The sequence below is a fragment of the Haemaphysalis longicornis genome, unplaced genomic scaffold, assembly GCF_048455015.1.
Source record: "Haemaphysalis longicornis isolate Haplotype H1 unplaced genomic scaffold, Haemaphysalis longicornis Haplotype H1 scaffold_7, whole genome shotgun sequence".
NCBI lineage: Eukaryota > Metazoa > Arthropoda > Arachnida > Ixodida > Ixodidae > Haemaphysalis > Haemaphysalis longicornis.
In genome coordinates, this window is record NW_027526422.1 from 189,959,073 (window position 1) to 190,031,161 (window position 72,089).

Below are 72,089 nucleotides of genomic sequence, written 5' to 3' on the forward strand. Positions count from 1 at the left end.
TCCTTGAAACGGTCGTCCGCATTTCGGTGATGTGGATGCTATCACTGGTTCGTTCCCGGGATTCGGCACCACGCTTCACAAGAAGACGGCGCCCTTCAAGGACAACAGGCGGCTTTAATGAGCGTCTCGCAGACCACCCTCAGTCCGCCTCCATGACCGAACATGAAGACGAACGAAGACGAAGACGAAGTGCACGAGCCGGGCCCATACCCCAAGCATGCAGTGCAGGCCCAGCGCCAGTATTCAATGTCACTTCTTTTTCCTCTAACAACAGAGTTCCAACAAAAACCCCGCGCTACTACAGCCGCCTGAGAGCGATAGCCACGAGAGTTCACGGCCGGGCTGACGTGAGCGCGATAGGTCGGGAGCGCGATAGGTCGGTATCAGTTTATTAGATGCAACGCATCTCATGCTCGCCCCTCTGTCCTTCCTGCGTCTGTCCGGCGTTGTCCGCACAGCGCACCTCTCCTCCTCTCCTCTCTCCGATAGCGAACACTCTCTCCCAAACAGCTTCAGGTTGGCGCAGCGCGCTCTCACTCCGTTGCTAGGCGCCGGTGGGCGGTGCTGCACTCGGCGATGCGCGCGCTGCGCATGTGCAGTACTCTCTCTCTCCGCGCTCTCCTCTCCTTCGCGGCGCTGTAAATATAAAGCGGCATGCCGCGCTCCGACGTTCTCAGTCGACGGTCATCCGCGTTACGCTTACACCCTCTCGCAGTACTCGACGATTGCTTGATGCAATCTTCCAACCCCTAACTGTGCACTTCACGGGCCACAAGGCACTCATTCTCATCTGCAATAAATACCGTGCCTTAACATACGTGTACTGCATGTACATTGCATGGTAAAAATGGCAAATTACGCCCACCTCCCCTTCGCGTGAGAATCCCTGCTATAAGCGTAATCAATAAGATGGAAAACGCCAATGGAACCCCCCATGAGATGCGTTGCATCACACCAGGATCCCCGCGAGGGGAGGTGGGCGTAATTTTTCCTGATACGGTATTCTGCTTTTAGAACTTGTACAGGACTGCAAGCGGTGATTCAAAGGGAACGGTACTGGAGTGGCAGATAAAGTTGAGGCCCGCGAAAAGTGTTTCCACCTGTCACTCGTCAATATTTTTATAACTCTGGTACCTCATGTTTTCTTGACAGGCGGAATTTCTCTTGTTGAAATTTACTGAGCGGCGCGTTCTGCTCGGAAAGCGTTCGCCCTGCAGACGCATGTTATGCAGTGGGAGTCTATTTTCGGAAGAAAGCTGTAAATAATAGACGCAGCTTGCTTGAACTTGAAAGAAGATGCGGTTGCCATTCGGAACACAAAAAAGGGGTCCTGATATATCTCTATTTGTTGCGAGGTGATCAATTTCCTAAAAGCACCGGTGGCTTTTACAGGACGCTGTTTTTTTCTAAAACGATCTTAATACAGATAAACCATAATACTAGAGCTTTCAACATTTTAAAATACGCGGTTGCCGGATATGAGCACACTTTATAGCGGCTTTGCTACCCGTCACGATGAAAACATGCCATGACTGGTTGCATGAAACTGGCTTTATTATTTCGTAATTTTTGACTACGTGTGGTCTAGCAACGTTGAGCCGTCAAAGGAAGAACAAAAGGTGCAGTGACATGTACGTCTAGATCTTAAGATGTATGATGCAATAGCGTTACTTAGACGCCGAACGAGTGGTTTGGAACGGAGTTGCCGCGTTTACGATTTCTGCTTTCCAAGCACACAAATTAACGGAGGAGGGCAGGGCTAGCTTCAGTGGTTTTAAATCACCGTGGCACAGGAAAGCCAGACAGCATCTACGTCCGCGTGGCTTAATGAGCGAGCGTGAAAGTTTGCAGCTGATTCAGTTGGTCAGCTTCAGAGAGAAGGCAGCACAGTCACCGGTTCAAAGTGCTTATTCCCTCACACTGTGGTTGGTCTGAATGGTTTGTCTTTTGCATAGAGAGATAGATAGAAAGCGGATACCTTTGGGTAATAAGAAGTACTGGGAGTTAGTGCAGAGGTGGGTCCGAAGTCCAGAGCCCCGGATGCAGCAGCTCGTTCCCTGCCGTCTTAATCATCTTCGTTGGTACTGAGGTCACCAGCTATGAAAGCTGCCTCTCCTTTTCAACAAAACGAAAAATGTAATGTTTGAGTTGTTTTCCTCTGAGCGTATAGCCTCGCACATCATTAATTTGCGTGGAAGGTGGCGCACGTTTTCGTAATTTACACAGTTTTGAGATAACGTCGGATGTTTCCTTCAAACATCTTCGCCCATCTAGATTTATATTTGCGCAGATTGGTTTGTTTCCTCCGCAGCGTTTGCGATTATTCAGCATTGAGAGTCCCTTGTGCCATGCGAAGAACCGTGTTCCTAGGTGTAGATGGAGGAGAGGTTCTCCATACATTTCGGGGAGCAAAGTGCGGCCGTCGTGGCTGCAAGCAGCAGGCGATGTGAGTTGGCATGCTGGATTGCGGGGAGGATGGCTCCAGCTTCCGCGTATTTCGTTCCTGCATCACGAAAATAGCGAGGGTAGTCATTTGTGACAATCGCTGCCTCAGAGTTCTCGCACATTGTGGCATGAGTAGGTACCCTGCTTTTATGCTTTTGGTACTCCTTGTTTCCCGCGATTCCTCTCTAAGAATGGGTCCAATGATTCTTGTAGCGAACGGGTTCTATGAGAAAACGTTGAATTGGTGACATGTCCATCATGTTTTCAAGTTATTTATTGAGGGACAAGGCAGTGCACGTCTTGCGTACCATAGCCTGCCCGGATTTTTTGTAAGCCGCTCCGTATGCTGTCGGGGAGCGTCTTCCTAGAAGTCTGCGAAGGTGGTATAAAGACACAATTAGAGGACCATTTAACTGACCGTTCAAATTGGAAGGTTGAGGGCTGCTTTGTAGGCTGTCCTGATAAAGGTGGTTATTTGGTTTTCTGCGGTAACTGTAGGTTTCTATTACGGCCGGCTGTACAATATCTGGCTCAAAATGAGTGCCTGCATCGGTCTTATCATTTCTCCTTTCAATTTTGCTGTTCTCCTAATAAGGCATTTTACAATTGGTTTCAGCTTTGACCAGACTTTATCCCACTGGATTTAAAGCATATTGGCCATCATGAAAAATTTGGCCAGCAGTGCTTTTTAAGGGCAAAAATAAACCCCATACTTTCCATGCATTCTTGACCATTTTGAGGCACATTTTTGTCGGAATCTAGTAAAGGTATCTGCATAATGTATATATCATTTTCTTTCATATTGCGCGCTCTTAACTGTGATAGAATAATACAATCCATCAGAAATTCAATTTTTATAATTTTGTGTCTGTTAATACCCAAATATTGGCAATATTTTAGTATAAAACCTGTGTAACAAAAAACGGTTGCGTGAATATTTTCAATTCTAGTACAGTAGGTACGACAAGGTATATAGATGACAGGGAAAAATCAGCTCGTTCTCCTGAAGATATAGGAAATCATGGTACCTGTGAAGAAAAAACAGTTTTTTGAGATAATTGAGTTTATAGAAAAAAGAGAGGTCAAAAACAATACTTCTTTCCAAAAACACCACTGGAGTCATTTATTTAAAACGCACCAGCGTTGTAATCAATGTGGAATACTTTTTTTCGATTTTCAGCCTGTCGTCTGTGCTTCCTTGCCTATTTTGCGCACCATTGTACAGCTCTTTTCAAATATTTTCGCCTGTTGTTAACCTCTTTCAGCCACTTGATGGTGGTGTAGCGCCCTGGTTTTGATCCGAATGATTTCAAAACGCTTGCTCGTGTGTTACTATCATCATTGAATTAAAGAAAAGTATCCAATGCTGCAATTGTGAGAGTGTGAAGCCAAAAAGGACGTTTCTTCGTGCGCGGCTGCGAAGGACAAATGTGGAAAAAACGTGAAACAGTGTCTCTGGACTGCTCTCGCTGAAAAATCAGCTATGCAATGGTTGCAAAGCAATTTCTTAACACAGCTTGTTCCAGAAAAGACTTTTGATCTGGAACTGGAAGTTTCTGGATGAAAAAAAAATGACAATAAACAAGGAGCACCTTTCTAAAGAGGATGTGGAGACTTACTTCTTGTTTACGGAAAAACTGTTTTTGAGCGAGAAATACGACTTTTTAAGAAAAGTGTGACAAGTAGAAAATGTTCACAACGAACTGAACTTTCTTAAATGCTAAGAAAAAAAGTATTTTTTTTATATTTCGCCTTACGCTCTGCCCTCAAGTAAGTCGCGGCTTCCGGGCGCGATGCTTTCAACTTCATGTTAGGCATTATTGCGTTACCCAAAAAGCAACCAAAGCACGCTTTCTTGGCAGTATCTTTCAATAGCCGGCTTATAAAGCGTTTTCGGTTACAACAAGAACACTGCATTCTAGGATAGAAAAATGAAGGCGCGATGCCATAATAAGGGCCGGGGCAGGAGAATCGGTGAAAAATTAAGTCACTAGTTGTAAGATGCGACCGGCAGCACGTTATTCAATTACCCTGCACGTGCAAGTACCCTGCTCTGTATTGCTTAATTAGCGTGGTAGAAGCGCTTCTTTTGCTCGAAAATTTGTTCGCATTGCCCGGGTTATTCCAGCGCTGTTCTTCCGTGCACGTGACACCGATGTGTTTGGCCAGCTGCGGCCACAATTTTTGGCAGCATATGTTTTAAGTAAGATCTTCAAGTGCCCTTCATCTTTATAAAGATCTTTAGGTAAGCGTTGTGCGATGAAACGCGTTGTTATATTTGTACGGTACAGAACATTGGTCACTGAAAATGGTAAATAAAAAAATATCAGTCTATACCGAAATCGAGCACAAGAATCCCGAGTGGTACCAGAGTGGTAAGCGCAGACGTCGTAATTAGTGAAAACTGAACGTGACGGTGCGTGAAATCATCTGGTACACCCCTGACCCAGAGAAATAATCTTATTCGGGTAAGCGGTGTATGAAGTTTTTCCGGGACTGCTGTTGCACTACACTGCCCCCAACGACCAAAAAAAAAAAAAACTGAAAACACAGACGCAGACCCGATGCAGAAAAAATGAAGCCCGTAAAGTATTTAGCGGCAATGATTTAACAAACGAAAGCGAAGAAAAAGATGACCACACAGGCAGCTGTAAGAGAATGTCTGACAAGAAATTCTATGCTGTCGTCTTCGAAATCACAACTCTTAAGCGCTCCGATGTCTTACTTACCTGAAGGGACCCTGAAGGGATTTGTAAATATTGTGGTATTACGTGGTTTAGTTGTAGTCTGGAGCCCCTGGGCCGTGTATAGGCCACTCTCTGTGCTTTTACGAAACGTCATTTCGCCGAAAATACAATTCGAAAGCGCTGTCCTCCTGCCTGCCTCTTCCTTTCCGATTTCCTATGAAGTTTTGTGTCACGCTCCTTCGAGATGGCTTGGCTTGGCTGAGCTACTGCACTGCTCACCGACTCTCAGAAAAGTTATTCGGCCGGTTGCCGACGGGTCGTCGCAATTGGTTCGCTCGGGGCGATTTGTACATGGAACATTGCGCCTGTGGTTTGTTAGGTTGTAGACGGTATCAAAGTTAGCATAATTTTTGAATTCCAAGCAGCTCTGTATAAGCACACATGCGACGCTTTCTTGAGTGGTCCGCTAGCAGAAACATCTAAAGCCAATAAAGGCGAAGGAAGAGACAACGAGGTACAACATAAATAAAATCACCCAAAAATTTCATTACACCGGGCGATCAAAATGAAGTCAACAGGTTATTTTTTATTAATTAGGCGCTTAAATTTACTTGGCCAATGTTTTGCCTATTCCTATGGCGTCATAATTATTTTCGCCCAGGCCTTAACTGTGGGGGTTTATGTAGAAAGTGAACACGTAAATACGGTTTTGGTTGGTTCTCTTTTGACCACATAATATCTGTCTCGTGCTAAATTCTGCAATGTCTTAATTTTCACGCTTTTCCAAGCCCCGCTGTATAGAACTGTTTATTCTAGCTGGCCTGGACAAGATGTGCTGTTACGTGTCCGCAAAATGCCCTCGACCAGACCCGCGACCAAACGTTCGACCAAAATGTCCTTATTTAAACTGCATGCCGAAACTTTACCTCTTAAGACGTGGCTGTACATCCGGAACACTGTGGCGTCTTCTGTAAACTGTCGCCTGTGCGATGTACCGGAAACAGTTGAGAGAGAGAGAGAGAGAGAGAGAGAGAGAGAGAGAGAGAGAGAGAGAGAGAGAGATCAACCATTTATTGAGCTGCAAAAGTGCACTGCTTTATAAATTGTATGCATCCCATACTGTTTTCGGATGTCCTTCAAAGAACTCTTAAGAAGGACTTTGAGTTTACTCCACATAGTGTAAGGTGCCTTGTATCACCCGGAGACGGTGATGTCTCATATGATTGTTTTTTTTATGTGCAGAGCACTTTAAGGCCGTGCCTTGCTGCCGCAGTTCGCTCGCTGTACCCAAGTAGAGCCACGTGCACGGCGTTCCGTCTTAGCCGCTGTCGTCGCAGCGGAACCCAGAGACTTCTACATCCAAGCAGTTTATTTAGTCATAAGCGTTCGAAACTCATAAACCGCTGGCGCTTGTCATACATCTTCCCGTTGTTTAGCGCAAAGAAACCTATTGGTACATTTGAGGCAAAATATACGAAATTACGTGCAGCGGCCGCGTTCATTTAGTTAGGAACGCTCGTCGATTGGTTTTTACGATAGTATGCGCAAAAAATGGCAGAACGACGCCGGCACGTGCGGGAGAAAAAGCAAGCAAACAAAAAGAACAGAACTCCTACTGACGCAGTTTCAGGCAGGGGGTGCGCGAGCACAGCGAAGGCGGGAAATTTGATTTGCATTGGGTTGTAGTGGTGAGCGGATAACGACGCTACAGCCCATTATGGCGGATCACTGCTCTGCACTTTCGGAAGCGTTTAGATTGAGTGTAACGGCTTTATGTTTTTTTCTAATCGGTCAGCATCGTGTACGGAAAACGCGAATGCGAGATAGACAAGCCAAACCTACTGTTTTTTCCGGATTATCCTTTTGCCAAATGATCATTAATCTTAAAAATGTATTCGACCGAAATGATGCCCGCTCTGATTGGCATCCCCAGCTTATTTGTTAGTCAATGTTTCCCTGTTTTAATCAAATCTACTGAAGTTTTCATTAGTTTTATTTTGTTTTTAATCTTGTATTCAACTAATCTGTAGGTGTACATAGTTGCAAATATGTGTTGAAAATATCATTTCTTACATTGACTTGTAGTGCAATAGATACCACGTGGAATACAAAAAAAAAACAGCTTATGGCAAGTGGTGTGGTGCACCAGGTGCATTTTTTTTTGCAGTTCGCAAGTTGGAATGCCCGATAGAGCATACGTTGTTTTTTTTTAAGTTGAATCTCTTGGTGTTTGGTAATGTTTTCTATACCGAATTCGCCATGTTGCGCTGCAACCTTCATTGCTCCCCGAGTGAGCTCTCGGCATGCTTGCAGACTGGCACTGACGCGCTCGAGAGTTTTTGTTACCGTGTTGTTGACAAACGCGCCGACTCCTTGCGGACACAGTGCCCAATTAGCCGACTCTCGGCTTGGTACGGACACGCCTCTTACGACGCAGGAACCAGCCAGGCAAGCACCAAACGTGAGGGCAAAGTTCCTCTCATTTGAGCTCGTACGGTGACGCGTAGGGCGTTCAACTGCTGCGTATGCCTCGGCTAGTAATCGCTACGATTCTAAGCATTGCTGGCAGCCTTACGTGACGCATTTTACACCAGAGAGCCCGGCAGAAGCCCGATATGCCGATTCCTTAGATATTGAGAATGCGCAGCCAACGGTAACTGAGCCTCCTGTTAGTGAGCCTCCAAGTTTCTTCCCCGTAGGTGAGTACCGGAAACACGCAGCTGTCATACACTTTCTTCCTCAGGAACGACTGGGGTACACCTGTACTACTCACGTGCCATCACGTTCACTTTAGGGATCGGGTTTCCAAATGTTTTTCAATCACTTTTTCCAACCGCGACCAATGTCTCTATTGGAAACTAACTACAACAACACCGGTTTTGAGAACAATTTTAACTTAAAGCGTTCGCCCCGAAAAAATAACATGGCGGATAAAAACTATCGCAGGGAGCATGACGTTATGCCGCTGGCTCTCCAAACAGAGGCTTCTCAGACGCAGCATTCTCCTCTCCTCAGGCTAATCCGGAGCGCTGCATTCGGCGAGCTGCTACACACACCCCATATGCTCGTGATAAAACATGGTGGTCCATTGTTGAAGGCGCCAAACTACTTTGTTCTCCAGTGCTGCGCTCCCAACTTCTCATCCTGGAAGTACTGCCGCTGAACCCACAGAGTTTTATACTAATATACACTAGAGGGAAATATGGCGCCACTGGCTAGTGGAGCCGCGCTTCAGCGAGCGTTCCGTCGTGTACCCGCCAGGCACGTTCCACTTGTCCGTGGCATAGCACCTTAACCCGCTGAAAAGTTGCCTTTGGCTGCAAAAAAGCGACACTATTACTCTGAAAGATTAAATAAAATTTGTTTCTTTATTATAGAAATTTAACTTACAGAAATATTTACTTGTCAGTAATTTTTAAGAAGCTCTATGCACCATGCAGAAGAAAAAGTGTTATGACTTCGAGGCAAAAAAGTAGCCACATGGCGAGCTAAGCCAAGTAGGCGAGGAACGTCGCTAGCTCTGATGGCGCCACCCACGGCGGCTTGCGATTGCAGCGCCAGATTACCCTCTAGTATATATTAGTACGAAACTCTAAGGCTGAATCAAAGCAGGGCGAGAGCGTGGGCATCGGCAGGATTTTGTCTTGAAGGGAGAAAATTGATTGTATTGAGAGGAAAGACGGAGAAGGCGAGGGGCTGGGCAATTGTTCTGGGGTGGCTTGAAGGGCGAGGGTGCAAGTGCCCTTTTTCACCCCACTGCAGAGGTGCGCAAAAGCAGGCGCCGCTAATAAGAGCCTTGAGCCGAATATAACATATATCACGTTCTATCGCTCGAACGCACGGCAGTAAACCTTCCCACCCACCGAGAGGCCGTAGTGCTGTGTGGCGTTTGCCAGGCTTGCTGCGACATTTGTGCTTCGCATCTTGCTGGTACTTAGGGTGTCACCTTCCCTTCACATCATAATAGTGATACGATAGAGACCCTTCAGCTGAGGGTTGTGCTGAAACGCAAAACCCTTTGGTTTTTCTAGCGCAATCAACACCATGCCTTCACTTTAGCGGTGCTCCTGCGTGATGGCACATTTTATGTTGCCCCGAGCCGTAATGACTTCAGTGTTACGTTTTTGTCTCCTTTAGTGCAACGAAAAAAAAACTGCAGAACCAAAGGTTTTGGACGCTGCATCTAGATAAACGCGCGTCGCACGGTTGCGCTATGTGATAAACCAATTCCGGTTTGTTCTGGGGAGGGTCCGTAGTGGGTTCGGGACCACCTGCAGTCTCCGCCATAAACTGGTGATTATCTAAAAGAGGGCACAAACAACACAGTTAAATAGATCATCGCTACAACCACTAAATACTGAGCATTCGAGGAAAGTGTCATGTGTTTTGTCAAAGAAAATTAAATGAGGAGAATAGAAATCATGCTCTGTCGTATCCACTTCCACAAGACGACACAGAACACTTTGGTGCGGGCGAATTCCGATAGGTTTCTACTCTGTGTCCGACCACTTCGTCGACCTGATCGGCTAGCTGCGCTTCTCTTTCTTTTCTTCTATCTTTCTTTCTTTATTTGATTATTTATTTATTGGTATTCACAAAAGTGGGAGGTGACCAGGGTAAAAGCCGTTCTGCGACGGCTTGAGGGTTTCTTGGCCACCCGCGGCAACGACTGGCGCCGATCACAAGCATACACACACAGCCGACGTGAAAAATTTCATGAAATATTTAAGATTACGCGAGAGCAATTAACAAAACAACACTTACACAGGTACAACTTCAACTACAAGTACGATAAACACGTGCAGCGTATTTATCGCTGGTGGCATGCAGCGCTGCTCCCGGGAGTGGTGAGGGAGCGGCCACGTGGTGAGCTTAGAACTACCGCTGGCCTGTCACGTGACTTGTGTGTGTTGAAATTGAGCTCTTTTTAGTTTTGGATTACCCTTACGATAGCCACGGGACGCTCCCTCCTACACTTTCGGTCCTATAATAAAAACAAAGCCAGCGGCGAACGTAGTCGGAACAATAACAAACATTAGAGAGTTTTAGCACTCCGTTTGCTCCGCCTGTTGCGTTGTTACCGTGTTTACCGGAACCCGCGCTGCGCCAACCGGGAAAAACAGTTAGCGGATTCCAACCGACCCAGCCGCGACGCACAGCCCTTTCGCTGCGGCGCCCCGTACCTCTCGCCACGGAAGCTCGAAGTAACAGGGCCATCATTTTACCGCTTTACTTGTTTCAACGTGGCCGCAAGCACCGCGGCGGTGAACGTAAACACATAAAAAGAGCTCCAATTACTCTTATCTCCCGAAGATCTCCCCAAAGCGAGCACGCACCATACTCAGAATGGCGAAACGAGTACAAGGCACGAATAGCCGACATTTGAATTTATTATAAAACGGGTTGCGAGCCAAAAGTCTGAATTCCTTAAGGCGCTTGTGTAAAAAATACATTCCAATTGGCAAAGCATTTATGCTTTTTGCTTACGGGTGCCACCCGCAACGAGTGCACCCAGGACTCCGGCGCCAACGGCTAGAAGGGCGCCTCCAATCACAGTCGCGCCAGGAACGATGACTTCCTTCACGACTTTCTCGGCATGATGTTCTTCATCTGGCGCTTTGATGCCGAGCTCGCGGAGAAGGTCCAAGGCCCACGTCTGGCAATTGTTGCTTGTCAGATGGTACCGGCCGGAGTCGCACATTTTCTTCAAGATCTTTTCCAGGCGCCCTTCGGGAACACGGTGCTTTCCAAGGTACTTCTGTAAGTAAATAAAAAGTGACCCGAGGTTCATATTTTTAATACGTGAGCATACTGTAACGCCCTGCATTTGAACAAAAACCGACGAACTGGCAGTGTTAGCACATTTTTCGTTATTTCCGTATAAATAACCAAAATCCGGTGAAGTAAATTTTAAAAAATAAAGAAAAGACAAATATGAAAACTGAATTACAAAATCATGTGCTTCAGTACTATAAACCACCATCCCATGATTGCCATGATAATTAAAAATGCTAATAAACAGACGGAGTGGCAACATACATAATGGGAAACATCAAGCTATTTAACCTCACGGTAGAGTACAGCGAGACAATAGCGTCAAGGAAGTAAATTTTAAAAACACAACTATAAAACAAACGACAATTGATTCGGTCTAAAAAGCCAACGAATGGTAAATGGTGCCACAAAACAAGAAATTCATGCCAAAATAAAAATTACAAGTGATCTACGAAATTACGACTTACAAACCACCGACAGACAAGTTAGGCAAAAAAAATCGCGCAATGGAGATAACAATAAAACCATATAAACCATGGTTGAAAGCACCAGGCTTGTAGCGTCATGCACTTAACAAGTCCTAGTTGGAAGAGTTAACGCGCTTAATCTTTATGAGATTTTAAAGAAAACTGAAATTTTCAGGAAAACTCAAGAATACAAAACATGGAAATGCGAACTAATAAATAAAAAATAGCAAATTAAAAATGTCAACCGACCAACAGCTCACGGAAGTTTGATACAAAAATAAAAAAACGAAACAAAAAAGGCATGCAATCCTCCGTCTAACCACGACAATGGTTGAACGCAAAGCTTTCTCCGGACGGATTCTTTGTTTGTCGTTTGAGTTTGGACTGACTTTCGACCGTGTCGTTATGCAGCATTCGGATAGACGCTGGCTTCATAAAGTGAAGGACCGAGGTTCGATTCCGCCAACTGAAGCGTTTTTACTGCGGAGCAGTACATCCATATCCGGTCCAGTAGCACATGCTGGTCCGGAAATACGAGTGATCACCATCTTTTTTTCTTAAAAAGACTCTGAAACACTTCTGATAAAAGTTTTCACTGTTTCCTTCACGTCTAGAAGCACTGCGAAAGCTATTGTTATCGGCAGCAGGGAGCCCCACTGCGTGATTTGTTCGTCGCAGCAGGTACGTCTTCCGTTCCCGCTTTGCTTTCGCGGCTTTCCCTTTAAAGTGGTTATTGAATGCGTTCATTGCCGCAACTAAAGGAAAGCCGGCCGGTAGCTGCTCCCCGCTGCAATGACGTAATTCCAGCTGTAAAAGAGCGCCAACACCGAGGAAGAGAAAAACAGTTGAGGAAGTTTCTAAGTCATCGGGTGGCAATAGAGCAGTAATTTTTGGCTGAGGAACTTTGCGACCCCCTAGTATAAGTACTGCATGTTCTGGTTGATTGTGTTTTGCAAGCGTTCACAATTTCCAAGAAAGTCCAAGAAAGTTTAAAAGAGTGTTCCAGGGTCGCTTTTACACCATAAATTGGCTGAAGGATCGACGTTGTGTCAAGTGGGCTTGATTGAGAGGTAGCCTTGTTATGCTTCTCGCCGCAACAAGATAGCAGAGCCGAGGCCATCGCTGAGACTATACAGCTGATCACATTTAGGAACGCGTGGTCGCTTGAAGATTCCCGTTAGGATATAAATAATACAGAATTCCCTCCTGCTCTCAATACATGGGCTTCCAGAGGACGGAAACGCGCAGTTTATGTTTTTCTGCTAGGGTAAAACTTTATTTCTTCTAGGTTTAAATACGAAATCAGAAATCAGTAGACACTACGCGTACCAAATGATGACAAAAATAAATGCGAGTGTGTTGTCTCAATTTGTGCGTCATGTGTCAACAAACTTCACAGATTAGAATTTCTCCTAATATTTTTTTCGATTCAGCAACATTACAACCCTTCGCAGCCAAATGGAATTCAGTGTGTACAGTGTTGTCATCTTTTGTTTCTTCTGATCCACAAGCTGCACTCGAAGGAGTCGCAGCCAAAGGGAATTTACCGCGCCGAGGGTCACTTCTTTTGTCGCCGCGTTCTTTGTGCTCAGAGTCGTGCAAAGAACCAAACGGAAGCGGCCGGCTGCCCGGGCTAAGTTGCCTTAGGAAATCTAACGCGGTCTAAGGCCACAGCGTTAGATTTACTACTAGCAAAGTGGTCGGGCTGAACACAGGTGTTGAGCTGTGACACCATAGTCGCATGCCCGCACAGCTACTTAGCAGGTACCAGATGTAGAACTATTACTGGAAAACGTGTCTAGACACTTTAGCACTGTTATCTGTAAGGAATCTCAACAGCCTGTGCAAAAATGTTCTCTTCGTTTTCTCGACGTCCTTCCCCGCTTACACCGTATTTCACGTCAGTTTCAGTTTCGAAATGGCGGGGCGTATTTTAGAGCGAACGCTCTACTACTTTACAATCAAGATCATTCATCGTGTCGCAAGTGCCGTTTAGCCGGCGCCGCACAAGCTGGGTCATTTTTCTCTATCGCTTGTCTCACCTACAGTCTCACTGCTGCTGTACCACGTGACTAGGTAGACAGAAAACGGCTGCTCCGCCTGCGCTTAATAGCTCATCCGGCCGGGCCGTCTGCGAGTACGCTTCAACACAGGCGAATCACGTGACTGGGAGTGCTTACAGCTGCTTCGCCCGCGCTTGGTCCCTCATTTCGTAATCGATGGCGCGTCCACTGTGCTGTCTGTGCTTGCGCTTCAGAGCCAGCGACAGGCCAAGTCAAATCAACCAGTAGATATAGCTGGACTGCACGCTGCCGAATCTCATTGAAATCAAGCTTCCCCGGAACTCTGTGTGCGTAGTCTTTGATCTTGCTCTTGATAACTACCTTTAGAAGTGTTACCCTGAGCCACTTTTTTATTTATGACAGTTGGGATCACCGCTCGGCTTTTATCTCTTTCTAGTGTTTGCATAAGACTTCAAAAAGATGGGTTCAATCCATGCCCTCGAAGCGATTGTACAGTGAAGCTACCACGGTAGGTCACTTATGGTGCGGTCATTGTGGTAGATACGGCGGTGTAGTGGTATTGTAATAAAATTCTCAGCGAAACTCAAACAGTTTAAGTTCGATCCTAAGCGCAGATCAAACTGTAGCCCAACTTCGAATCCAGGAACTTTCGCTTTGATTAGCAATTCGCCCCGGTAAATCTGGAAGGAGGCGGCAACTCCCTGGTACTGGGACGCAGCCGCGGACGATCTCGCTCAACGTCTCCGTACCCCCTGCTCTGCACAATCTTCATCTGTCCCTCCACGGAACACATTCGTGGTTGTGATGTCGTCGCCTGTCCTCGAATTCGGTTAATTCCTCGGGCGTGCGTACAATGCGCTAACTTCCCATTTTGCGTTGCCGCAATTGTCTCGTGTCCGCAGTGTTCGGCCTGGACGGCTACTATCCTTACTACCACGCTCGCAGTATGGTACGCTTCGCGCTTTGAAACCATTTCCCCAGGCCCCGTGTCCCAACCATTATGTCTCTACGCAGACTTTTCCAGGTTCGGGTATCCCCCTACCCCCACAGAACCCATGCGGGGCAGGCATAAAGGGGTGCAGGTAACATATAGCCACCCAGCCACATGATTTGACGAGCAAAGCCATATGCAAAGCCATATATACCGCGTGGCCTCTCATTCACGAGCTGCTTTTCCCTGATAAGAAACTACGGTTCAGAACGTATCACTTTCTTTCCTCCCCACCCGGCTTATTTTCACATGCAGCAAGCAGATAAAATACCTTGCTAGCTTCAGCCGATCATGAAATGTTAATTGTATGCATAGCTTCGATTTTGTTACCCTGAGTTCACTAGAAACAGTTTCTCAAAAACATTCTCTCTTTCACACGAACCGTAACATTTCCATCATAGCCAAATAACTACCCGGCTGTTTACCTCCGGTTTATTTGCCTGCTGAAAACGCAGTGCTCGCTACATGAATGCTCACCACGGTGGGCCTAACAACGAGCAGTACATGACAGGCGCGTCACCTCGCTGCAAGAGAAGACAACATGTTTAAATTCACGCAGTGCCGCCTGTTTAAAGATTTATTCAGGTGCGGAGTGAATGCCGATGTCACCAAAGCTCTTCTTATGAATTGTGAATGTGAAAGCATGGCTGTCAAGTTCACGCCTGCACGCATTCCTTCAACCTCGCGTCGTCGAAGGATATTGTATTCATGACTCCAGAGACGCTTTGCCTTGCCATCCTCCTTAACGCTTTCAAATGGCATCGATGTGTCTCCGACGCATGGCGCCGCTGCTCCTTCCTACAGCCGCGGTATAGATGGGAAATGTAAGGCCACACATTAGGTTAGTCACCGGTCGCCCCGCATTGCGTGAGGACTAACAAAACCGTTATACTGTTGGGACGAGCATGCATTGGTGAAACTGGAAACTAACGAGTTTCTCAAGCTACGTCTGGCTCGAACGCGACATCGAGAGTGAGGGCCAGGAACGCGAGGGAACACGACTCTTGTCGCAGGCAAATTGGTGCAACTTGTTAAAATCGCGGGAGGGCGAGTACACAGGAGGCGTATAATTATTGGCTCGGAGCACTAGTGCAGCCGCGTAGCCGCCATGTTCACGACGGCAACAATGCGGCGAGCGGGCGGGTCCTAGCCGAGAATCCAACGTTTGTTTTTAAGGGCGCTGGTGTGCTGACCATGAGGGATTCACTAACTCAACATGCAGCGCGCATGCTGTGGCAGCTTATTGATCCGGTACTTTGAGTAACACAGCTGTATGTATACGATCTCGCGGCCCTCCGGTGTGCAGGTACAGAAACTCGACGGGAGTCCCTGAGAGAGAGAGAGAGAGAGAGAGAGAGAGAGAGAGAGAGAGAGAGAGAGAGAGAGAGAGAGAGAGAGAGAGAGAGAGAGAGAGAGAGAGAGAGAGAGAGAGAGAGAGAGAGAGAGGGGGGGGGGGGATGAGCTGCAAAAGTTTTTTTTTAAGCTGAACGTTGGTAAAAAGGGGCGTTTTCGTTATGACGTTGGAGATCCGGAGATCCCGGAGGCACGTGGGGTGGCACATAATATTTCTCGGGGATTGATGGGCACCAGTAGCTAGAGCTAGACTTGAAGTTCAACTTTTGGCGTCGGAAATTGGGGGCGCGGCTGGGCACCGGGTAGCTAAACGGATCCCGGGGCGGGGACAGAGTGCCAGCCGACGAGCTGATGGAGGTTATGTACACAAAGCATAAAAGAAACCTAGTTAGACCCAGCTAAGTGATTTTTGCGCACTTTGAACTAGGGTATGCAGTTTAAAGTTTTTCTTTGGCTGTTCTTCTACTAAGTAGGTAACGTGAATAGTTGTGTAAAGAGTTACATTCTAATCGTCGTATCGACTTCGTGTTAGGTTCTCCAATAGGCAGCACCATCTCCAACAACTTCAGCATTGAACTGCAGGATGACTAGGGCCGTTTTCCTTCTTGGCAGTGTCTATTCTGTGGACCAGTGGGAGATGATGGTGATAAAGGCAGAATGAGCAGCAATATTCTGTGGGCCACACAACAGGGTAATGTCCAGGTTTATTCTCTGGACTGTACCCCGGGATAGTTGATCTTTATTCGCCTAAAGCAACCCAAAAAATACCAATCCACACTCGTTTACACAACTAATGCGTAGAATTGACTTAGGAGAACAGGTTACAGGAAAAGAGAAAGAAAGTATTTGTAACTGCGGGGACTCGAACCCAGGGCGTCAGCGCCAAAACCTAATTCTCTACCTATGCGCCACGGAACCCGACAAGTAGAGTGCCTTTAGCAGTAGCTCAAAGCAGACCATAACAGTCTGGTCTGTACAGCAAAGTAAAGCTGAGCATTCTTCTGCCATCCGGTCCCCAGAATAGGCAGGGCGTTCTATATTGCCGAGCGCGCGAAAAGCGGAATACGCCTTGGCAATATTGGCGAGTATCCTTGCCATCATTCGTAACCGCGAATAGAGCAGTTACATTTTAGTGCTGTGACCGATTACGAAGTTCGCAATACTTGTAACACAAACAAACCCATGAGATCAACCGCACACTGCTAACAATAATATTTAACGCAGACCTTGGCCAGCATCGCCAGGAACTGACGCTAATCAGCGCTGCATATGCAGCTACGTCCAATATCTCTTCGTCTGAGTATGTGCTGGTGTTGAAGGACCGACGGAACGGAAGCAAAGGCAGGTGAAGTTGGAGTTGCTAATGGACTGGGTCTGCGTCCCCAACCTGCCACAGTGTCTTTAGTAAATGCACTTTCCTTGTTGCAACCTATATCTGCGTTATCACGTACAATATAAAGGTATAATAAGTTCATTGGGAAGCGGTTAATAAGGGTACAACCTTAGATGTCTAATGAAGCTCGAAAGTTACCGTCACCGCCGGCGTCAACACGAACGATACAAAAGTGGCCGTCGATGTCAACAGAAAAAAAATTCCCGCGCATCTGCTCCTTTCGTTGCAACTTTTGACAAAAGACGATAGTCTTCTGTCGGCATTTGCCAAGTAAGTGCCGCCCTTCGCCTTCCCGCTTACCTCTCATACTGTCACGCTCCCGTCGCTCTCCGGCAAAGGTAGACACGATGTTTCAATTTAAATTGACCGCGTTCCACTGCTCCAGGCCGGGTGCCTCTATGCCAGCGCTGCCGTACGGTGAAGACGCGCGTGAATCGAGGCGCTCTACTTGAACGTTTACAGAAGCACGTTGCCCTTGTTTACGTGCGTTCCAAGCAGAACATAGAACTTTTCTAGTAGAACATTCTCAAACTGGTGCCGTTGGATTTCTTAAAAGGCCGCCATAAGTTATAGCGGCGCGGGCGACAGCAGGCGTTGGAGGGATTTTTTCCTGCAGTGGATGCAGTGGATTTGCTATCGCAAACATCAAGCATCCATGAATTGCCTTGTTTTTTTTTTAAGTGGCAGTGCAACACCGGCACGCGCAGGAGGAAAAGCCGGCACAAAAATAACAAAACTCCCGTTGGCGCAGTTTCAGGCACGCGGCGCGCGAGCACTGCGAAGGCGGGTAAATGAATTGCATTGGGTGGTACCAGTGAGCGGATCACGGCGCTAGAGCCCATTTCGGCGAATCAGTGCTCTGCACTTCCGACTGCTTCCTCATGGAGTGGAACGGCTTAAATTTGTCTTTACGGTTCTCTCGCGTCTCGGTTTCAGCGAGGTAGAAAAACTAACGGTTTCGGTACAGGTTTTATAGCAGCAAAATACCGGGTTGGTTCTGGCTTTCGGTGTTCGTTTAGTACCCGCTAAGGAGCCTCCGTTTACCTAATCGAATAGCTGTCTGCCACAGCTTGGTGCTGTTTCTTCTTGGCGTTTTTACATCTCAGTGCTAGGCACAATGTGTGCCTTTGTTAGTTACAATTTCAGATGTGTATGGAGGCAGCGCCTACGTGTTGTGCGCCCCTCGCATGCTCGACACAGTGCAGTGAGCGTACGATGAAAACCGCTAGGAATGTGATCCCACTACGGATCATGTACCCCGTCCTTCTGTAAATCGACACGTTTATCGCGCAATGAATATGTCTGCAGCGCGCATCTAGCTTCCGCAATGTTACCGAGTGCCGCATGAAAGCGGATGTCGGGAGCGTGGCAGGGCAAGGCGGAAGAGCACGGCCGGAGTGCATGGCCAAGATAAGGCCATAAGGACCATAAATAAATACAGCAATTTACACCCCACTCCTCGAGCAAAAGTGGATTAAAGAGCCTCTGTGTAGACACACACCGCGCGCCTTCCAACCATGCAATCGAAAATCGTAGTGAGCGCCAGAAAAAGTACCGTATTTTCTGCAGAAACCGTGAAGTTCAAAAGCGTTCATAGCTATCGCGATTGTCCCATACCCATTTCGTTGTTCACCTTATTAACAACGGTGCTGTTTACGCCGAGCATTATTGATCCACCAGAATACCTTCAAGTGTAAGGGGAAGTTGCGAGGAGGTAAGATCGAGCCCACCAGCAGATGGTCGGACTGCGCGCCAAAAGGAAAAATTGTGGTTGCGGAGGTCCCGGTAATCGAACCCAGGACCTTTTTCTGTGAACCAGGAAACTAACCACTGGGCCAGCCAAAGGCACGAGGGGTACGCGTTAGCTGCGGCTGGCGACAGTAACATGTGAATCGCATTGGAAAGAAAAAAACACGCTTCTCGTGGTCGTAGTCACACCTTCGTGCCTCGCGTTATAAAACGGGTGCCTATCCAATTGTGCTATCATCGCATTCAGGGGGCGCAACGTTTCCTTTAGGTTCGTACCGCGGGCGTCGGCTTTGGATTTGGCCGCGGGTCCCGGCGCGTGCCAACGCGGTCCACTTTGGGACAGACGTGAAGGCCTGCGGATGAACGATCCGGGCCTGCAAGTCATGGAGAACTTTTTGCAGAAAGTACGGAAATCCATGTGAGGTGCAAATGCTCGGTCTCTGGCGAAGTGAGAGGGGGGACGCTTGCTGTGCTGTTTCGCGAGCCCTTCACCACTAGTACAAGCTGCGCCATTTTTTTCCACCGGCTAATTGCTTTTGTGCCAGAACACAACCACTAATTTCTCTTTTACGTGGCTGTGTTATTACTTTCGGTGAGGTCAGCTTCGGGAACCCTTCACACATGTCTTAAGTATACACAAAGGACGTACGTCCTTTAAAGACATAAAAGTTTTTATAGAACTTCATCAAACGTAACTGTGAATCCCACTATATTCCATAAAACTAACTTTGCAGTTGGAGCAATAGTTATTCAATAGACACGAGAAATATACGAGCAATCACTGGGCAACACTAATTTTTCTCGGTCAGGAATATTTCAACGGGCAAAAAACTGGGACAGGGGCGCAGTAATTTAGAACGTTGGTGCAACGAAACACACCACCGGCAGCTATACTGCGACTGCTATCAGAACAACTGTTGGGAGCGAAGTGCCGAGTTATGAAAAGAATATTTATACCAGCCAAAATGAAGTTCTAAAGCGAGGAAAACATTGGAAATGAAAAACTAATTCAGAACTAGACACGCGACATTTGTTACTGCAAAAGCTTTCTCTTATGTTGGATTCCATCTTTCTATTTAAGGATTGGATTTGAGCTAGTTGGCTGTTCATAGTTTAAATCAAACAGCGCACTGAAGCGGACGGCAGAACAGAAAAAAGACAGTAGAAGCACTGGATTTCATGGCTACTTGAAAAAAAAAAAACCCGAGCAACGCTCAAAAAATTCCACACTACAAGGACGACCGGCCTTTTGGAACCGCTGGTTACGAAACCATAATGCAGCAAAATAATTGAGAAACACGGCGAATAACCCAGAAACATCGGAAAAGTATTACGTACAGTCATGGACAATTCAAATACAAACCGCAGAGCGCAAGGCCAAAAATATCGCTTGCGTCACCTGGCCGCGGCTGTGGAAAACGCACGGACATGCGCAGTTGGGATGACAGTAGCGAGGCTGCGTGTCCCACTCCGACATGTTGCCTTCTCCTCGCTCGCATGTTTGCCTTGTCGCCATGCCGCAAGAGCGATGAAAACAATTCTTAGCGATGTGGCGCGAGATAGTAGCCTCGGCCACTGTGTGCTCGGCTCACACGAGCGCCTGCTCGCCGCGTGTGCCGGCGTCACATTGCCGACCTAGCTTTTACATGTGGACTGCAGCAACTTGAGCTAATAAAGATGGTCACCTGGGTAACGCCCAAACCATGCTCAGTAACGCCCGCTCCTCTGATTTCTTCACGCACTGGGGTGCCTCCCCCCCAAAAAAACGAAAAAAATTGGGCCGCCAAAATTGTTTGCATGGGCAACTGGCATATCGAATAGTTGGACTGCATATCTTCTTAATTTTTGCGAATATTACAATGCTGACCGTAATTTTCCCAGCCCACACAATGCTTGCAGTTAATGTATATGAATTCTGGTGGTATATCTATTGTTTGCTACAAGCACCGAATTCACCAAGTGACTCATCCATGACTCCATGGAACAAAGGCGCCTTCTTGTTTACGGCCAGCTCATTGCTACATTCCCCAGCCACTGAACCACGAACACAAAACAACGCAGTGCCATCACAAGGTAAGCGGCATACATTTATTTCTCTCTCCATTTCTGTGCACTGGTTTTCTTCTAGAAAACATGGTGACGGCAGCAGTATGCCTCGTGAGAGAGCGTGCACGCGTTTCCCACGCAAGCACTGGCCGCAGCTGCAAGCAATTACGCACCGCATTGCTTTCTACGCGACCAACAGCTTCAGCTGCAATGGGGGTAGTACTTGCAGTGCTTTCAGCGCTCTTGCGGCATAGCGACCAAGCAAGCATGACAGCGAGGCGAGGGCAACATATCGGAGTGGGACACGCAGCCTCGCTCCCGTCATCTCAACTGCGCATGTGCGTGCGTTGTCCACGGCCGCTGCCAGGTGACGGCAACTGTATCTTCGGCCATGAGCTCCGCGGTTCGTATTTGAATAGTTCATGATTGTGCGTTTCAGCGCAAAAATAGACAGAGGCTAGAAAGAGAGAGAGAGACAGCCTTTAATAGAAAAGGATGACCACTGGTCACGATGGGGGAAAAGAATGGGGAGGGAGGGTAAGAGAAAAAAAAAACAAATAAATGCTGGTTGTTCTCAGTAGACTCAATAACTGGGCCAGTTCTTAGAACCTGCAATTCATGGGCCAGTTCATGGTGATCGCAATAGGGTTAGAGCACATACACCAGTTCGTTCGGGGGAGGACCCGCTCAAACAACCCGTGCCAGACCGCTTTTAAATGAATAAACCGCTATTTCATATAATAGTTGTGCATCAGTTTGTTGTGGATCGGGATGGGGTTGGGGAGATTTAAATGTACGGTGCGTGGCGAAAGCTGGGCACCACCAAACTAGGTGTGCGAGGTCTGATGGAGTGGTGGCACGGCAGTAAGGACATCGAGGGGGCAGCTGAGGGGTGTACCACTTGCGAAGTGTTTCAGGTGTGTATGCTGAATTTGCAAGATATTTGTTAATAAAAATTTCGCCTGAGCGGGGAATAGGAGGTAGGCGGCTGACACATCACGAGAGCGTAGACTACAACTGAAGTGTACGGAAAAAAGACAACCGCTCTAAGCACTCTAAGAACAGATAAAATTCAAAAATAGAAAAGAAAGGAACCCAGGAACTGAGGTGAAGTCACACGAAATAAGATTTCGCACACTCAGACACACTCGTGAAGAACCAAGAACGCATGCACCAGCAACCTCAACAAATTCAATTTCTTTGGCTGAAAGGTACAAATATGCAACACTGATACACTTGTCATGCGCTGTCTGAATATTCACCGCCTCCATTACTTCCCTGACGTGCTGGAATCTCGACGTAAACAAAACTTCACAGTTTCCCAATAAGGGACCGCAAGAAACATCATCACAATCTTTGCAGAGGGCAGCCAAGTGTTCCTCATTACCACGGCGTACATTATTTGCATGTTCATGCAATCGAACACTAAGACAGCGTCCTCTTCGGCCTAATTAAGTCTTTCCACATTTCAGGGGAAGGTGATAAACAACAACTTCAACACATGTAACATACTTACTCCGATGCTGGATGTTGCATTGTTTGTTCTTTTTTGAGACTGAGCCGGTACGCTCGCATAACATTGACAACTGGTGAGGCGCAGAGAAAACGACGTCCGCACCCGCCCTGGTTCACCCAAAGAAATAGAATTTCTTGAGGTTTCTGGCGTATGCGTTGTTGACAGGTGTGTCTGAGTCTGCCAAATTTTTTCTCGTGTGACTTCACCTCATTTTTTCGTCCTTTCTTTTCTATTCTTCAGTTTCATTTTTTAGCTTATTTACAAGCGAGTTTTCCTTTTTCAATTAACTTTAATTGTACTAGAGCTCTTGTGTTGTGTCTCTCCCAGTCCCTGTGCATTTTTGCGCTGAACTGTACGTAACGGAACACCAAACTACGCCAGTCAATTACGCCATCGGAATGGCGTTCGTGCAAGTGCAATTACCGCTACTGGGAAACAAATAGCAGCGGAAGTACGTGGGATCACCACGTGATAGACCTATTTCGTGGTCATATCTATTACCCCAACACGGGCACGGCGATAGCTGAGGAGCTGTAAAAAACCTAGCCCGAAACAACAAGTCAAGGAGAGAAATAGTTGAAGCAGCTTCACTGAACGTGAAAGCTGTGATGTGCGGTTCAGTGGATCGCCAGAGGGGTAGTAGCGCCGTTCTCCGCTCTTTCCAACCACCCCTTACGCCCTTCTGCCCCCTGTTTAACTCCTCCTTTGATCAATTGAACAGATTTTTGTTCAATGCCATTCAATTTTACCATTCTCCTAGAACAGCTGGAATACTTTTCTTTATATTTTGTCGTCAGTTTCTTTTTGTGTCTGGAACAGCACAGGCATAAATTTTGTTCTGTTTGTGCTTGCTTTAATCACGAACGCGCTTGAGCATTTCTGCGCGCCATTTTGAACCCGCCGTTTTTCTCCTTCCCGGCCCCTTTTTGTCGCTGACTCTGGTAAAACCAACCCCACGAGCATTTTTCACGAAATGAACCCAGACAATCCCGGTTAAATACATCAATTTTGCATCAAATGTACCTGCAGTTTTCTTTGAGCTAAATAATGGAAACATGTAAGACCAGTGCCAACGGTTTCAGGAGTCTTGAACGGTTTTGCCTATGTAAACCTCTCGTTCAAGTAGTCTCTAACCGGAAGGATGAATCGAGGGACAAGCCGGTTTGTGTTTGGGTGCACCTGGTTGGGTGCGTAGCGCCGCCTGACTGCGGTGTTACCGCGGTCGAGCTATGACGACAAGCCACTCCCCTAATGTTGATTGATTGATTGTGGGTTTTAACGCACCGACGCAACGCAGGCGATGAGGCGCGCCGCAGTGGAGGACTCCGTAAAAATTTTGGCCACCTGGGGATTTTTAATGTGCGCCCAAATCTCGTACACACGGGCGTTTTTGCTTTTCGCCTCCATCAGAAAAGCGGCCGGCAGCCGGGAACCGAACCCGCGTCCTCGTGTTCATCAGTAGAACGCTGTAGGCACTGAGCCACCGCGGCGGGTCGGTCCCTTAAAATGATCCGCACACAAAACATATCTACATAGGATATAGCAATGAACTGCAATCGCAATGCAATATGTAGTGCTCTTGCCTTGAGGGCGATACGGCTCAAGTGGAGCTGAAAGGTGAGGCAAGGTGGGGGGCAAAAGGAGGGTTTAGCACGGAAAATACGAGGAGAGATAAATGAAGGACAAGTACCACAGGCCTAGTTCCGCATTCATTGCCGCACGAGTGCGGAACTATAGCAGCGCAAAGTCAGCACCGAGATGGATTTTTTTTTCGATTTGGGCAATACCGAGTACGGAAAACATGCGCGCACATAATTTCTTTAAAAATGTGCCCATGCACACCGTCCATATATGGTGAACCATCGAATGTGTGAATCACATGCGGCCAGTGTGTTGCACATGCCATATGGCCTAGTCATTTCGAAGTAACCTGCTGCGAGTGTTTCACAGGCCCCTACTTACTGCGTTAGCTTTGGTTCAGGCAATGTGTCGCTGTACGGGGCTTGGCCGCTATAAACCCAGCCAAATTGTCTTTTACGCATGCGGATAGGGTTGCGCGGGAAAGTTTTCGGCGTGCACAGAACCGCCGATTTTGGTTTGGACTAGCCATATAGAGTTCTGAGTTATCAAGCAATGTCAGAGAACATTATTATGGCATCCCAGCAAGCAAAAAAAATATAGGGAATCGAAGATATCGAAGATCAAGCTTTTGTTGCATTTTGTTTGCAAATGTATACACACGTTGAGGGGAGCCAAGTTGGGGCGAAAAGCCTACATTGCATCAGCTTTCAAAACGCATGCCAGAATGCAAAAATGATTGAAAACCGAATAACTTATATCGTTCGAACCCGCCAGGAAAACAGCTAAAATAGTGCGCGACGGTCTTGGCAAACTATACCGTAGATACAAGCGGCCTCGTCGCTCTTATGCTTACAAGTTAACGCGCCTTTCTAATGATTTAAAATATAAAGATGAGCATTCATTCCTTTTGTATTCAAATTCTCAGGTTTAGCAGCATTCCCCACAGCGCATGCGTGACACTACGCCTTGATAAGATCAGGGAATGCGGCTACCATTCGGTAGAAAGACGCCAAGTTGGGTTAGTTGGTTTAGATTAGTATAGATTAGTACATTTCATTGTCCACTTTTGTCATGATATGTGGTAATGTGATTTTTTGGGGATTCTTGTAAAAATGTATGTTGCTTCGTCATAAACTTTCATTTGTGAGTTCAGCGCTGTGCCGCCGTTCATCCGTCAGCTGTCCCTGCACGTTTAGGCATTTTTTACATCATGCTCGCTCCTCTGTGCGGCTCTCAGTGCGTCGGTGATGTCGATCTTAACTAAGCAGCCGTCCAGGTGGCTACTCGTAGCACCGGAGACGCAGAAGAAGGGAAACAGCGCAATTAACATTTTTTAGCAGCGAAAAGGTTTTGACTAGCGTATGAATAATGTAGGTTGCAACCCGTCTTGAAACTTAAGCCATCCTCTGGGCCCGGCCGCCGAATCGGCCTGGACGACGCAACTGTGGAAGCAAGGAGCTCAGATAGTAAACCGGAAATGACCCTGTTGGAGGGACGTTCATAACAGGAAAAATATCATTAGCAATGAAACAAACGTTCCCGTGTGCGGGAAGGACTTCTGTATCGCGAATCCCTTCTTCCTCTTCTATCTAAATGGTCGTCCCAAAAAAAGCCGAAGAATGTAGACCGATTCCTAAACTACAAGGCCGACCAGCCGAGCAATGTAGACCGACTCCTAAACTACAAGATCGACAACCATAACTCTGGTTGACAACTCTGCTGATTATAAGGTAGCCGGAATAATACGCAGTGACAACGGGGGAGAGCGATAATAACGTTTTGGGCGAAGGAAATATTTCCTACTTCGAGAAAATAAAAGCGTAATACTTAAGCTAACTCTGTGAGATAACAATACATTGCTGTGATCCCGTTTTTAATAACCCACAACTGGCACTAATGGACAGCCACTTAAAAGTGACTTCGAAACTACAGAGCCGATAAGGAAAACAGCCGTACACGTAGAATACGGGGAGCAGTTGGGCTGGTTTCTGTGGAACACGAGCTTCGTGCCGTGTTGTTGAGTGTGAGACATAAATAGCGGAAGCAGTGGTGACAAAAGCAAATAGCGGCCCAATACGAAAAGAAAAAAACCACGAAACAAGTACGAAAGGGTGGGCGTTCCTCCTTTGTTGACAGAATGAAGACTGTGCGTGATACGAGTGGCTATTGCGCTGTCAAGCACGTTACATTGGCTTAAAACTACTGCAAACAACTCCGAATTGTTTATGAAGTTTTTTTCTGGCTTGTTATTTTTCAAAGGGGTTGGGGAATCTCCGGTGAGCTTCCCCGGTGAGGAGGATGTGTTATAAATTGCCGTCAAAAGTCAATGAATAAACAAACAACGGGAACGGAGAGGAAAACGACAAAAAAAAGTGCACCTAGAAGACGCGACTGTGAAGAAAGGACGGGCACAGTCCTGTCTTAAGTCATAGTCCCGTCCTTTACGCTCCTTTTTCTTCGTATAAAAATGGAACACCTATTCGCCCAATAACATGCTACATCGAGAAAAACGAATCGCTTACCCTTTTCGGATAGCACTTCTCGAAGGCGGCCCTTTTCTTCCAGTACCTCCTCCCCGTCAGGTCCCCGGCGGCGTCCATGTCAGCGTCGCAGATGAGCACCTCATCGTCGCCGTAGTCGAAGACGAGCAGCCAGTGCTTGTTCCACGAGTCGCCGCTCGCGGAGCGTCCCGACGAGGCGAAGAACGAGAGCGCGCCGGAGGCCAAGCGGATCCCTTCGCCCTGCTGAATGGGGCTGTTGCAGAGGTACACGTCACACTTGTCGGAATGCACCGAGCCCGACATGTTTGTAATTTGGGAAACACAGACAAATCTCCTCGACGTCACCTAAAAATCTAAGGGGCTACTTGGTCAGCGTTGACGACAGGAAAGCAGTTCCACTGGCGTTTTTACCGCGTTGAATCCGTCAGCTGGTACGCTCTGGAAGGAGTCGCGACGCCGCCGAACCTCTACAGCTTCTTGCAATCGCAGCTGACGCTGGGGCTGCGGCGGAAGCAGTGATGTCGACGGCGGAGGGGATTTCTTTTTTCGTCAGAGCGCAGCTGGGTGCTGGCGGGGCGCCAGGAAATGCAGGCGACCGCTCCTGCGGCCGCGTCCAGTGTCCTCTAGTACGTGCGGTCGCTGCATAGAGTGTCGGTTCCGGAGTGAGAGTGCTGGCGCGCTTCCACGTATTTAGCCGGGGTTCGCGTACGCAGCTGTGGGCTCAGTGTTCGTCTTGTGATAATTGAATAGGAGTACAATAAGCGACTGCCTGCCGTAATTAATTCTGGGGTCCAACGGAGAGGTCGGGCTTGGGCAGTTCCTGTTGTGTAAATTTAGTAAACGCAAGCGAATTTGGCAAGGAATTAGGCGCCTTCGGTCTACCCAGGTAGAGAGAATTGTCACGTGTTGCTCTAGCGGAGGTTCACGGGAATTTAATTCCAGTTAATTCTACCAAACAAGACACGGATCCAGGCATAATAAAACAACCTAAATTTGAATAAAACACACGCACACAATGTTGCCGAGGCAAGCTCAGAAAAACGCCCTCGCTTCTCTTATATTTTGCTATGCCGCACCCCGGAAAAGCACAATACTGCCCCACTGCATGGACCGAAAGTGCACAGACCATATCTTTTTGAAGCACACAGCACAACATGCTGAAACGTTCCCGATTGTTTTGCTTTCCGTAAGATATAAACAGACTGAAGAACGTCAGAGTTAAAAAAAAGAGAACACGGAGCAGCATACACGAAAAATAGAAATCTGTTACAGCCAAGAAAAAGGGCTATTACTGCGTTTCTAAACATGCCACTTGCGTTTGCCTGAAGAAATTTATTTCTATTTCTGTAGACCTACTTCGGATATTAAGAGCTTTCTTATGTACTGAATGGGTCCCACACGAAGTTTTCACTTTTTTTGTAAATAATATAGGTTCATAGTCAATTTCTCCGTTTTATACATTTTGACCGTTTCTAAGCCGACAGACACAGCATAGAACCAAATTTAATGCCCTCGTCTATGTGTACTTTTAGTCGTTGGAGATACATGTAGTCATTAATTGGGATTTTGCATGCATGATCGAAAGAATGACAAGGTATGTTGCCCTGAAAAAACTGGTTTTCTACTAATATAGCGCACGTCTCATGTCAAACGTGAATCAATTCAAAGTTACCCTCTACCACAGCGCCCCATCATCTTCAGCTGAAGTTTTAATAGTTATACGGACATACTGAGTGGCGCAAATACACAACACAAGAAAGAAAACATGGACAGGCGCTTCTTTCTTGTGTGTTATGTATTTGCGCCACATAGTGTGTTCGTAAACCTAAACCAACACGCCCAGCATCCCGTTCTCTTGTTAACAGTTAGAGAAGACACTGCGTCTGTCGTCCACAGTAGATGAGTAAAGACAGGAAAAATGTATTGTTAAAGGAAGTGGAAGAGGGCACTGGAACATAGCTGCAGGGGACCCACACCGACAACAACGAAGATTTTGGAATTCTGCCCCTATTAGAGGAAAAGAGGAAGCTTTTTCAAACTCCTCATTATCTGGCGCACCTGTTGAGAAAATTAAGGGCTTTTTGATGATATGCATAGCCCTGAAGAATATCGAAAAAGTAGTTTTAGGGTTTCGCCCCTCCGATTCCGCATTTCGGAGCCAATTGGGTGTTTTAAACATGCTTCTAACATGTTTCCCAGCTTGGTACACAGAAAGTTGTTTTCTCGATAAATGGTACTTGTACAAATCACAAAAGTATTTTTAAGGATTTCACGTTGCGGCGCCGCTAAAACTGTGCAAATCATTTTTATTCCTCACACCAATGATGGATAGAAATGACCTTACCGATGACGTCAACGTTCAGCCAAACTGCTGGTTCTAGATGCTTCAAATTTTAGGAGCACATTCCTATTAAGGTTTAGGAGCTAAATATGGCTGAAAGTTTTTAAAAATTAGAAAACAACACTCCTGAGAGAGTGAAAAATGCAAAGGCATTTTTTCACAAATTTCCTTTTTATCGTAGGCCTGTGCCTACGATACAGCTTTCTCTTGATAGAGGTAACTGATACAAATATCAAAGAACTGCTTTAAAACATTTCTTTATTACATCCACCTATAGGGAGCCTCACAAATGTCGGAAGAATTGCGTGATTTTCAGACGTATTCATGAACTATTCAGCTCTCTAATATATTCAAATAGGTTTTGATTAGAAATGCTGCTGATACGTCTCCAGAGCCAATTTCACGATTTTGTATCATGCAGCAAATATACAGGCGAGCGGGCTTTCTTGAATGCTTTCTACAGGATGTGGAATTCAGTTGAATTTTCGAGCGTTCGAATACCGCGCGCCATCGTTTGAGGCTTTCCGTGACCACACACCTCCTGTAGGAGCCTGTGTTATTTATTATATAACTGTGAATGATGGTTATCCAGCCCACGTATGGAGATGGCATTGGCCACGGGTGGAGAGAAAGAAATAACTTTCATTGTCATGAAGAATTAGGGTGCAATGGGCGACACCCAATAGGTCTCGATGACTTCAGCCGCTCGAGTAACGGCCGCCTTCTCGAGCTGGGATCCCAGAGGCCCAACACCTCCATTCACTAGTCCGTGGAATTTTTGGAAGTAATGGGTCTTCTGCGACAACCCATCCTTGGTGTTGGACCTCGGAACTTTCACTGCAGCGGCCTGGCATAGCAGTCGTTTAGGCACACCATCTTTGTAGAATTTGTTTCAGGATAGCTCTAGCAAAACACGTGTTTCAGTCCTTCCACACAACCACACGCCTCTGGTATGAGACCATGTATAGACGGCGGGCAGGAGTTCCTGATTGCGTGCAAGTCCACGTTGATTTAACTACTTATGGCACGTGAGAAATTATTCCATGTGTGTTATAACTGGGCATCACCATGTGCTACCGCTAGTAAATACATTATGTAGTGAAAAAAGACGCCGCACTGTTACATGGCGGAAACTGTATAAAAAATAACCAAGACAAAATTTTCACTCCTTTGCCCGACAGGAATTTCAAATGGGCTTCCACAGGCATTGTGGCGGAGCTGCAGTGTACTAGAAGAGAGAGGTGTGTCATTAGGGGCCGATTGGAGGGTCCCTTTGCGAGGAAAATTTCTGCTGAGGAACTCAGAACTGTTAGCAGCGCCCCTGGTGGCGGCTGCTTACCAATCGGTTTAAGAAGTTTTGTTTGTTAAAGTAATCCTTATTTATTGCCCTAAATAGTCTTACTTCTTTACTTCAATATATCATTTTTATAAAACCCGTCAAAAGGCTGTTTGGTTTAAATTTAAAACTTACAGGTGGCGCTGGCTGCAACAGGAGTTCATTGGGAGCGCCTCCGCTTCGTGAAATGTTTTTCACCGCAAAAACGGACCCGCGCCTTCCATTGGTTTTCCCCCCGCACGACGCACCTTACCTTCTGGTTCACTGTAGCTGAGCCTAGGATAGTGTGACAAACGGGGCTAAGCATAAAATACGATGCTGCGCTGATTGCAAAAAAAATAAAGACGCATTCCGCGCTGTGATTGTGGATGACCAGCGGAATTTTTCAAGTGTAACCAGGGTCATATTAGCTTTGTTGCTATGATCTTGAACGGACGGGCACACTCGCAACTAAGCAATCTTCGATACCATAAAATAGGTGCACGTACGCCGCTAAATGATCATTTGGGCTGAGCCGCATAGGTGTGGCATCGGGAGCAAAATGACTTCCACAACAAACGCGTAAATCACTCCATTTTTTCGATTCCAAACCTACACGCGGAAGCCATCCATTTACAACTGCGCTTCCCTGAGCATTTTAGATGCGAAGCATCTCATGCTCGGGGCTGTGTCCCTCCCTCCCTCGTTGTCGTTATCGCTGTCCGCACTCTACTGCGCATGCGCGTCCCTTCAGCCCCGTGAGCGTTTGGGCTGACGACCAGCGCAGTCCACTATAAAAAGAAATCGTTAAGCGGCGCCCGGTTTCGATCCCATGACTCTCTGGCCGCAACGGGAGGTACATGGCGCTCTCCCCACGGCGCTACAAAACGAGACATAAGCATGTGCTACGAACGCGCCTTATGTTCTTCACTCATTCAAACTACGTCAAGAAGCTACTGATACAACGAAGGCACGTGAAGCTGAACGTCAACGGAAACGATGAACTGAAAACTAATGGGAACTTCCGTCGACCCCATGGCTGATTCGCCTACTACCCAGGGTTCCCCTACGGGAAGATGGTTTACTTTGAGCGTTTTACTTCCTCCTCGCCTTCTAAAAGGGCATGTGTTCTCACTGCTAGAGGCGACTTAATTCTCGATTCGTCTGCGCCTCCCGGTTACGATGTCTCTAACTGGTCTCCTAGGCGCTGCGCCGCTGCTCGTTTCCATTTGCTACTGCCGAGTTAAAGCACGCTGTATGGAACGTCTCGTGCGATACAACACCATGAATTTGAAAGGAAATTATTTAATTATTTTAAGGCAATTAAGGCAATTAACACCGTGAATTTGAAAGGCAATTGCGGTGTGGACATAGTGTGGCGTGGACAAGTTGCTTTAGATTTTTTTTTGTTGGCAAACATGCTCTGTACAGATACCCAAACTGTCTATATCTTATCAGTAAAATGTACACGCACCGCTGTTCAACGGCAGAGAGACAAGTCCTCGGCAGGCGATTTAGCCTTTAGTCTCTGTTCCTGTAGCCCACTTTGTATTTTGGTTTCTTCGAATAAAGAATGAATGAATAAAAATGCAAGGTAAACTTCCATAATAGGCTCGGCCTAAAAACGTATAAGAGCCTACACACTAAACTTTCTTACACCCATTTTGGCCGGAAAGGGTGTGGGAATGTGTCCCATGGCGAACACCCTAATAAAGTGTTGTGACGGAAAAGAAGCTGTATGGATAAAAAAGGGTGTTCGTGTGAACACCCTAAAAATGGTGTAAGGTTGCTCAACACCCTAAAGTAGTGGTGTGGCCAGGGCAGCAGCTACGCGTGGCAATATGAATCGGCGGAGCGCGCAGCATTCAACACAAACAGTCAAAACGCACAAGTTACAGTTGGAACATAAATGAATTGAGCAAGGAAACGAACGGAATGCAAGCGGTACATGCAGTACATACTTACTTAGTAATACGTATGCTGTTCTTGCTTTTATATCCAGCGCAGAAAAGCCCCCCGACAGAGTCGGTGGACTTGTCGCAAAAAACAAATATTTTAGCGCTAATTTTGGAACTGTGGATTTTACTATAGAATATACAAATGAATACGCAAATTTTCAATAACTTTTTATTCACGACTTAGTTATGTTTCATAACTTATTGAATTTTATTAAATCGCAAACAAATCTTCCCCACCATCTCAACACCCTTCGAAAATGGTGTTCATTATCTCAAAACCTTTTTTTCCAAAAGGGTGCAAAGCTGCAGATTAGGGTGTTCGAAACAAAGATAAAGGGCGTCAAGACAAAAGGTGTAAGAAAAGACCGTCAACTAAGAAAAAAGGTGGAGACCTCGAACTTTGGAGGCATTATATACCTATTTACATGGGTGGACTAAACGGGGGGTGTTTTGTACCTCACGATGTTTAAAGCAATATAAATTGGCATAATTTATTATCAGTGAAGCTGTTTAAGCTTGAGCTAGTGTAGGTGGCGTTAGCAAAAAAATAGAAAAAAAGAACTCCGGCACCTGTAAAGCGTGCACCCCCACAAATAGCGTATTATAAAAGTGAAGTCGTCGTTCGAGCTTGTTAGTGTGAGCACAAGGGGTATATGCGTATGCGCACTTCTTGCTTTACCATTTCAAATTTACTAGTCTTTTTTTTTATTCTAAAAGGCGAAAAAATTGGCACAGCTTGCAATAGTGGTGCAAGGCTAGGGAAACAGTATAGCGGGGGTCGACCAAGCTTGTTTCCCCAGGGATCTCCTGGCAGGGGGGGGGGGGGGGGTACACAGTAGAACAGCTTTGTAAAATCCGGTAAAACGTGGCCTCATCACCCTTAAACGGTAATCCTAGCTTAGTGAGAACAGTGCAAAGTTTCGCAAACATTACAAAACTTAGCAACACCGGAAGAAACGAGGTCGACCCCCAGCTCCGCTATTCTTTTTTTTTTTGCAACTGAACACCTGTTTCACGCCGTTTCAACACCCTGCAGAAATCCAATCGTGTTGCAGTCGGTAAACACCCTTTTCGCCATTACACTATAGCCTTCTAGTTTTGAAGGTTGAAGTTGGTGTTTCACGTGCCAAAGCTAAACTTGGGGCATGAAGTTCGCCGCATATGGAAACGAGCGATCATTGCATGCGAGCAATTGTTTTTTTTTGCATTTGAAAAATTATTTCCAGTAGGCAAGTATATGAGAGAATGTCTTGTTCTTTCATCATCATCATCATCACCACCAGCCTATCTACGCCCACTGCAGGGCAAAGGCCTCTCCCATTATTCTCCAATTACCTCGGTCCTGTGCCAACTGTGACCAATTTATCCCCGCAAACTTCTCGATCTCATCTGCCCATCTAACTTTCTGCCGCCACCTGCAACGCTTGCCTTCTCTAGGGATCCACTCTGTTACCCTTATTGACCAGCGGTTATCTTCCCTTCGCATTACATGCCCTGCCCACGTCCATTTCTTCTTCTTAATTTCTACTAATAGGTCTTTAACACCAGTTTGCTCCATGACCCACTCCGCTCTCTTCTTGTCCCTTAATGTTACACCCATCATTTTCCGCTCCATTGCCCGCCGAGTCGTTCTCAATTTAAGTTGAACCCTCTTAGTCAGCCTCCAAGTTTCTGCCCCGTAGGTGAGTACCGGTAAAATACAGCTGCCATACACTTTCTTCTTCAGCGACAATGGTAGTCTGCTATTCATTATCTGAGAATGTCTGCCATATGCACCCCACCCCATTCTAATCCTTCTAATTATCTCTGCCTCATGGTTGGGATCTGTGGTCACAACTTGGCCTAAGTAGATATATTCGGTTACCACTTCCACTGCCTCGCCACCTATCTCAAAACGCCGTGCTGTCCCGAGGTTATTGATCATTACTTTAGTTTTCTGCATATTAATTTTCAGGCCCACGGTTCTACTCTGTTCGCCCAGTGCGGAAAGCATGCTTTTCAATTCGCCCCCGAGTTGCTTAGCAAGGCAACGTCATCAGCAAATCTGAGGTTACTGAGGTATTCTCCATTAACACTTACTCCCACCTGTTCCCAATCCAATGTTCTGAATACTTCTTGTAAACATGCTGTGAATAACATTGGAGAGATTGTGTCTTCTTGTCTGACACCCTTCCTTAAAGGTATTTTACTGCTCTCCCTATGGAGGATGATGGTTGCTGTAGACCCACTCTAGATATCCTCTAGTGTTCTTACATAATGCTCATCTACCCTCTGGTTCCGTAATGCCTGAATGACTGCTAGGGTTTCGACCGAGTCAAATGCTTTCTCATAATCTATGAAGGCTATATATACGGGTTCAGTATACTCAGCGCACTTCTCTATCACCTGATTGATCGTGTGAATATGGTCCATTGTTGAATAACACTCACGGAACCCTGCTTGTTCTTTAGGTTGACTGAAATCTAAGGTTGCAGAGATTTGGTTAGCGATTACCTTGGTAAATACTTTGTAGACGACTGACAGTAAGCTGATCGGCCTGTAATTTTTCAAGTCCTTCATGTAGCCTTTCTTATGCATTAGGATGATCTTCGCGTGCTTCCAAGAATCCGGTACCATTGCGGTCATTAGGCATTGCGTATACAAATTTGCCAGTTTTTCAAGTACAATTTCTCCGCTATCCTTCAAGAGGTCTGCTGGTATCTGACCCTCACCAGGTGCTTTGCCCCCTTTCATTTCTTTCAAAGCATTCCTTACTTCTTCGGTCGTTACTGGTGGGATGTCTATCTCCTCTGAACTACTGTCTCGTTCGGCGTTATCCTGGATGTCCCGGCTACTGTACGGATCCCTATAGAACTCCTCGGCTACTGTGCCTATTCTATCCCTATTTGTTATGACATTGCCTTGCTTATCCTTAAGTGCATACATCTGATTTTTCCCCACGCCAAGACGTCTCTTCACTGCTTTCAGGCTACCTCCGTTCTTGACAGCGTATTCGATACTCTCCACATTATACTTCCGTATGTCAGCTGTCTTGCGCTTATTGATTAACTTCGAGAGCTGCTAGTTCTATTCTGTCAGCTGCGGTAGAGATTGTCATGGTTTGCCGTTTCCTGATTAGACCTTTCGTCTCCTGTGAAAGTTTACCAGTATCCTGTCTAGCCATAGTGCCCCCGACATCTACTGCACACTCCGTGATAATGCGTGTAAGGTTGTAGCTGGCTTCCTGTGTCGTCAGCTCGGCTTCCTCGTTAAGAGCGGAATATCGGTTCTGCAGCGCGATCCTGAATTCTTCTACTTTACGTCTTACTGGTAGCTCATTTATCGGCTTCTTTCGTACTAGCTTGTTGCGGTTCCTCCTCAAATCTTGCCTAATTCGAGATCTCACCATACGGTGGTCACTACACCTTACCCTTCCGAGCACTTCCACATCCTGCACGACGCCAGGGTGATCGCATAATATGAGCTCTATTTCATTTTTGTGCTCCCCATTCGGGCTCCTCCAGGTCCACTTCCGACTCTCCCGTTTACAGAAGAAGGTATTCATTATCCGTAGGTTATTCCGTTCTGCAAACTCAACTAGTAGGTCCCCCCTGCTATTTCTACTGCCCAGACCATAGTTCCCAACTGCGTTGTCTGCAGCCTGATTCTTGCCTACTGTAGCATTGAAGTCCCCCATAACTACGGTATACTGTGCTTTTACTTTAGCCTTATCCCATTCCACATCTTCATAGAAGCGTTCCACTACTTGGTCATCGTGGCTGGATGGGGGCGCGTAGCCCTGCAGCACCTTGAGCTTGTACCTCTTATTGAGCCTAATTACAAGACCTGCTGCCCTTTCGTTAATGCTATAGTATTCGTCTATGTTGCCAGCTATGCGTTTATTGGCTACAAATCCCACTCCCAGCTCTCTTCTGTCCTCTAGACCCCGGTAACATAGGACGTGTCCATTTTCCAGCACCGTAATGGCTTCGCCTGCCCTCCTAACCTCGCTAAGCCCTATTACATCCCATTTAATGCCCTCTAATTCCTCGAACAACACCTCGAGACTTGCTTCTCTAGATACGGTTCGCGCGTTAAACGTTGCCAGGTTCAGATTCCATTGGCGTCCTGTCCGGATCCAGGGATTCTTAGCACCCTCTGCTCCGTCACAGGTCTGACCACCGCCGTGGTCGGTTGCTTTGCAGCCGCTGGGGACTGAGGGCCGAGGGTATTTGGTTAATCTTGGGTTAATCTTGTTGAGGGCCGAGGGTTAATCTTTTTCTTTACAGTGGTATTATTCATCCAAGCATGACCTTATTCAATGAACAGCTGAACAACTTTTATACACCCTTTCAGCACCGTTAGAAAAAAACAGCCGTTTTTCACACAACAAGGGTGTAAAGCTAGGAAAAGGGTATTGAGATTCAAGAAAAATGGTGTAAAGGACTCCCACCACCTTTTCCCACTTATGCTACACTCTTTTTGGATAAAATGGTGTAAACAAGATTAGTGTGTAGCCTAACCCATTTGATAGGCTGTAGGTTTTAACGCGCCGACTGTTCAGAGGCGATGAGGCACGCAGTAGTGTAGGCCTCCGGATTAATTTTCACCACCTGGGGTCTTTAACGTGCGCCGACATCTCGTACACACGGGCGTTCTTGCCTCTCGGCTCCATCAGAAAAGCGGCCGCCCCGGCCGGGAATCGAACCCGCGCCCTCGTGTTCAGCAGCACAACGCCTTAGCCACTGAGCCACCGCGGCGGGTGTGGACTGTTTCTCAGGTCACGTCAATTTTCTAGCCTTTCACGGCTCGCGCGCTATCTGTTGGAAACTTTTGTTAGTGTTCAGCGTAGAATGTCGTCCCAATAGGCTCGAACGTTATATACTGTGCATTCGTGTGGATAAAACGTCGTTTTTGAAGCGTTATTTTCTATTGCAAAAATCAAAACCAGGTTTTCTTTCAAATAAAATACCACTTGTGTATTGACGTATTTCTCAAATATGGCAAATGTTTCCTTTTTGCTTAGCACTGATGACATACATGAAGTTGGCTCCTAACTTAAAATTTTGGTAGGTATTTTGCCATTTAAACTTCCTTTCAGACTTCCCGTAACTTTTCTCCCTACGGCTCAATTAGAGACAGACAGACAGACAAACAGACAGACAGACAGACAGACAGACAGACAGACAGACAGACAGACAGACAGACAGACAGACAGACAGACAGACAGACAGACAGACAGACAGACAGACAGACAGACAGACAGACAGACTGAATTTTTCGGGTTTAAATAGCCCAAGAAACGCTATCGTTTTTTAATGACGCACACCCGGGAAACGGAAGGGCATCGGCTCGTAGGACCATACAATAAGCGCCTGCTTCCGCCCCATGCGTTCGGAACGTATGCTTAAGCTGTCAGTGATTATTCCGCGTTGAACGTCGGAAGTTTGCAGAAGGTGGCGGCCTTGCGCTCGCTTTTTGTTTAATCCGCTTTCTTTTCTTTGCATATCCATTGCAGGTGTTCTTTCTTTTAAATAAGCAGGGGACCTACTGTCCAAAAGCGTGAATCGTAGGCTTTCTTAAAGACGGTAGTCTGCGTTGGCTATACCCAAAAGGAAAAAAAAAAGGTCTGTCTGTCTGTCTGTCTGCCTGTCTGTCTGTCTGTCTGCCTGTCTGTCTGTCTGTCTGTCTGTCTGTCTGTCTGTCTGTCTGTATGTATGTATGTGTGCCTGTCTGTATCTCTGTCTGTCTGTTTGTCCCCCTATAGAGCCATCCGGCCAAAAGTTCAGAAAATGTTATCAGCAGGTTTGTATAGAAAAGACATGTCCAACCTTTTAAATAAGAAAGCATAATTAATTGTTGACAAAATTATCCAGCAAGAAGAAACCATTACCGAATTTTTCGCAAACCAGCAATAAATAGGTTGTACTACTATGAGTGTTCTTTTAATTGAAAATACATGGCCGCCCAATTGTCAACATAGGAAGAAAAAGGGATAGAAACAATGTTTGGCGAAGTGCAAAATAGCTCGCGCTGGAACCTCGATCACGACGCTCGAGCGCGAGTCCAACAGTGGGCAAAGGTCTCAAACGATTGCTTGTTAGCAATACGAGAGCAGGAAAATTGAATTCAATTGACCAAATCTATTACCATTGGAGGAGTGGGACCCGAAGGGAAGAGCGTGAGCAGTAGGCGAAGAAGAGACAAAAGACCGGTACACGGCAGAGGCGGGAAAATACCGTCTTCTTTCGGCTATATTTACAGCGAAGCGAACAGGTACGGGGGCAGTTTTTCTCCTTTTGAGCACCGTCATTAAACCAATGCAGTTTTCATATTCAGTGTGAGTCGGCGGTGTCTATTGATTTACACGCGTGGATGATAACTGATAATTTTTGGCTATGGCAGAAGGATACGTCCTTATAACGCTGCGTGTGTATGTTGCATAATAAGCGCGCCATATTGCAGTAATCAGGCGCAATTTCTGCTTATGCGGTCAAGCATTGTTAGTTACAAGATGTCTGCACTTGGTCCCCGTAGAGCTGGTATGCTCCACCTACAACATGAATTTCCTAATCTCCCTTCCTAATTTTCTAATTTCCATCCTTCAGTCATGACCCCCTTGTCCTCCTTTAAGGCGAAATATTGAATGTGTCAAAACACCCTATGCGTATCCCAGCCCCGGGAAACGGAAAACCACGGGCTTGGCAATTTGAGAAAAAAAGCTCTTTTAAAGACGATAGTCTTTCTTGGGCTCCTTAAACCCAGAAATTTTGGTCTGTCTGTATTTCTGTATGTCTGTCCGTCTGTCTGTCTGTGACTCGATTCAGCCACCCGGCCAAAGCAAAACAATGCCTGCCCATTAGTCTTATATAGTCACAACTAAATCTACCCGTCTATGTCCGGTGTAAGGTTCATACTTGTCGACATTGTTGAAGAAGAACAAGACATTACGCAAATATGAGACAGCAAATCAATACAGAAGTGATATTTGCAGTGTTCCTTTATAAAAAAAAATCAAACATGCTTGCTTTTGCGAAATTAAATACTTCATCAACTGCAGAAAAAAAATTCACTTCGCCGTCGCCTACTGTCGCCCGCGCCACTATAGCTTCTTGCGCCATTTTAAGAAATCAACCGGCAACAGTTACGGAAGGTTCCACTAGATAGGTTCCACGTTCTGCTTGCAACGCACGTGGAGCAGGGAAACGCGGTTCTATAAACGTTGAAGTAGGGCGCCTCGATTAACGCGCGTCTCCGCCGTACAGCAGCGTTGGCATCGAGACACCTGGTTTGGAGCAGTGGAACCCGGGAAATTTAAAATGATTTAAGCAAACCTTTGGCGTCTTTGCCTTGGGAGGAGCGCGACGCAAGAGGAACAACATGAGAGGTGAGCGGTAAAGCGAAGGGAGGCATTTACTTCGCAATAGCCGATAAAGACTATCGTCTTTTGACGACATTTGCAATGAAAGGAGCAGATACGCGGCCAATTTTTTAACGTCACAACCGTGCACGGCTACCTTCATCTATCGCTCACCCCTGTCGTTAAGTTCAGAAAAAACGATGGTCGGGCCGGAATTAAAACGATAGAGATAACGAGGATAAGCTTTCTTTCCTTCACTGGCGCAAGAGAGTGTTTGCGCCCGATAGGGTACAAGAGTTCATTATCTCTGCGTACGGCCGGCACAGACGTCCGCGCATTCCTATTTCCGGACGTCCCACGCATGACGTAGCGGGACCTAGTTGCTGATGTACAGTCGGCCAAATCTTTAGCTGGCGTGCGCGAGCGGCGACTTTTCTGTGCGTAAGCGCCATATGACGGAGCCAAGTTGCAAACTGTTTGAGACTAAGCGCATGCCCAGAAAGCCGCGCTCAGTTGTGCCCATCGTCTGCTAGGCTGTTCCTTCCTTAGCGCGTCACCACTTATGAGCGCACTGCGAACGATCCAGTCGGCGTGGTAAAGCGAATGGGTTTGCTCTTATTTTATTTTCCCAAGATTAACGTTGCGGCAATCAATCGAGTAAATTTAAAGATACGCCGAACACGCCCAATCATGAGATAAGCCGAAGAACATGGGTTACTTATTTCTTCTTTCGGTTTTTTTTTTCTGTAGATGTCTACTTTATAGCTTCAGCACGGGCACCAATCTGTAAGTTCGCTGTGAAACCTCGAATCAGTGAAGCTGCTCTTCAGGTTGTGCTCGCGGCAATTCGCAACAGTCGCCAAAATGTAACCCCGTATATCTCAAAAGGCAAGACAGACATCGGGATGTTATCGAAAAGGGTAGCTATGTAGCAAACTATTCTTTACTCAAACATTTACTGCCAGGGTTGCAATGAATATTCTTCGTTACGGTCACAAATATTGCATCACGTTGTTTGCATCTGAACGAAACAGCACATAATGCGTTTTTAAAGCATTTAATGATCATGCGCTGCATACTGGCTGATACGCAAAAAATAACGGTGAAGGTGTGTAGCAATATGCGGCTTGCACAGGTCTTTCAGGTGAAGTCGCCGCCAAGCTCTATTACGGCAGACATGCGGCGTGGAAGGGAGTCCTACAGTGCGGGTACGAGGTCGGTGTCGGCCTTCAGCACTTCCCACTGGCTTTTGATGGCTTCCCACAACTCATCAGAAGTAGCTGTGTGGAGGCCTATTTTTGACAAATTCGCTTTCAAAATTCCCCAAACGTTCTCCAGTACATTCATGTCTGCGCCCTTGTGCGGCCAATCGAGCGCCATCACACCAAGGCTTTCGAGGTGCGCTGTCACTCGGTGTGCAGTATGGATTGGGGAAAGGTCATGCATTAGCAGAAAATTTTCGGCGCTGTATGTTCCATCCAGCACATGAGGAAGCATCTGATGATCTATGATTGCTATGTAATCTTCGGAGCACAGCCGATCATGAATGCGGTGGAGGGGCCCGAGGCCATCTTTCGTGACAACCACCCACACGTTCACCGATCTTCTGCCACTCGCCTTGACGTCCTGGACGTAACGAGTATCATACCTAAAAAAACAGTGTTAAATGCAAATTATTCACCGTCACTAGCAAAACTAATAATACGGTATGTAAGACAACACGCCACCGGGTGGAAAGCCAAAAGTAAAATGATTTACCTTGTAGCGACTGGCCGGTATACTTTTGTGTCTGGTCCCACTGGGTGCAGAAGCTGCTTTCGTCTGTGAACGCGACGTTATGCCAGTCATCAACTGTCCATTGGAGATGCTTTTGAGCGAAGGCGAGTCTTTTTGTTCTGGCATTGTCAGAGAGTAGGGGTTTCCGCGCAGCAATCCTGTTTCTCATCCCTGCTTCTCTTAGTCGTTGCCTAATAAGTTCATTAGAAACATTTAGGCCAATGATAGCCCTTATCTCACCCGCTGTTATGAACGGATTGTCACTCACACAGGAAACAATCTGTAAGTCCTCTTCTTCGGTTGTTTTTTTGGTGAGGCAGCGAGGAGAATCTGCAACCCGGCCTTCGTCCCGGTAGGCACGTATTATTCTTCCCACTGAAGCCTCAGCCACTCTAGTTGCTTGAGCGATTTTCTTTTGTGCTAAGCCGCTCATTGACATTCCTATAATTTGGAGTCTTTTCGCTTGAGGTATTCTGGGTGGCATTTTGGTGACTGCCGAAAACTGCTGCGAGCACAACCTGCAGAGCAGCTTCACTGATCATAGGTTCACAGCGGCCTTATAGTTTTGCAGCCACGTTTAAGATATCAAGCACGCATACGACTGATAACTGCCCTTAATACACACGAGAAGGCGTTTACGTCACAAGGTAAAAAATGAATAAACCCTATTCTTCAGCTTATCTCATGAGTCAGCGTGTTCGGCGTATCTTGAAATTTACTCGATTGATTGCTGCAACGTTGATCTTGGGAAAATAAAATAAGAGCAAACCCATTCGCTTTATCACGCTACCTGAATCGTTTCCAGTGCGCTCATAAGTGGTGACGCGCTAAGGAAGGAACAGCCTAGCAGACGATGGGCACAACTGAGCGCGGCTTTCTGGGCATGCGCTTAGCCTCAAACAGTTTGCAACTTGGCTCCGTCATATGGCGCTGACGCACAGAAAAGTCGCCGCTCGCGCACGCCAGTTAAAGATTCGGCCAACTGTACGGGGCACATTTTTGTCGGTTCCCGCGTTCTCGGGGTTGCGTCGAGGGGTGTTTTATCTATAGCGCTACGATACGCAATCGGCAACCACTACACATCGCACGCACGTACGCGCCATACCACCAATGCTGGCGACGATGGCCTCGCTATTTTTGTTTGCTTTCAAGCGGCTTCGTTATCTGCTTGGAGCGTCGGCCATAGAGAAATAAAAAATTAGAAGAGTGGACACACGGGCTTATCGCGGCCGAGTGGCCTGACTCGCGCGCCGTCCGGCAGTCGGCGCAAGTTGTTAAAAACTATATATTTAAAATTAAGCTAACACACAATATTATACTTTTAAAATTTTGTTACACATTAGACTACACATTTTTATTTGTGTAATAAGTTGAATGGCTGTCAATGTAAATTTTTGTGGCTTCTTTGCGCCAAGCCTGGCCAAGCCGCAAGCGCAAGCCGCCATTTGGGTCTTTCGGCAGCATTTGCACGTGCGTGTCTGCAGCCTCGTGCTAACCTCTGTTGTTGAGAAGGAAACGCCTAGCGCTTTATTTGCGACATCGGTTTTGCATCCTGAACGAAAGGTGAGACTTTCTTTTTTAAAGTGCTGGTGTGGCGTATCATATTTACGTTTCCTTGTACTGCAAACGCTGCGAGCACTGCGTAACCTCAGGGAATCAGGCATAGCTAGTGCTGCGTCTTTAAGATAAGCGCTTTGGAAACGCCCCGGAAAGGCGTAAGACACCATTTTTTAGCTGGACGTAATGGTATTTTAGGCTGGTTGTGCCGTTTTATCTAGCGCTGAGGGATGCCAGCGGTACGCGCCCGTCGTCGCACGTAGCGTTTTACGTGCCGCGAACGACGGCTGTGAGTTGCGGAAGTGGCCGGCCGGCCGGCGGTCCGTAGGCGAAGCAGGCGTTGTGCGCTGTCGCTGCACTGAATTACGTGAGCCGCAGGCCGCGTTGTATTATACTAGCTAGCCATTGCTAGCTTGGCCAACTGTTACTGCTATTATGGCCGTGATGCGCTGCAAAGCCGTCCGGGCTAACGTACACGGCGAAGTAGCCGTATCTGCATTAATTTGGCTTATCTGGGCATAACCAGCAGCCGTACACTCATCGTAAGTTTTACACATGGGTGCATACCAAGCTGCCTGCGTACAAAGCGAACCCGCTCGCCGACGCCGATAACGCGCGCTCGTCGCTTCGCTTTGGCGCGCCAGGTACGGTAAAAGCGCGTCTTTCGTCGGCAGATAACAGCTTTGCTCGAGGCGGGGTGAGCGCGCAGTGCATTGAAACCTTCAAATTTGGTCTTCGTTCTACATCGTATATCAATTCCGGTATCGCAGGCATTGCATACAACTGTTCCACACTTGCCGTTTCTTCAAGCGTTTGCTCTCTTTTTTCTGGTCGTATTTTGGCTAGTTTCATTAAACACGTATTGCGCAGATTTCACCTATTCAGTCGGAACTGTGTGTTTCTTGTCATATCTTTTTAAGGCATGGCCTTTGGCGGTCAGTAGTACTCAGTACGACGCTCACTGCTGCTTGCCATGGTGCTCACACAGCGCCCAAATATACTTTCGCCAGGTGCCCGTTCTCGGGATGCGTTTCTTTCGCGAGCCCGTGGGGCAACAGGTTTGTTTAACGTTCAGCTCGCTCTCGCTCTTCGTCCTGATTTTACAAAAAAAGACAAAGGGATTCAGGCTATGTGAGCAGCGTTATCATTCTTGTTAACCCAAACAATAGGTGAATTGCATTAAGAATGTGCCTAACCAGTGTTGTGAAATTACAAAGACCCATATTTTAAGTGTTGCTAATAGCTTGACCGCATGATTGCTGAATAGAATAAGAGAACTTGTGTTTTAAATAGGTGGCATGCACTGGAGGCAATATTTGAATACTAGTTGCAGTGAAATTTACAGACTATTCGCATATCATCTGTCATTGCAAGCAGTTTGTGTACTATAGCACCTATCACCTGTGCAGGTCTACAGGTGCCCTCAAGACAGAGCCTACCAGCCAGCTGCATTCGTCATACCAAACATGGTGCAAGCACTTCATGAATCGTGCCCTCACAGGACTCACAAAAGTGGCCGTGCCAACTGTTCTCCCAGAGTTATTCAGTTGTATTGATGACTGTCTGCAATGCTTCTTGCTACCTTATTGATGCTTCTGATGAATATTGCAACTGTATTCCATCTATTGAACCTTGCCATTAGCACCTAAAATCTAACGCAAGTCTCGGCACTCAATAAGGCGTGACCACTGAAAAGACTATCGTTGACTCAGGGAACAAACGGTTTTTTATCACTGACATGCCTCATATCATTAAAACCACTAACAACAGCGTATACAGTCTCCAAACTCCACTCGCAAGTTATTGTTGCTGCTAGTTGTAATATTGTGAAAACAGTACATTCACAAAAACCCTTTTACATTATGAAGACTGCCAGGGTAAGAGGTCATGCTAAATGTCGTTGGTCACCATACGTGCTGCCTGTTGTCGGACTGGCCTAGATGAAGAGAACTATGTTGGGACCTACGTTGTCAAATGCTTATGGGATTCTGTAATGTGCCACCATTGTCTCATACACGAGAAGCATATATTGCTTCCCTGTTTCTTATATTAGACTGTTCGTATTGACAGCGGAAGGCATGAATTTGTGTGCCTTAATCGAGCCTGGAACCTGTCGGTTGACTACGTGCACGTACCTAAAATATCCCCGCCTGGCCCTTTGCCTTTACTGGGAAGGCAACGCTTTCCGAAGGTAACCCGGCTTCTTGGGAAAATGCACCCTTGCAAGGAACCAATAGGAAGTTGATTTTTTTCCTCTTAACCTTTTGCGTGTGCATCTCCACATAAATGGGATTTCTGTTCAATTACTGCTACTGATTTGAAGTTGCCCCGAGGCAATAGATCTCATTAGCGTTCATCAAATAAGCAAGGCCATCAAAGCCAAAGTTTTTCCCTTTCACATCCTAACTGGAGAAATTGCCAGACTAAGAAAATTATCTGCGGAGATAGTGGTTGTAAACAGTTGCAAGTATCCGAGTGTCTAGATTATGTTATGGTTGATATTTTTGTATGACTGCAACAGCGCACAGAGTCTGAGGGTGTCGTAGATACAAGTAAACCTGTGGATGGCTGAGTTTCTGGGTTTTTCTGCATTTTCAATTACCGTGGAGAAAAAATCCTTTGTGTGGTTGTGATACCTTTACTTGTGCATTTTTTTTTCATTCCTGGAAACGTATTTTCCTCTCACTACTGTGTATTGTCTCTGTTGTGTATTACTCACTGTTTATTATTATATGTGTGTTGCAAAGAATGATGACAATTTGAACTTGTTCCGTTTAGTGCCATGCAATAAATATTTCTTCATTTATGATGTGTCTCTTTTATGTGTCTCGGCAACATTTGAACACGCGACAGAATTCTTAACCAAGTGTGAGTGGTACTGTAAATTGCAATTTCACGTTTTCAGAAAAAGGTTTTTTTTTTTGTAAAAGCATACGGGCATTATGCCTGAGAATGATATATTCAAATAAACACTAATTATTGCATGAAAGCGTCCAAATACCGTACCGATGCCCGTCGCCGTGAGCAGCGCTTTTTAGTCCTTCAAACTACCCGCCAAAATCGGTGTCCGTGAAACCGAAACCAAAAGTGAACGAAAGTATGGTTAGTAGTTTGGCTCTCCGTCCGCTCGGTGCGCTACACTACAGTACAGTCATTCGGCCGCAGGGCTCTATGGGAGTGTCCACTCTTACCAGTATTTCTTTCTCTATGCGTCGGCCCCTTTCCCTTTACGTCGCTCTTTTTAGTTTTGGTTGTTCTACGACCGCTTTGAGTCGTGTGGCCGCCCTTGTGGATTCGCACTCCTGAAAGTAGACGCCTTACTCCGGGCGTTCATCCGATGCGCATTTTGTTTTCTTATTTTCCCTGGACATTTTTCTCTGTTTCTTTGGTCTATTGCGTACTTATTCGGGAACAAGCTTGTGGTGGTCTATGCTGCGAATTGTACTTATCTGGAACCGCCCTCACGCGATGCAAGCAGCAGGTTAGGAGACAGAAAAAGAGTAAAACTTACTTTCAAGAGCCTTTATAGCAAGGTTAAATTTGACTCTATCCCTTCGGTTAAACTTTACCATACCTTTCTCAAGCATTGATGGACGCAAAGAAAATATGCATATCCTTTACCTTCCTGCATTCTTTTGTTTGGTACCCAATTAAAGGTCCCCCCACATGCCCTAGGAATTTCAGGGGACGAGAGGTAGACGATCAGTAGGGACATTAGAAGGAAGCTTTTAATCTCTCACTGATGTCGACTGCAGTTCCCCCAAACCACATTGCAAGGAAGCGGAGTTTCTCCACCTATGGTGATTATCATCTGTGACGTGAAGAAAAAGCATTTCCCAAAGATCGGAATCGAACCTGGGCACTTCGTTTTAGAAGCCGACGTCTGTGGGATTGCGCCATGCCGACGCGGTCGACGCAGCTTTGATTTGGAGAGGGATGCATGGACGGGGAAATTACACAGAAAAAATGCCCATCCATCTACACTAACATGAATGCTGGGTAGGGGCGAAGGATGCAGTGTATAAGTGTATTCTTGCCGCCTTGGCGTTTTTGACAACAGAGACGAAACCCTTAGGGGGTGTAGGCATACAGCTTTGCTGTAAAAAGCCTCAGATCTGTGAAGCACGAAGCTCTATATCGCGAGGCATAAACGAGTGCCTCGGTGTTTTTTTTTAGCACGCGTTACGAAGCGCTCCAACGCGAGGCGTAAACGAGTGTCCCGGTGATCTTTTTGTGCGCGTTACGTTCTAGCGCGAGGCGTAAACGACTTTCCCTGTGTTTTAGTATTGCGACTACATAAGACGACGATTACGACCGCGACAATTACGACGACGACAGGTGACGCCCCCAGCCTCAGCCCCTGAGGGGCAGCGCCCCCAAAATCGTGCAGCCTCCCCCCCGTTCCGCCCCCTCCAACAACCACCATGGTAGAACGCGAAGCATTCTTTATGCGAAATAAAATAGCGACTGCGCAACGCCGCTGCGAACAAAAGTCGAAACTGCGTGCGAGTCAAAGACAAAGCGCGGCGAATCGAAGTCCGAACGGTCTGCGCGTAGGCTAGACCAAGCTCAGACGCCAAACCATAGAATACCTACGACAAAGCTCCGCGTTCAACCATCGTCGTCGTTATGGGTGGGAGGAGGAGGCAGAGTTTTTACACGATTACAACGAAAAATTCCAGCCTTTTCCGGGGCTATCGCGTCGAAGGTTATGGTAACACAGGATCTGTTGTGCCACGGCCGGACTGACTTTCCTCCCGCGCTCTCCTTACGGCTTTCGCAAAACCGGCTAGGCGCATGGGATTTTTTCTGACGCGGAGTTGGAGGGGCTGACCGCACGAGGGCAGCACCACCTCACTGCAAGCTCTGCGTCGCCGCGCAAGACAAGAGCAAGGCAGCTTGAGCGTCGATACATAACCAGTGAGCTTTCGCGGTGGCATTTCCGCATGAAACGGGGCAGTTAGTGTAATCGATATGGCTAAGATTTTTCGTTCTGGTATATAAACGATGTTTACGCCAGGCAGTTCTCTACGCAATAAGATCAAAGCAAAGTTTTTCGCATATGTAAAATATTTGTTTGCAACATTCCTGACTTGACGCGCACCGTCACACATAAAGTTTTATTTTATGGTCAGCTTTATGCAATTTTGGGAAACAATGCAATACGAACTTTCCAAGACGTCCGCCCTAGAAAAAAGAAAACGCAACACACCCCACAAGAACTGCCGAATGTAGACGTGTAAACTCAAGAAATAACACCATGAACGAAGGGGGACGACATAGACAAGCGCTAGTTCCAACTAGCATTTAAAGGGGTCCTGAAATACCTTCCGCCGATGCGTGGATGTGCATGTAACCAAATAAAGCAATGTATTGGCAATCTCCTCCCGCAAGAATTTCGTTAAACCGATGAGTATTAGCTGATAAATCGTAAATCAAAAACCGCGCATTATCGTCGCGCCGCGTTTCCTCCTCCTTTCAACTTACTCTCCGCTGTTGACGGCGAGCGAGCCTTCCCTCCCATGATGCTGCGCTCCTCGGCAGTGACGTACTTCCGCTATTGCGCTGCTCACACTGCCGTCTGCTGCGGGCAAGCTTTGTTGACACCGTGAATCCCGCACTCCGCTCAAGGCTGGAAAAGCGAATGAAAAATCTGGCCGCATGTGTGAGGCGGCCTGGCCTTGCCCTTTTGCGGTGTACGTTGCTGGAGTCTCTAGTAACTTTGGGTGGAGTTGCTATCGGCGGCACGTGACTTTTTATCGGCGGCGAACTCGCAGCCGCACGGGGGGATGGTGCGCTCGCTCCTTTGGATGCGCAGCGCACTGTTTATCCAAAAAGCGCCGTATCAGATGTGGCCCCACTGGTGCCGGGTCTTATTTTGTGGCGGTGGTAATTCCCGCCTGCGGCATGTGAAAAAGACATTTTAAACCGATACAGAACCGGTGCACGAAACGCCAGTTCAGCTTGGGGCGACGCGTGGTGGAGAGCGGCAACGCTGGCAAAACATGCTCCGCCGCGGCTCTGAGCTTTTTAGCGCTGGAGCGAGAGCCATTTTTTGACAATATCAAACATCGGTTGCCCTGGGAACAAGGCACAAACCGCTCTAGAAGTCATTTACGGTTGCGTGATCCCGGTTCAGCTCGGGGCCCCACCTCGCGGCATATGGGTACTGCAGGCATACTACTCACTCCCATTTGGCGAGATGCGTTTGGAACTACAGGAGGCGATGGTGTGTTTGTTGTGGACGCCTTTGTTTCGCGATGAAATGCGACGTTGTGTTTCTGCGGGTGGATAGTGCTTCCCATGGTCTGGATTATCTTTCTCGAGCGGCGTACGACTCAACCTCGCATCGGGTATGTGCAGTGTGCTTGGCTAAAAGCCATCTCGGCTTGTGCGCCAGAATTAAGTGACTTGCTGTTCGTCCCCGCAAACCGCGCGCGAGGTGAGTGCCGAATTTAGGAGGGGCAGAAGGAGGCAACCCATCTTCTGTCAATCGCGGTTCGGACTTGCAACGCATGTTGTGACGTTGTGTTCATTCGAAACGTATCTCTGGATTGTTTTGAAGTTGAATAAAATGTATGCATCAAACCCGGGCATTCGGCTCAGGGCGTTCTCTGCGATTGCAAGAAAGAAGTGCCACGGGGCTTCAACGCTTTCTTTATGGAACGTACTCAAGTAAGAGAATATCCATGTCGTGTTATGGCCCTGTTGCATTCAATACAAACGGTTAAGCGTTTGTTTACACTTGTTTCGTTTGTCGTGAAATGTCCAAGCACTCCGGCACTCCGCTGGCAGATCAGCCGGCGAGCCGACGCTGAGCAGACGACTCATCTCTTTGCCGGAAGTGCGCGAAAAAGCCGCCCAATAGCAGGACGTCTAGCTCATGACGAACATCTGGGAATCAATGACGTAGACATGTGAAGATGGCGGCGTCCAAACAACACGAAGGGAAGGGTGAGAAAAAAGCGACAAACTTTGCAACAAAAGTGTGAGCTCTCCGCTGCGCGTTAAAGAGTAATACCTGGCACAGATGATGTTGACGACCCAATCTATTGATTGTGGAGTTTAACGCGCCGACGCAACGCAGGCGATGAGGCGCGCCGTAGTGGAGGGCTCCGCATTCATTTTGACCACCTGGGGATCTTTATCGTGCGCCGAAATCTCGTACACACGGGCGTTTTTGCTTTTCGCCTCCATCAGAAAAGCGGCCGCCGCGGCCGGGAATCGAACCCGCGACCTCGTGCTCAGCAGCGCAACGCCTTAGCCACTGAGCCACCGCGGCGGGTATTGATGACCCAATCTAACGATTGCGCTAGTCAATTTAGTGTGCTCAAAACGCCTTTCAGGGCCCCTTTAAGGATGCGGGTTTGATTCTGGGGAACGGCGGCTGCTTTTTGTATGGAGCGAAAAGCGCGAACACACGTGTGTTGGAGATTTCTTCGGACATTTAAGATACCCAGGTGGTCAAAATTAATCGGGAGCTTTCCACTAAGGTGCGCCTACTCGCCTGTGTAGCGTCGGTGCATTAAACCTCATAATCAATCAATCAGCATTTATTCGTCAAAACGCTCATATATTACACAAACATGCGTACATCAGCGAAACATTAGATTCCGCAGCGGGACCATATGTCAGGCGAAAAAATTGCAATATATTTTGACCTAGCTCGTGTTCCTAAATACAGATAATAACTAGGGAACAACCGCCAACTCTATAACACCCGGTACCCACACACAAAAAATAATAATAAAAAAAACAAAGCAAAAAAAGCAGGGTGCGACAGTTTGGAATTATTCATGGGCATGTTGCGCAATCTATTTGGCCGATAAACCCAATGACAGCATACTTATGCGATTGTGACCAAGGCGAGCCATCTAACATGTCGCAATGGTTTCCATTGCGAGCTGGTTTTTCTTGTTTGCAATCCCAACAGTCCCAGTAAAGAGAAGCGTGCATTCGCATTTCCGGCAATGTGAACAGTTGCAGTGTGCACATCCTTCACGGCCCGCAGATGCTCCTGCAAGCACACGTTCAAGCATCGCGATGTATGGCCTACGTATTTGTGACCGCATGGTAGGTCTACAATGCAATACGAACTTTCCCAGAAGTCCGCCCTAATCTACAATATAGTCCATCAGGAAACAAGGTATGAAACACCAGTCCTTATAAATAAACGGGGTAGAAAAAATACACATGCAGACTAGTTGTCCAGTCTACTGCATATATAAGGATCCCATCTGTAATATACAAATTAAAAATAATTAATTTCTTGTGAGCTGTGTTCCACCTCGCCGTGCGACTTTTTCCGGTTGATTTCTCGTAAAAACTGGCAAGGCCTGGATAGTTATATACAGCTTGGCAATCCTCCTTCACAAATAATAAATCCGATTGCTGCGTCGATAGCGCTTTAACGATGAGACTTCATCTGACCAAATAATGCTAGCTTGTTGGAAGGCAACAACACTACGATAAGGCTCTCACTATGTGAAAGTAGCGATTATAGGTCCTTGAATTCAACCTGCAGAACACGAAGCCATTTCTCAGAAACACAATGATCCTTCAGGACATCTTTTCATGGCGCCACCATTAGTTTTCGCCGCTATGAGTGCTGGTCAACGTTACCAGGTTAAACGCGGGCAGCTTACTGGACAACAGTGCATATTCATCGGAGGATGTGCAACCGTGCACTTTCCGCGCCACAAACTGTCACACATGCGGCTGTAACCGGCACTGCGGCGCACACACGGCGCCCGCAAACGCGCTTGGAGGCGGCGGAGCAACAGTGATTTAGCAGCGTCAACCCGAACTTGCGGCGGCAGGCAGGAAGGCGTCCCAATGCGAAGGCCGTAAGAGGAGCGCGGGAGCAGGAGAGTCGAGTCCGGCCATGGTTGTGCATAGCTCGCACGCTCGGATGGTTTCCGGTGAACGAGTAGCGTCGCTACAGTATTTTGAGTTTCAAGAAAACCACAATTTATCTGCTTTCACATTGTTTGCCGCCCCCGTATTAGTGCTGTTGTGGGGTTTCCCTGGTCTCTGGCCGTCCGCCATCAACCATGATCATAAAGCGCCCACTGTAAGACATTTCTACAAATGGAAACTACCTCATGGACAGCCAGAAGTGCCGGCTGGCTTCAGGCCAACGCGCACTTCTGGCTTAAATCGAGATCTGAGGCAACACAAGTGTATAAATCTGGCACAGCGACTAGCAAGGAGGCGTAAGGCAGGATATACACGCAAAATCGTGGCTACTTACCGGAGTTCGAAAAATGCTTTCAGGGTGTAGCCCTTTGGCACCCGTTCGAGGGGCTGAGCGGCGTCGCCATCGGTGTCATCGCACGAACGATGGCGTGTCCGAAGAGTGAAAGTAAGCAGAGGAAGAAACTGTCGAGAAATTGGGAGGGGAGGTGCGGTTCGCCGTGGCGTCGCGAGACGCTTCTCCGAACGTGTGCAAGGGGAGGGTGCAGTATGCTGTGCCCGCATGTGACGCTCAACTGCGCGACGCTTGGAGGAAAGGTGAGGGCGCGGACGCGTGACGATGTTGGGTGCTCACTTCATAAGACGCAGTTCGCGGTCTCTTGCTAAGAAGCACTTCGCGCCGCCGACGCAGCGTAGCATCATAGCTGCCGTCGAGAGGACCCACGAGTGAGTGCTGCCTCAGCGCACTGCAGCCATCAGGAGTGACTATTTCCACCATCGGGAGAGTGAGTGCTGAACGGCGAGTGGCATCAACCGGTCGTGCGCTTCGCCAGCCGCTGCTGCTAAACGAGCTGCCAGAGTGGAGCCTCAACACCGCCGACGCCAGAATCCCGCGTGAGGTCTCAACAACAAGAGAGGCAATGCATGCATGTGCTTTATCAGCCGCTGCAAATGCACGTTTTATGTAATCATGCAAATATGTCTGTTTGCGATTCTTTGCTTCAACATATTTTGCACCGTCGAAACCGCCAAACAGCTGCTCCCAAATATCGCATTACGGAGTATTGTAATAGCCATTTTTTATTCTATAATTGAAACGATGAATAGTGCCACGTAGTAAATGGTGCCAGCGTCCTTTCTCTCCGATCTTCTCGTCGTACTTGTTTATTTTTTGCACACGACTCTAACAAACACGGTCAAGCGCGCCGCTTGGCGGGGTGATGTTTTGAATCGTTACACCTGTTTCGTTTGTGCACGGACTATGCAATATCTAATAGTCATATGCCCCCGTGGCCGCATCCTGATTAAGCTGGAAACCAAAATGTTCTGGGTCTTTTTTGAAGGAAACGTCCTTGTTCCTCGTTGCCTGTGTCCACGCAATTCAATCTACCTAAGCGTAGCCGTCACGCTAGAGTTAAGAATAGCCACTGATATGACGTGGCATGCTGCCGATGGGCACAAATACAGGCATTTAGGTTAACACCGGGATAACAAAAGACGTCATAAAGTAGTGGTCTGTTTATGTTGAGAACACTTTAACACGTAAGTGGCGGACTTTGTAGCCTGCCGATTTGGTCGTCGACTGAAAAGATTAGTGCCCTTCCGCTCTGTGAAGAAGGATGACCTGCGAAGCTGGACGCAGTCCACAAGATGCACTAAACTAAACACGTCTGTTTAGAATTTGCGATTGAAAAATTAGCACTGATCCCAATGAAAATTCAATAGACTCGACTCGAGGCACCTTAGTGTGTGCGTAACACACCAACTCCATCCTCTCGACCACTAAGGACGCCAGACAGTTCGCATTGGGGTGGTGAACGCACATGTTTAAACCTCCCGCCTGCACAACGGACGTGTCAGTCAGTGAGGGTATGCAACCTACACCTGCGCGTGCTCGCCCCCAGCCCCTATCTTCCCTTCACTCACAACCTGTAGCTTGAAGTTTCTCCCAATCCTGGAAACATTCCCAGCTACTCGCCGAGCTGGAACTTGCGGCGGCAGCGGTGGTGGCAGCGGCTTTCTGTTGCTTTAGCACCCATTCGCGCTTCTGTTCCGGCAGACGCTCCTTATATTCCCGCTGTTCCTCCCCCTCCGAGCGAGAAGCGTCCGTCCCATGGGGAGTTAAAGCCAGGATGGACCCTAGCGTTATTCCAGTGGACAGACTTGTGGCACTACGTTTCCCTCCCGCGTCGTAGGAATCTCACTGTGTGTGTAACCCACCAATCCACACCCAAACCGCTAAACCATTGAAGAGAGGCCGAATGGAGACGCGATACTTCCATGTATAAATTTCCTGCCAGCACAAAGGGAATGCCATCGGTAGCGGCATGAAGCGCTTAGCTGTGCGTGCGCACCTCCCTGCTTCCATCCCCGACCAGTGCACGCGTAAACGCCGTTCATACTTGTGGCGATAAAAAGCGATAGCGACGGGAATTCCGTCGCTTTGTCGGGCGACGATCGTTTTTGACGAATGGTCGAGACCAATTTTCGTCGCGCGACATAATGCCGTCGCTTTCGCTCGCTTTTGTCGCAAGTGTGAAGGGGCCCTAAACCAGCAATCGGTGATGGTCGCGTGCCTAGGCGTGAAATACGCGGGCGAAAATGTTGCGCGGAAAGGCTTGCATGCTGAAGAATTGCGGGCTCACGTCGGCGTTCAAAGCGGGTGAGTTGCTTTCTGAACGCCTGATAACGGCGCTGTCGCAGTTATCAGCAGATTGTGCAACTTGTGAAAGAAACATCTGCGGTGGCGAGGTGACTACACGCTGTGAAAGCGGGTTTGGTTGGGGGTGAGGAGTCCCGTCGGAGCGGCGCCGAATAAAGTGGCTTCACCGGAATGAAAATTGGGGTGTTTAGAGTCATATACTGTTTCGCAGTAAAAGGAAGTGGGGACGCTGATACCTTCTCACAGTTATTTCTACCGGCTTGTCTTACGAAGCAAAATGACAACACTGCGATCGCCGCGAAACATTGGCACGCGTCGCGTCACGCATTGGATTGATCGATTGCAGGGTTTAACGCACCGACGCAACGCAGGCGATGAGGCACGCCGTAGTGGAGTGCTCCGAATTCATTTTGACCACCTGGGGATCTTTGCCGTGCGCCGAAATTTCGTACAAACGGGCGTTCTTGCTTTTCACCTCCATCAGAAAAGCGGCCGCCAAGGCCGGTAATCGAACCCACGACCGCGTGCTCAGCAGCGCAACGGCTTAGCCACTGAGCCACCGTGGCGGGTGCGTCCCGCATTGAGTTGCGACTGCAACGTCAAGAAAGTATGCAGTTTATTGAAGCCCTAGAGTACACTGCAGGCGGGTTTAAAATGAAAAGCACTGCGCTAACAGCGGAACCTGTACAGTGAATCGTGGCTATAGCGAAACGGCTAGGCTTGTGCTGTTTGGACGCGTCGTTCATGGTATTTCGTGACACTGGGTCGTATTCGTTAGCATCCAGGCCGCCCGTAGAGAGCAAGTAGATACCTGTTTTCGAAACTGGGCGTCTGTGAACCGAGACGTTCACGGCGTTTGAGTCAGCCGGCTCGGTCTGACAACGGAAACTGCGTAATCCACTGTGCAATTTGGACGTTCCTCTAGAACAGCAGCTTTGAATTTCATAGGCAGGCACTGAAAAGGAAATGCCTTGATTATTTTACACCCTTTTCAAAAATATTACAGCTGTACCTCGTAATTAAACGTGAAAATTCCTGAAAGGATGAACGATAATTACATAGGTCATGTTCCACTAGAGCATGCAGCCAGAGGAGCTCTGTGTATCACTGTGTTTCGCTTCTTTTCCTCATGTAGTGAAAAACTACCCTTCGCAGGAAAAAAACACATCCTCTGCTGAAAGAAGCTACACAATCGTTGGTTCCGCGGATACCGCTAAAAACAAGTGGTTATTCTGTTTAGATGACAAAAACGCTCGTAGTTTCGCTGTCTTTTTTGTGCTGAGTGAAAAGTATTTTACTCATCATGCTCCCCTGCCGTGTGTCAAAAAATGGACAGCATGCACGAAAACACCGAATAATGGTCCCATTTTTTAAAACAAAATTCCGCAATATCGTAAGAAAACCTGAAAGGGAGGTCACTCGGGCAAATGTGGCCTCAGGAAATACGTCACGATTACGTGTACCCGCTAGTTCGAGCGACAAAGAAATGTTATAAAAGGCAGGTTGACGCCCATTGTTGTGCATCTCAAATCTTATTGGTAGCTTGACTAAATATTTCACTCTCATGACCTGGCTAATCATTCTGAGAAAGCGTTTCTGTTGATCAGAGCCCAAGCGACCACAGTCCGCCGGCTAGAGACCTACTCCTACCCCCACTGTTCCCTCCGCCATTTTACCCCCTCAAATTAGAGCAGCTGCCACTTTTTGCCCCAGGCAGGCAGCCTGTATCATCTGGTCTGCGAATGCCAACAATCCCCATCCCTCACACCCAGTCCCCGTCCCACGTACGAGCAGTGGGTGGACCGGTTGTACAGCTCAGACTTCTCGACCCAGCGCATGCTGATAGAGAGGGCAGACCAGCCAACAAGGACGAGGACATCCCTGACTAGTGAAAGCCCGCCCCCGGTTCTCTCCCCATTCTGCACCATTAAACTCGAAATTAAAGATGTTTATTATCTCTATATATGCTGCAAAGGCGTAAATTCTTCTTGAAGTTGTAGATATTTAAGTTTGAAGTTTCTAGTTTATTTCAGACATGAAAATTACGTTGCTGAGGGGGTGGGGAAAACTCCCCAGGGTAGCGGATTGGTGACGCTTCCTATGTTTGCCCACTTCCTCGTAAGCAGAAGAACATTCCCAGCTCCCCATCCACAGTGATCCAGACGAGACACCACCAGGTTCCGAAGACTTCCAACGAGCTTCTAGATTCATCGCAGCCTTCATGCCATGTACCCTACCCTATACCCGGCCACCTATAATTTCTCACCATTACCTGGTACCCTATACCATCAAATATTGGATTACGGGCACACCCCGGGCCTACCCCCCAACATTTCCATCATTTACGAGCTGTGTGCTACGTGCACGAAATGTCCCGACCCTGAGAACCAGCGCATACTCGTGAAGAAGGCCAGGACTTCCAACAAACGCCTGGGCATCCCGGTAAGAGACACCTTTCACCCGGCGGGTGCCCTAACAGTTGCGCCAACGCTCGTCAAATAAACGCTTTTTCTCATCATCTTTTTTCAAGAAGCAATGACAACGGTTGCCATGATTGTAGGCAGATACGGTTCCTTGCTTTTTTCTGGTCTACCGCCAGAGAGCTAACTCGTGCGAAATCAGATCTTTCGTCGAGGAAAAAAATAAGGCAGCGTTTGGCCTGTTCTTGTTTTCAATCCCCTTTTGCAGTGGAGGGTGTTACGCGATGTTCCTAGCGAAACTCAGAAAAGAAGCTCTGCTGAGTTTTTAGGCATTTTTTTGCGTCCTAAACACGGCATGTCCTCTGTAGCATCAACCGTGGTCCGGCGTAATTCGCGCCAACAGCGACAAATCCTACGATAGTATCCAGTAGAGTCTGAAAACATTCCATTTATCGTCATGGCAACAAGTGGCGAGGGGAGAAAGGAGGTTGGTGACGTCGTGGTCGCTGCTGAAGTCATTCTTGCGGAGCAGCGGGACTGCCACGTGCCGGCCGCAGCAACCGACGCTCCCTTAAAAGGGTCCTGAAATACCGCCCGCCGATGCATGGATATATATGTAACTGAATAAAGCAATGTATTAGCAACCTCCTCCCGCAAGAATTTTGCTAAAGCGATGAGTATTAGCTGAGAATTCGTAAATCAAAAACTGCGCATTATCTTCGCGCCGCATTTCCTTCTCCTTCCAACTTTTTCTTCGCTGTTGACGGCGCGCAGGGCTTCCCTCCCATGATGCTGCGCTCCTCAGCGGTGACGTACTTCCGCTAATGCGCTCCTCCGACTGCTGTCTGCTACAGGCATACAGTTTTTTACAATAACAACTAGAGAGGAATCTGGCGCTGCGATCGTACGCCTCAATGGGCGTGATGGGTAGTTCTGGATTCGGATTGGCGCTCGATGGATTGTGGAAGTTGCTATGGATTGCAGGCAGTGTCTTTCGAGTGAACTAAACACAGAGTGGTTCAAACGATCTGCCAAAAATGAAGCATAAACAGGGTAATGACCTGACGTCTTGCGATCGTCTCGCTGCCTTGCGGTGGTCAATAGGAAATTAAGCTTCGGCGCGGGGAATTTAAAAACAAGCAAACAAACAAATCAATAATTATAAAATTATATAAAAATATCAACAAGCAAATAATTATTTTCATAAATAATTGCACTTCATTTTACTGCTGGGAAAGTGAAGAGAAATTCCCTGTTTTCTTCCGATGGCGGCGCCGCCATGCGGCGGCCACTCTCGCGTCGTCCACTCTCGCGTTGTGAAAGTCGAACGCGGGACAAGCGGCGCTTTCTTGAAGAGCGCATGAAGGGCTTTATAGCAGCCAGCTTGTTAAGACCGAACGGTCTTTGGACCATGCCGCCTGCGTGGAGACGAATTGTCTTGAGCCTCAGCTGGGCTGTGGCGTTGTTTTGAACGGCGTGTTGCAAAGCACAGTACGAGAGTGGGAAAGCGTGGGTCGGATGTTCGATGCGCTTTCCGCGGACATGGCAGCGGTTGCTTAGGGGGCCGCCTGCGCGCCCGTTTAGCTATAGGGACGGTTGTAAAACCAATTGGCCCGACGCGCTTCTGATAACGGGGAGGCTTGGAGCTGCTAGCTGGAGCGGGACAGCGGTCCATTTGGGGGAAAGTGCTATCTTTGTTGGCCCGTGCGCGCGCAGAGTGGAGGCGTGCGAGGGTGTGCGCGTAGCGGCCCGGGATGGGCGCGGCAGAGGCGACACCTGAGCCGGCCGCCGTGTCCTTTAGTCCCTACGCCCTGTTTCTGGCCCACGGTCCAATTAACGGGGCATCACCTGTCAACGGCGGAGAACCTTGGGGACGCGCCGGGTCGTTAAGACGGATGGTTATGGGTTTCAGCTGGCGTGGAGTGGCTGTCCGGCCTTGGACGAGAAGCGTGGGGACGGGCAACGCAAGCCCCTTGCGTAAAAGCTTGCCCCAGGCGCTTGCACATGTTTCCCCGGGTAAGCCAAACAAATACGACAAACACTTGACACCCGGGGAAACATGTGCAAGCGCCTGGGGCAAGCTTTTACGCAAGCGGCAAGGCTACTCACCTGTGGTTTATGTTATCAAAGCTGACAGTCTTTTTTGGGTTACAAAGCGCGAAAATTTCTCTCTCTCTCTCTTACTCTGTGTGCCTGTCTGGCACTCGATCATCCGCCAGGCCGCAGGTGAACGAAGCTCGAGCAAGTTCTATGTAGAGGCAAGATATTTTCGGACTACTCAAGACTGCTGGCAGGCGTTGTACATAAAAAGATTGTGTAGAAAAAAAAACATTGTGGACATTTCAGTAAAAACAAAGCATAAAAACATATGTGACAGTATCGGCGTTAAAAAGTATTTGTTTCAAGCACAATACAATAAAATATCCCGGCAGATGGCGCGGGTGCAGATGCTGTGCGGCAAATTGAATTGCATTCCGCAAACGAAATTTTCTCCGACGCGGGAAGGGCAAAAGGCGAGGGTTAGAGCGTTCGCCCCACTGCTGTGGTATCCCATCCTACCCCATCCTGGTCACTCCCACCAGCGACCGCAGGCGAGCAGACACCAGGGTTTACGCCGTCACCAACTGGGTCAACTACAGCAAGCAGGTGGCAAAGTATCTGGAGGACCCAGAGGCTGATGTCCTGACAGCTGTCGTGGGGAGCGCCAACAAGGCCACGGTGCGGGAGGAGATACCCCTCTGCACGACACTGCCTGACCTGGAGCTCCTGAGACTCCGGGCCAGGCGCAACCAGCTGCAACGGCGGGCCATCCGGAGCAGGCGTCCGGAAGACTGGACGGCGTACCGGCAGGTGGATTCACAGTGCTGAAGGGGAGCCAAGCAACGGCGGAGGCAGAGCTGGTAGTTGCTCTGCTACTCCAAGGACTCGCGTAGGGATCGAGCCAAAGCCTGGAGAGTCTTACGGTCCTTGCTTCAGCCTGCTGTCACCAACCGGCACCCTCTGCTGGCCTCCGCCATTTCCTTGGGCATCACTGAGCAGGCCTTGGCAGAGCGGCTAGCCGACCAGTTCACCCCGGCTTCACCGGCAACTCGTCCTTGATCGTTTTGATCTCGTCCTTGTTTTTCTGGTGGGAGAGAGTGACCAGCGTTTGAGGGATACGGAGAGGCGTTGCCCACTAAGGTTTAGGCCCGGATTTGGTAATCCGTCCAATCAGGGCGCCAGGTGATACCGATTGGACTGAGTATCGGGGGTGGAGCCTAAGTAACCCATCAAAACCATGAGACACGAGGTCTCGGGGTCAAATCCTCAGGGTTTTAACGTGCTATGCACCGCTGGCGTATTGCCGGGCTGGCCAGGTCAGGCTAAGGAGGATCTCTCCACTTGGGTAGTTTCAGGTCAGAGTCCGTCGCTGACAGGGGTGCCGCATGCACAAAGTCTTAGCTGACCTAGAACCCCATTTTATTTCTTACTCTGTCTATTTCAGTCTGTAAATATCCTGTATATGTGTCTCGCTTAAATATACAGTTTGAAAAACCCTCCATCAACCATCGTCGTCGTGTCATCAGTGCCGCAACCATCAGGCACCAACGCAGATCTTCAATCAACAACAACGAACCATCATTTTCTGGTATGTGCAGTGTGCGTGGCTAAAAGCCTTCTCGGCTTGCGCGACGATGTGACTTGCTGTTCGTCCCCGCAAACTGTGCGCGAGGGGAGTGCCGATTTTACGACCGGCCGGAGGAAGCAACCGATCGTCTGTTAATCGCGGTTCAGACTTGGAACGCATGTTATGACGTTGTGTTCGTTCGAAACGCATCTCTAAATTGTTTTGAAGTTGAATAAAATGTATGCGTCAAACCCGGATATTCGGCTCAGGGCGTTCTCTGCGATTGCACGAACGAAGGGGCACGTTTTCTTTATGGAACGCACTCAGGTGAGGAAATATCCATGTCGTGTTATGGTCGTGTTGCATTCAACACAAACGGTTAAGCGTTTGTTTACACAGACGTAAAATGTCCAAGCACTCCGGCACTCCGCTGGCAGTTCAGCCGGTGAGCCGACGCCGAGCAGACGACACATCTGCTTGCCGGAAGTGCGTGAAAAATCCGCCCAATAGCAGGATGTCTTCCTCATGACGCACACCTGGGAATCGATGACGTAGACATGTGAAGATGACGGCTTCCAAAAACACGCAGGGAAGGGTGAGAAAAGGGCGACAAACTTTGCAACAAAGTGTGAGCTTTCCGCTGCGCGTAAAAGAGGAATACTTGGCACAGATGACGTTGACGACCCAATCTAACGATTGCGCAAGTTCATTTAGTGTGCTCAAAAAGACTTTCAGAGCCCCTTTACCTTTTGCGCCTGCCGCCGGTTGCTGCCTCATGGGCGCTCGGGAAGGGCACCAGGCGTGAAAGTTGGGCCAGAGGCGGCCGATGCCTGGGAGTGGCCACGGCCCGTCGTTCGGTATGTGTGTGCACTAACGTGTTTAATATATGAACGAAGAAAACATGCAGGTAATAGTATGTTTTCTGTCGCGAATGGTTGCCTTTGTCGCAGTAATAATTGAACCGTTACACAAACGTTATTTTTGATTTTCTTTCATTCTGAATGACCGCCATTCTGTCGCGCAATGGGATCACTACCCGTTTGACATGGGTTCCGGGTCACACAGATCCGAATGTGGGCAACCAGGCAGCACATGATGCAGCACGGGAGCGCCTTGATAGTACACCGCCCCTGGTTGACAACGCGTCGCCCTCTTCCCCCTGCCCTCGCCTTCAACTTGATCACGCACGCCAGGCACGGAAGTGCCGTCTTTCTTCCGTTACCCCTCCTGGCTACCTGGCTCTGGTTCCCCCGATGCCTCGCTCTGCGGAAGTATTCGTCAACAAAGCTAGGGCGAACGCAGCTCTCACACCCCACATCACAAGAAAATGGATTTACCCAACGGGGTCTCCACCTCCTTACTGTCCCCACTGCCGAATGACCGTATTCGCCACCCTTGACCACCTAATCTGGGGCTTCTCCGCGTTTTTGCTGTACAGGCCTACCCTCACCAATGCTATGCCTCCCGATGCCTCAGAAGATGATCCTCCATTTGAAGATCCGAATTTTATCAGAGCCCTTGGGCTGTTCGGCGTAGAGAGTGGTCTTTCGAGATTAGTGTAGAATCCTGCCTACTCCGGTCGTGAAAATCCCCCAATGGTAGATCTACACCTTACTGGGCTACTCCTTCCCTCCCCTCTTTCCCCTACCCCTATTTTGGCCGCATGGCCCTCCCTCGCCTAATAAAGGACAACAACAACAACAACAACAATTCTGAATTCATGAGAACGTCTTTGATTCGAAGCCCTGAAAACACATGCACTACACTCATACGTTGCATATATATTTTACTTACACACTATTGCACTCTAAGCAAAAATATGACATGAAATTTTAGGCATACAGTTTTCTCGACAAAAAAAAAAACGTTCTACAGACGCATATAGGTACAGGGGGATTAAAAGAAATGCGAACAACGGAGCACACAGCTTCTGACACATGCTGCACCTTCTGGCTGCAAAGTCAGTAAGTAGACTGCACGCATGCGCTCTCCTTCGAGAGCATTTGAGAGTGAGGCCGACAATATTGGGAAATTCTTGATCGAGAAGCGACGCCGGTCGTTTATTTTAAGGCGCCTTTTCACGCTACGTCGCCATTGAGAAGGATGATGGTTGAAGAGCATCATGCTAGTTGTAATCAGCCTGCTGCGCGCTTGGCTCCCGAATGAAGTAGATAACGGGATGCTGAGTGGCGACAGAGCATAACAGGACGGTTTAAAATAAATGACCGGCGTCGCTTCTTTATCGAGCATTGCCCCTAACAGTAGGCCTCACTCTCAAACACTCTGAAAGAACTGCACATGCGCGCAATTTACTGGCAGTGCAGCCAGACAGTGCGGCATGCGGCGGAGGCTGTGTGCTCCATTGTTCTTATTTCTTTTAATCCCCCCTTTAACCAGTAATTAATTACGACAGTTCTAGTTACTACACTACTGACTGTTCTAGTTACTACACAGGTTTTTTCTCGCGCATGCCTCGCCGGGAGGCGAAAGGAAATTAAAAGTTTTCCTAAATGTATATGCCTATTTCTTGAGCATGCCTCGAGACAGGAATGTTCCGTAGGCGTTAAAAAGTTCATTTTAGTTCAGAGACACATTAATCGGGAACCTATATTATAAAAAAAGCATGCCCAGGTATACTTCAAGCCCTGCCTTTTGGGTCAGTTAACACAAACTCTGTAAGACAGCGTTGATGCGACCATTACACTGCATACACTTCCGAGAAACCATGTCCACACCAACAAAATGAAGAGAGAAAAAAAAAGCGTTGCAACGCAAAGCCCGCACTTTTGACTGGTCATTGCTGGCTTCTATCGACGTACCAAAATAATGCGCAACCACTTCGTATTTTCGCAGAACACAAATCGAACTCACCCGTCTTTTATATTGTCACGAAAACAAGGACGATGCAGTTGTATTGAATGAGAAACACGTTTATTGGAGCGAACTTGTGCTCCCCTAACAACTCAAAAGAATACAGAGGCGGCGAAGCAGCGGTCAACAAAGTGACTTGCACAGGCGAGTGTCGTCGAATCGAATGCCCCGGCGTCCGCACTGCAGGCTTTTTATCTTTTGGCGCGCGTGGTTCTCGAAACGTCGATTCGAATCGAGAACATAGTAGATCCAAGAAGATTATTCTGGGCTGTTCACGTTAGATCGGAATGCTCTCCCTATCACAACAGATAACACATGCGGCACAGAAAGAAAGAATGGAACACGCGCTTCCCTTGGCGCAGAGATAACACAGACCGGCGCAGCCGGGCGGTAACAGCAAAACACAAATAAACAAACCCAATGTATGGTTCGCGGCATTACCCCCCCCCTCTAAGAGTGCATCGACCCGATGCTAACATAAGCGATAGTCCGAAAATAAAAATAAAATTCGTTATCGTCCGTAGAAAGGTTTTAAGCGAACCACGTGGACGACTTCAGGCCGCGTGCGTCGTCGTGATGTGCCGGAGTCACCATCGGGGATCACTTTGTAGGTAAGTTGGCCAACACGTCGTAGAATCTGGTAGGGTCCGAAATACCGTCGCAGGAGCTTCTCACTGAGTCCGCGTCGTCGGATGGGAGTCCAAGCCCACACACGATCCCCTGGTTGGTACTCAGCGTCTCGGCGTCGAAGGTTGTAGCGGCCCGCATCCACCAGCTGCTGGACCGTTATACGAACTCGAGCGAGCTGGCGGGCCTCCTCCGCACGTCGAAGATATCCGTGGACGTCGGCGTTGAGGTCGTCGTCTTCTACGTGCGGAAGCATGGCGTCGAGCATCGTAGTCGGCCTTCTACCGTAGACAAGCTCGAACGGCGTCAGCTGTGTCGTCTCCTGGATAGCCGTGTTGTACGCAAACGTGACATACGGGAGCACTTCGTCCCAAGTCTTATGTTCAACATCAACGTACATTGACAGCATATCTGCTATTGTCTTGTTCAGACGTTCTGTTAGTCCGTTCGTTTGGGGGTGGTACGCCGTCGTTCTTCGGTGATCCGTGTTGCTGTAGCGTAATACTCCTTGCATCAGCTCCGCAGTAAATGCCGTTCCGCGGTCTGTGATTAGGACTTCCGGGGCTCCATGTCGCAGCACAACTTGGCTTATAAAGAATTTCGCCACTTCTTGTGCAGTCCCCCTCGGAAGAGCGGCGGTCTCTGCGTAGCGCGTCATGTAGTCTGTCGCTACGACAATCCACTTGTTCTGTGATCGTCCCAAGACCGCCCAAGACGGCCAGAGGGGTCCTTCAAATTGGCGAGCCAACACAGCGCATGGTGGTCTGTTACAACCTTGAAAGGCCTTCCATACACGTATGGGCGAAATTTTGAAATCGCCCATATAATAGCCAGGCACTCTTTCTCAGAGGCAGAATAGTTTTTCTCCTCCTTCGACAGACCACGGCTAGCATAGGCGATTACACTTTCGCAGCCGCTTTGCTTTTGGACAAGGACGGCACCCAAGCCTATATCACTGGCGTCCGTATGCATTTCCGCTTCGGCATTTCCGTCGAAATGAGCGAGCACGGGCGGGCTTTGCAGGCGTTTTTGCAGCTTGCCGAATGCTTTTTCTTGGTGGTTTTCCCAGCTGAAAGGGGTGGTATCTTTCGTCAAGCGCGTGAGTGGCTCTGCAATGCGTGCGAAGTTTGCGACGAAGCGCCGGTAGTATGCGCACAGCCCGAGAAATCTCCGCACGCCCTTCTTGTCTTTCGGCCTTGGGAAGTTCGCAATGGCTGAAGTTTTTGCCGGGTCAGGTAGGACTCCCGCGGCGTTGACGACGTGGCCCAAGAACTTGAGTTCCCCGTATGCGAAACGGCACTTTTCAGGCTTCAGCGTCAACCCCGACGTACGAATGGCCTCGAGTACAGACTCCAACCTTGCAAGGTGTTCGTCGAAAGTCCGGGCGAATACCACTACGGCGTCGGGGTACACGAGGCAAGTGTGCCACTTAAGGCCAGCTAGCACAGTGTCCATGACTCTTTGAAACGTCGCTGGTGCTGTGCACAGCCCAAACGGCATCACCTTGAACTCGTATAGGCCGTCTGGGGTTATAAATGCAGTCTTCTCTCGGTCTCTCTCGTCCACGTCAATTTGCCAGTAGCCGGTCTTCAGGTCCATCGATGAGAAGTACTTCGCGTGGCAGAGGTGGTCGAGGGCGTCGTCGATTCGGGGGAGGGGGTACACGTCCTTTTTCGTGATTTTGTTCAGTCGCCGGTAGTCAACGCAAAACCTTAATGTGCCGTCTTTTTTCTTTACGAGTACGACGGGCGCAGCCCAGGGGCTTTTCGATGGCTGTATAATGTCATCGCTCAGCATGTCGTCGACTTGAGTCCGGATGGCTTCCCGTTCGTGTGAAGAGACGCGGTACGGTGACTGTCGGGTAGGTCGGGCTCCGTCTTCGGTTATTATTCGGTGCTTCGCTAGAGGGGTCTGACGTAGTTTTGCGCTCGACGAAAAACATTCGCTATAGCGACGCAGCAAAGCCAATAATTTTTTCCGTTGTTCTTGCGGTAGCGCCGGATTCACGTCGAATGGCTGCGGGAGCTTGAATGTTTCTACGGGTGTGCGTTCAAAGTCGGCGACTGCGATCACATCACTTGCTTCTTGCGTTTCTTCGAGGAACGCAATTGCAGCTCCCTTGTTTAAATGCTGGTACTCTTCGGTGAAATTTGTGACCAAAACGTGAGATTGGCGTTGCTTAAAGTGCGCAATGCCTCTTGCGACGGAGACACCGCGGTCGAGAAGCAACCTTCGATCACTCTCTACGATAGCGTCGATGTCAGAAGCAGCATCCTCACAGTAGACGGCGATCATCAAGATTGCGCGGGGTGGCAGGGTGATGTGATCGTCGGCGATCCTGACAGCAGCACGGTGATCGGGGTTCGGCTGCGGCGTCGTGGAGGAAAATGTTATCGACTTGGTCTGCAGATCAATTATTGCGCCGTTGTCCGTCAAAAAGTCCATTCCGAGAATCACGTCGCGTGAGCAGTTAGGCAGAACGACGAACGCCGCAGGGTACGTTGTGCCGTCTATGGTGACGCGCGATGTGCACGTTCCACTTGGCGTCACGAGGTGGCCTCCTGCTGTGCGTATGTGCGGACCGTCCCATCTGGTCATAACTTTCTTCAGTTTAGACGCAAATGGTCCGCTCATTACCGAATAGTCAGCTCCCGTGTCTACGAGGGCGACTACGTCAAAGCCGTCGATGGACACCTTGACGTCAGATGCAGTCTTCCTCGAGTTCCGGGTTCGTCGGAGCGTCGTATCTCTGCTTGTACGTGTTGATGGTCGGACACTGTGCATCGTCGTTGTCGTCTTCTCAACGGACGTCTCGGTCAGGTCGGGTACGCGTCGCGCCGTGTAGCTGTCGTCGTGTTCGGGAGTCTCGTCAGGGTTAGGTCGGGTCGTCGGGATGAGGGCATGTCGTGAATCACTGTCTTCAGCGCGTCCTTGCGTCGTTGGAGGGTTTCTAGTTTTTCGCCGTAGAGCAACTTCACCTCCAGAAGTTGCCGCCTTTAGTTTCCCCCGCGTGGGCTGGGGGACCTTCCACGGGCGAAGTTAGCGTTGCTACGGCGGTTCGGCGATTGGTAGGGGTAGGGCGACGGTGAACGGTTGAAACGCGCTGGGCCACGGCTGATTTCAGATAGATACTCGTCGATCTCACGTGGTCGTTGGCCAGGGAGAGGGCGAGGTGCGTCGACGGAGAAACCACGCAGTCCGAGTCTCTTGTATGGGCAGCGACGGTAAATGTGGTCGGCCTCTCCGCAGTGGTAGCACAGACCGGCGCAGCCGGGCGGTAAAAGCAAAACACAAATAAACAAACCCAATGTATGGTTCGCGGCAATATAAATGGCACGTGAAGAGTCTGCTTACCACGGGGAGGGGGGCGCAAGACGCGCTGCAAACCAAAAAACGTGTTCCTGTATTGTAAGCCCCATGCCCAGTTTGGAGTTCATTACTTGCAGATATCGGCTAGGTTGTCACAAGCTCGTGTCTGGGCAGCACCTCTTATCTTATCCTGTCTGAAACGGTATGACGATTCTAACTTTCAAAACACGGAACTGCAAACCCACTCGCGCTAAGATGACAAGGCGCGGGAGCGCATGTTAGATGGAACAGCAAAGCCGGCAGTCCTACTTTGTTCTTTTATTTTAATGAGCGAAACGCTTTCAATTGCGGCTGCAGACAACGCATGTATTTCAGGTTGGCCTTCCACTTCTCCTTGTTCGAATCGACTGGCATTGAACACCGCGGTATCACGTCAGATTTTTCGGAGCACTGAATCATCGCTTGGCCGCAGTTTCGCCGCAAATATCCGTTTTGGAGCAAGATCGCGCAGGAAAAAATGGTTAGGGCGCAGCATCTCCATGCCGCCAATCGCCTTAGTAGTCGCCGTGGTAGTAGGTACGCAGTGAACAACAAGAAGCGCGTACAGTTGAGCTTGCCATTTTGCGAGCAGGTGTGACGTAATGATTTAGTCAGGGTTGAGGGTCACCGGAGGAAATGTCCAATGAAGTCGCAAACCGCCCTCGACTTGGGGCCCTTACCAAGCCTGAAACATGCTGCACGAAACAAAAAAAAATACATTGATAAGAAATGTGAATCGACGTTTCAGCAGTTAATAAGGCACTCATGAAACGACAAGCCGCCACAAATTGCCAGCAAGAGTGCACGCGCTGAAGCTTCGTTCACTTTTATTAAAACTTGGCGCACCTGCAATTGCTGGGATATACTTGGACATTGGTTTCCACACCAGGACAACTTACATGTCTCATTAACTTCACGTTACATGCGCGAAGTATTTTAAAAACAGAGGAGTGCTTTTTTGGAATTCACTATAACCTGTACAAAGCTAACTTGTTTTCCTGTCATCTTTGGAGAAGGCGAGAAACTTGGCCGAACTGTTTCGCCCTGTGTTGCTGCACCAGAAAGCTGCGCAAGACTGGTGACGCTCCTTCCTCCGCGGCCGCATGTTTGGAGTACATTGGAATATATTTTATAATGCCGCGAAACTGTCAGCCCGCGGAGACGTTTAGGTAACCCGCGCAACCATTCGCACGTTGGCTCGCCCACGCACGCACCGAACCGCCCGCCGTGCGCGCAAAGAGAGAGAAGAAAAATTATTGGCGCCGGTGAGCTGTTGCGCACGCGTGAGGAGGCGCCGAAGCGTGGACGGTGTCGAAAGAAAGAAACACCAACAGAAAAGGGGAACGAGGGCCATGACGCAGCCCCCGGCCGCTAGGATCGCCTCAATTTTCGATACCGACACTAGCCAAAGTCGCCGACCAGTGTCCTAAATAATCGGTACTTTTTTCCTGCGGGGAAATATATTTACCTTATATTGCACTGGAAACGTTGTGGCCGTTAGGTAGCTTTAACTTGGAAAATTCACCTCTGGTGATTGTACAAATACTAGACAGTCTCCTTGTTGGCGATGTGGGAGAATTTATTTTAGCCGATAAGTAATTCTAAAAATTCGCTATACATTTGTTTGATTCACTGCAAATGTGGCAGACTCTTTTGCTTCCCCTGCAAATAACACCCTTTTTTTTCTCTCTCCCGCCTCCCACGCTGTAACCCTTGCCTTTCCCCGTCCCGCGTTGGATAAAAAAATATTTGCGTAATGCAATTCACTTTTCCGCACAGTATCTGCTCCCGCGCCATCTGCCGGGACCTTTTGTTTGTATTGTGCTTGAAACAAATCCTTTTAACACTGATACTGTCAAGTATGTTGTTATGTTTTGTTTTTACCTAAATGTCCAGAATGTTTTTTTTTCTACACAATCTTTATATATGCAACGCCTGCCACCAGTCTTAAGTAGTCCGAAAAGGTCATACCTCTACATAAATATTTCTCGAGCTTCATTCGCCTGCGACCTGGCGGATGAATCGAGTGCGAGACAGGCGCATAGAGAAAGAGATATAGACAGAAGTTTTCGCGCTTGGTAGCCCAACAAATACTGTCACCTTTGATAACATGAACCACAGGTGAGTAGCCTGTTCATAGTTCAGGGGGCCTCAAGGGAACGCAGCTGCTCTAGCACGAGCGATCAGGCCTTCCTGCTTCTCGAGCTGAAAGCAGGTCCGTCCACACTCCCATTCCTCCGGTGGGAGAAGGGGAGTGCATTCGGGTGGTCCCGGTGCGCCCTTACGAGATGGTAGCTGGTACTGGGAGAATGGCAGTTTGCGATGCTGTAAGGGGTTGTAGTGGAAGATATGCGGCGATGGAGAGAGGTGCCGTAGTACGCTAGGATAGGAACTATGCGCTATATTAGGGTTTCGTAGACACAAGGGAAGAGGTGAAGGGTAATCTAAAGGCGTTGCTGAGACGACCGTGATAGAGGGTGTCAGTGCAGCGAAATGCTCGAGAAGGATACCGCGGGCAACGCCTTGAGTATAGCCTCATTCCCTTGAAGGAAGGCGTGACCTTGGGTTCAGATGATTTGGATATGAGGCGGGCATGTTTGGAGTACATTTGGAGTACATTTGGAGTACATTGGAGTACATTGGTTGTTTATACAAGGCTGAGTTTGGTATGTGGAATGCAACCGCTTAGAGAGGCACGGCAGACTTTTAAAAAGTTGGTAAGGATAGTAGCATGGCTGGACGGGTTGTGGTGGCGCCGATCGGGCAGTGGCTGTTTCTTCCGTGGCAGTGGTGTGCGGACGGTAGTATGCTTAAAGGACCATGCAACACTTTTCATGCAGTGCAAGTAAACCTGCGTGACGTTTAGATTACACTGCCAGGAACACCCGAGCCAAATATTACACGTGCACGTGAAGCGCTAAGCGCGCCAATCGCCGTGAAAGACGCAGAGAAACCAACCGCGCTCTCTTCAATTCTCCTTATTATGTACGCCTGGCATGGCCTCTGCGACGTCAATCGGGCCATGGCTGTCCTATTGGCTGTCACTGGTCAACTTCACGGCTAAATTCTGGCCTTTCCTGTGACGATCCGCCGTCGTCGGCGCTGTGTATCAACCTCTTCTATGTCTGAACCTGTCCGCATGATTTGGTGTTTCTTTGGTTTTGAGTGCGCGCGGAGTTTGAGTGACGAACTAAATATTCCACTTTCAGCGAGCCCACTCGACACCAAACGTTTATTGCTTCAAAAACGTCCTACCAGCCTGAGCGCTTGCTTGCGAGCAGGCCGCAATGCCTGCTTTTTTGCGGCACCAGACCGGAAATAGACCCGTCCAGTTGCGGGGAAAAGGACAAGACTGCCCGGCCTCTGACATATCGGAGGCCGCTGAACAGAATGCCGCACGCCGCCCCCCTCTCCTGGAGACAGCACGCAGCTTTCGTCGCGTTGTACGGGGTTGAGTTGAGAGGGAACATTTATGCGCGATTTTTCATCGGGCGTAGTTTCGGTGATAGTGATCGGATTTTCATAGTTCTTGCGGGAGTAGATTGCTACGACAATGGACTTTACCCCAAAATACATTCCGAGTAGTCGATGGTGAGTGTTGTAGGGTCCCTTTATTAGATTCCCTTTTTTCAACCAAAAAATGCAAAGCGAAGTTAAAGGTCAGTTTTGATTACGTATAAGCAGCGAAAAGTGGTCTCCTCTTGATCAGCGATGACTTGATCCTTGATGCCGAAATCGAAATGGATGCACCTTTTGTAACCAAATTTTCGCTGGTCCGATTACAGTTCTTGCACTCCTCTGAGATATTCACAAATGCTGAGTACATTACGTCGTCCATCTACCAGCCAGTTCGTGTTCGGACAGGGTGCGCACTAATCTAGGATTCCTGTCAGCCGATCTGTTCAGGTAAAGGTCAGCACCGAGCTAGAGCTCTTGTGGGCTGCATTCTCAAAACACCGTACACCTTTTTATTTCCAAAACAGCACGTCTCAAGGGCGCGTAGCAAGTAAAATCGAGAAGAGCTCGACATTTACCCGCATTGAGCCGCTCAACCAATCGTAGGTGCGTGTAATAATGGTCATGTGACCCCACCCTTTCCCCCAATCGTGGGGATGTCCACAGACGTTTTCTCGAACAAAACGTAAAACCAAAAAACGCTACAGGAAACACCTGACAAACTCACCACTGACTATCAAACCTCTTATCTGCCTGCTGTACAATTGACACCTATAATTGTGCTCCGCGCCCGTAAACAGCTTTCCTTACTAATGCATCCCGACAAATCACAGAAATTAAGCCACCACAACACAAGCCCCTAAAAAGCATAGGTTGCTTGTCAAAATATTCCCAATGTCGTGGTGAAGGCCTCAGACGAAAGATGAATCGAAATGTAGCACCGTAATTTCGGGAATATGTGCTCATTCGCCACACGCTCCGTCGCGTTTCACCTTTCATACTTTCTCGAGGCCTGACCTTTCGAGAGACATACTTTTATCGTTTCCCTACCAAGCAGAGCTCACCCACGCGCCCTGCCCCTGTACTGGTGATCACCACCTCGTATTTGTTTATTGATCGATTGTAAGATTTAACGTGCCGACGCAACGCAGGCGCGTTAAATTCTGATGGGGGAGAGTATGACTCTTTCCTCGTTGTCTCCGCAGTCTTGTGGATTTGCACTGGGCTTTTCTGACGACACATTCTGGACGCTGACACACCCGCATGGCGTCTTGGACGAGAACTGCTGGATTTCTCCTAGTATGGCATATGAGCTAGCCCTGGAACAGCGTCAACCACCCTCCCCTTTCTAGAGCAGCTGCAAATCTA

General features: G+C 48.1%; 1 protein-coding gene and 1 long non-coding RNA gene across 2 annotated transcripts; one reads left to right on the top strand and one right to left on the bottom strand.

The window, feature by feature from the left end:
* Positions 1-10,504: 10,504 nt before the first annotated feature.
* On the bottom strand, positions 10,505-27,045 carry LOC144147337 (uncharacterized). Its single transcript, XM_077679455.1, has 2 exons — positions 26,550-27,045; positions 10,505-10,890 (listed from the first exon to the last, which is right to left on the bottom strand). Exons 1-2 carry the CDS (start codon positions 26,829-26,831, stop codon positions 10,603-10,605), a joined length of 570 nt encoding a protein of 189 aa, XP_077535581.1. The 5' UTR covers positions 26,832-27,045; the 3' UTR covers positions 10,505-10,602.
* A 15,430-nt stretch (positions 27,046-42,475) lies between these two features.
* On the top strand, positions 42,476-45,620 carry LOC144147338 (uncharacterized). The gene is made up of 2 exons (XR_013317892.1): positions 42,476-42,820; positions 44,224-45,620. It is a non-coding gene; the product is annotated as an uncharacterized LOC144147338 (long non-coding RNA).
* Positions 45,621-72,089: the final 26,469 nt, after the last annotated feature.

Coding starts and splice junctions, on each gene's coding strand:
- LOC144147337 (XM_077679455.1), bottom strand. CDS start 26,831: ATGTCGGGCTCGGTGCATTCCGACAAGTGTGACGTGTACCTCTGCAAC. Junction 10,891..26,549: donor AGAAGTGCTATCCGAAAAGG/GTAAGCGATTCG, acceptor ATTTACTTACAG/AAGTACCTTGGAAAGCACCG.